Source organism: Myxine glutinosa, chromosome 3, assembly GCF_964187855.1.
Source record: "Myxine glutinosa chromosome 3, kmMyxGlut1.1, whole genome shotgun sequence".
NCBI classification, from domain to species: Eukaryota; Metazoa; Chordata; class Myxini; order Myxiniformes; family Myxinidae; genus Myxine; species Myxine glutinosa.
In genome coordinates this window covers 156345982-156418070 of record NC_136263.1, presented here as the reverse complement: position 1 = coordinate 156418070, position 72089 = coordinate 156345982, and the positions used below count along the sequence as shown (strand labels likewise).

General features: G+C 40.4%; 1 protein-coding gene across 1 annotated transcript; it reads right to left on the bottom strand.

Annotated features, from left to right (window-relative positions):
- Positions 1-32026: 32026 nt before the first annotated feature.
- On the bottom strand, positions 32027-55704 carry GUCA1A (guanylate cyclase activator 1A). The gene is made up of 4 exons (XM_068111606.2): positions 55507-55704; positions 51640-51789; positions 34348-34438; positions 32027-32181 (listed from the first exon to the last, which is right to left on the bottom strand). Exons 1-4 carry the CDS (start codon positions 55702-55704, stop codon positions 32027-32029), a joined length of 594 nt encoding a protein of 197 aa, XP_067967707.2.
- Positions 55705-72089: the final 16385 nt, after the last annotated feature.

Below are 72089 nucleotides of genomic sequence, written 5' to 3'. Positions count from 1 at the left end.
ATTTTTAATATCAAAAGTTAACTTTAAATAATCTCTAACTATCATAGAACGAAATGACATTTCACCAGAAATATTAACATCATTCATTTTACTAAGATCTACACCCTTTGGATTATTAAAGTAAATACAAATTTCTCCACGAGTATTGGTGATGGTCTTATCATTCTTTTTCAAAGGATCGCGATCGATCACTTTTTCAAGCTTTGAATAAATTGCCAGGAGTAGAGGAGAAACTTTTGTTAGATTTACTTTAATGGATGTCTTTCCAGGTATAGTTAGAGCTCTTCCTTTAAATGAAATAGAGGGGCTCATGTTATTTTCCATGACTGGTTTTACCCAAAAATTTCCATATTTATCTTTGTTCAATTTAACATCTTTGACATATTTTTCTATATCTTTCACCGAAGTAGAGATTGATTGAAATTTGTCTTTTGTGCTTTGAAACATTGTATTTATTAATGAATAAACTTGCGTTTAGTTTAAGTAAAAATTTACCATATAAATATGATAAGTTCTGAAGGATATTTAGAATTTCCAGACTCTCCATATGATAAATTAGAGAATTGTCCGGCTTGTGATAGAATAGGGCTTAATAATGAGGGTTCATATAAACAATGTATTTTCTGTGATTTAATTTTAATTAATGATAAAAAAAAAAATATATATATATATTACTCTTTTAAATTAGAACCAAAAATGAATTACTTTACAAGATTAATAAGAGAGATGAATGTTAAGTATTGTGATGATAATACACCATTTCTTTCAAGGGAAGAGACTATTTGTATTGAGGAAATGTATAAGGGTTTAATGATATTTATTATTCAAAAGAATTTTAATGGAAATGTTAATACAAGATACTATATAAATAAAATAATGAATTATTTTGAAATTAAACCCGAACTCAGGATAAAATATAGAGTTTCTAAAATAGCTCAAAAAAAGTTAGATGACTTGTTTTCCAAATATATAAATGAATGATTTTTTACCCGTTTTGGAAAATAAGATAAAATTTAATAACCATAAAAACATTCCAAATTCATTGAGATGTCTAATAGTTGGTTCAAGCGGATGTGGAAAAACCTGTTTACTTTTAAAGATGCTCCTTGGTCCTAATTTTTTAGATTATGATAATTTAGTAATTTTTACGAAGTCAAGTTTTCAACCCGAGTATCAACTACTATCACAAGGTTTTAATGCGGGTCTTAAAAAGGAAGACATTATTGGTTTATTTAAACTTCAAAACAAACTAAATGATTATAATATTGAAGATATAATACAATTATTTTGTAATACACAGAAATCAAAATCGAAACCAAAACCCATAACTTGTATTCTCAGTGATAATACGGATGATATACCTTCACCTCAAGATTTATATAAATCAAAAAAGAACCTCGTCATCTTTGATGATTATGTTAATGAGAGAAACCAAACAGTAATGGACAGCTACTATACAAGAGGGAGACATTCTTCTTGTAATTGTATTTATCTTAGTCCGTCATATTTTCAACTCCCTCGACGCTCAATAAGAAACAATGCCAATACTTTTATTTTATTTAAGTTAAATTCAATAGATGTAAATAATTTTTGGAGAGATAATTGCTCTACGTTATGTAGTAAAAAAGAATTTGAAAATTATATGAAACACACGATTGGAAAATATAAATATATTGTTGTGAAACAAGATGAGATATTAAAGGATGTATTTTTATTTTAAACATAATTACATATATAAATTATAACTATTATTATTAATCTTGTGGGTAAATCTGCTTCAGGAAAGAACTTTCATAAATCTAAACTCTTGAATAGTAAAAATGAATCTGTAAGTTTTTTTTTAAAACACCCTATGATTCGTTTTGTGAGTACTAAAACCAGAGCAAAGCGACCAGGAGAAGTAGAAGGGAAAGATTATTTCTACATTTCAATGGAGGAACATATGTGATTGAGGAACGAAGGTCAAATATTTGAGGAGGTCTCTTTTGGTTCTACAAAATATTCACATTGTAAGAGTGAGTTTAATAAAGTGAAATCTAATGGTCTTGGGATTTTAGAAACTAATCCTGAAGGAATGAGACAAATTATTAAACATTTGTGTGGTGATGGAGTTAAGATTTTATCATTCGGTTTTGATATCGATGAGGAGACTCAACGCAAACGTATGAAAAGCAGAGATACAAGTATTAGTGAAGAAGAAATAACAACTCGTATTAATACCAATAAAGAATTTGATGAAATATTTAAAGAAAAGGATTTATTTCAACACATTTACTATAATGATGAAGAAAAGGAAAATTTTCCCATTGACCTTTACAATTCATTAAATGATATTTTTCAATAAATAAATACAGAAAATGAATACCAAAGAAAGAGCAAGAAAGTTTAAAGAACATCAAGAGTTGGCTTCAAAAGTTGTAAAACAACAGGAAGAGATAAAGAAGAAACGGAGACAGAAACTAACTGGTGAAGAAGCCTTTGAAAGAAAACAAGAGAAATTTTTTAAACCGCTTTTAAAAACTCAACACCCTACAGTTCCCACGGTAGAATTTACTCCGAAAAAACTTCAAATGCTCAAAGATTTTAGTCAGATAACAAAACAAGAACTTGGAAAATTAGAATATAATGATGAAGAATTATTTCAGAAACTTGAGGAGGTAAATCAACCCCCTAATTATGTACTGGAAGCTCTTCAAAACAATGAATATTTGGCAGATTCAAAAACCAGAGCAGGTCTCATTCCAACAGAAGAACCAGCAGTGTTTCATCTTGTGAAAGAAAGGTATTGATATTTAATGATGAATTGATGTTCTTGAGTTCTACTCAACCAAATGTTAAATTAACTCCAAGATTAATGTTTCTTCTAACAAACCCCAGATTCAGCGGTTCAAAATATTTTGAGGAACCACTTGATATGGAAAGAGAGGAAGATAGGGTATATATTGGGTTGCTAAATGCACATGATTATGGAGTTTCTGTTGCTGGTAAAAGTAAGAAGAATTAGAAGGAGAAACATATTATTGATGCTTTAAGTAAGCTTGGTTCAGGTGTTAGTTTTCTTCCAAATGACCCATCACAATCAGTTAGTAGGCTATTATTGTTGTTAAGTAGTAAGAAGGCTGGAAACAACAATTGTTTTAATGAATCCTCAGCCATTTTAGATCAGTTGATGAATATGAAAATAATTAATAAATGTCAATACAAAGATATTTTATTAGATATTAAATAAGATGAGAAGCACAATTCTTAGTTTTAATTTCACAACGAGCGATTACACAGCTTCATTCCCTTACCCACTACAACTTGACCCCACAAAAGAATATGAGGCTTCTTTGTTGTCAATGGAAACTTACAATACCCTTTTTAATATCACAGAGAAAAACAACAAGTTTAGTTATAATCCAGGAAGTGGATATAAAACTATAACCGTTTCACCCGGAGCTTACGAGATTTCTCAAATATCTTCAGAAGTCTCTCGCCTTATGAAAGAAAAAGGTGATGAACCAAAAAATATGGTAATAGATATTCAAAAACACACTTCAAAATCAACGATTAAGCTTAAAAATAATTATAAAGTTGATTTCACGATTGAAAATTCGTTCAGAGAGCTATTGGGTTTCTCTTCAAAAAAGATTGAAACTAACGGGACGTTTTACAGTGATAATGTTATCCAAATATCCTCCGGTATAAATTCAGTAATAATTCATTGTGATTTGATTGATGGTGCTTATAACGATGGAATAAGAACAAATACAATATTTTCATTCAGTGCATACTCAACCCCGATTGGTTATAAATTTAATATGGAACCAAAAAATCTTGTCTATTTACCTGTGTCAGGAAAAACCATATACAGAGTAAATTTTAGGATAACCGACCAAGATAATCGTATGATATCCTTTAATGATGAAATTATATCCATCAGAATTCACCTACGTGAAGTTTTTCAATAAATAAATAATGGTTATTGTGAGAAAACACGAGTTGGGAAAATATAAAATAATTACAGGGGAGGGCATGTACCTTTCACCATACTATAAGGGTGAAGGTATGTTTCTTGGGAGAGGATACTATAAACCTAAGAGACAACGAGGTGTAGGTCATCAATTTCGAAATAAAGGAGATGGGATAATTGATACTCTAATGGGTATTGGTTCAACCATCCTTAAACATAAAGACCTAATTGGTTCAACTGCTTCTGCCGTGGGTTCAGTTGCGGGTGCTATAAAGAGTATAAAAGATGCTCAAAAGGAGTCTCATAAATTACAAGCAATCAAAGAAATAAAAAAAGGTAAAACTCAACTATCTTCACAAGAACGACAAAAAATCATTAAAATACTTGGGTCAGGGTTTCAACAATTTTAATGCTATATAAATACAAGTATGGAAGCGATTGATAGTATCTATGAATTGGATGATACGATTATCATTTCAAACTCCACTAAAAAGGAAGACTATTTTAAGGTAAATGCTATAACAGGAACAGACTGGAATTCAAACGGAACAAAAAGTTTTGAAATAAATAATCAACAAACTTACTTGAATATAGCTGATAGTTTCTTGCTGTGTAAATTAAAATTCACTAAGGCTGCGAATAATACTAATGCTACACTCGTAAATGATTTCTTCTGGAAAATGTTTGACAGTGTCCGCCTGTATATTGGAACACAAGAGGTTGAAGCAGTTGATTATGTCTCTGCTACATCTGAAATGATGAAATTTACACTATATTCGTTTAGTGATAGAATGGGTAAGGGAGCTGTTGAAGGTTTTATTCCTGATATGTCAACGGGAACAAATGCTGACCCCGGTTATAGTCAAAGGAAGTCAATGTATAATGATGAAACAAAAGCAGAGAATAGTTTTACCGTAGCAGTACCTCTTAAAGGTATATTTGGATTTTGTGATTATGATAAAGTTTTGTATGGGCTTAAAATTAGATTTCAACTACAAAGGAATGATAATGTAAATACATTGCTTTTTGGGGCTCAAAATGCTTTTGGTGATAATAATACATTTGTTATTAATGATTTGTGTTGGTATATTAGTGAATATACTCCTAATCTTAAAACGGAAGAGATGTTAAATAGAAGCCTTAACTCAAAGAAACCACTAAATGTATCATACCTTAAAAGAAGATGTCAACACGTTAAACTGGAACACACTACCTACACTTGGAATTTAGGTGTTCTTCAAGGAAAGCCACGATACCTATGGCTCATTTTTAAGAAACCAGATGGAGATGAAAGCACTGATAAGAATAATGCGCTGAGTGATAATGCTAAGGTGAAACAACTTCGGGTTTCTCTTGATGGCACATTTTATCCGCGAGATAGATTGGAAATTGATTGGGAAAAAAATGATTATGCGGAAGCCTACAAGTCCTACCAAAAGGTGTGTGAAAGTAATGGTAATAATGATCCTATTTTGGATATGGTTGCGTTTCAAAAACTTTATACAATCTACGCAATTGACCTGAGTTCTCAAAAGGAAACTATAAAGTCTAATCGAGTGGATACTTCTCTATACATTGAAAGAGGGGAGAGTGAAGAGGTTAATGCATATTGTTTGCTTTTGGAGGAAACAGAATTACAGATTAATACAGATAATGGTGTTATGATTAATATCACATAGGTTTTTTCTCATAAATAAATGGTTGGGGTATATGTTAATCAAATCAATCTTAATAAATTAACATCTTGTATTCAAAATCAAAAGCCTTGTATTATTAATGTTAATACAATTCAAAGAAAAGGAGCTGTAAGAATTGATGTTTTACTCACACACACACAAGTAAAAACACTAAATGATGTTGGATCACTTAAAATTTAAATTACGAAACCTTTGTTAAAGAAATATTCAATAGACGAGTCAAGAGGAGGATTTCTCCCGTTTCTAATTCCTTTATTTGCTGGTTTAAGTGCGGCGGGAGCATTGACTGGTGGTATTTCAGCAGCGGTAAAAACTGCTAACGAAAGGAAGGCACAACTAAAAGCTCAAAAAGAATTGGAAAGACATAACAAGGAGTTGGAGAAACAAATTAGTGGAAGTGGTGTAATTGTAGATTTTGCTCAAAAACTTGAAAGTCTACCTGATAAAGCTAGATTGTTGGTTGGAGATATGCTTTTCTCTATCGCTCAAGCGGGTGTTAAACTAACTAAACGGGGTAATGGATTGTATCTTTCTCATAAATAAATGGATAAATGGTTTAAACAATTTGGAAAGAATACAACGTCAAATATAGAACTAGCTAAGTATTGTAAAACACTAAAAATTGATAATGTGGTTATTTGTATGAGAGATGAATTAATACATATAAATAAGAATACAAAGAATATTATTATGAATTTAGACACAGAGAATGGTTCTCATTGGGTTTGTATTCATAATAGTCAGGATAAATATTATTTTGATAGTTATGGTATGCCACCACCTGTTGAAGTAATACAATTCTTACAGAATGGTGTTTATCAAACATTTCAAGTTCAAGAAATTAATTCTAAATGTTGTGGTCAATTATGTTTATATGTATTATTTCAACTCAACAATAATGAAAATTTTTATGACATCATTTTAAATCTAATATAAATGACTTATGTTGGAAAAGATGGTTCTATCTTTGGAAAATCCTCTCAGGATATTGATTTATCAAATTATTATACAAAGGCACAGGCTGAACGACAAAAATATAGTGTAAGTAAAAATATGAATATGAAGAATACTTATAAATTAATCAATTATCCAAACCCTACAGATGCGAATGACTTAATTAGATTAAGTGATTTATCACAATATATATTTTTAAAGAAAACAGCATGTTTTGTTAAACAAGTAAAATTTACAACCACAACACCTGGTTATACTGACCATACACCTTTCCTCATTGAATTGAACTACCTGCTTACAATTGAATTTTATAAAGAAGGACATATAGTTAATATGTGAATCAATAAATGGGGGTACGATATGCCTGATTTAGGGTATAATTGGTCTTTTTCAATAAACATAGAAGACCTACATGATTTTAATCAGTCTCGTAAAGAAGAATATTATCCACTTGGTGAGGATAAGGATTTATGTGGAAGTACAATTAATAAACAACAAATACATGGTTTTAAGAAAAGAAAAATATATGATAGTATAGCGATGGTTAGCATGACAAAGAAGGAAGGTCATGAGATAAGGATAGAAAGCCAAGGAATACAAACCAATTTGGTAGTGGGAAGATGGGGTGGTATTACCTGTCATAATATTAATCTCACATATATTTCTGATACATAAATGGCAGGAAGAAGACTACAAGAGAATTAGAATTTTTGTATTCAAGGATACCTACAAGAAAAGGGTGCTCGGTATTACATACCTTATGATTTGGAGCATATATGTACATGGGAATTTTGTCATTAAAAACTGGCCTTATACTGATATTGTTAAACCCACAAATAGAGACTTGTTTAAAATATTAAATAAAAATGAACTTCTCAAAGTTATGAAATATAAAACTCTTTTAGAAATCGTCAACAAATCTTATTGGTATCCTATTATGAGAAAAATAATTATAGATACAAGAATATCTCAAAATCCAGATGAGTATATGTATAATATTCTTTGGGGCTCAAGCTCAAGGGTAGCAAGGGATGAGGAAGGAGTTAAAGAAGAGAAGGAGGAAAGAGAGAAGGAGGAGAAGGAGGAAAGGGAGAAAAAGAAGAAGGAGGAAAGGGAGAAAAAGAAGAAGGAGGAAAGGGAGAAAAAGGAAAGGGAGAAAAAGGAGAGGGAGAAAAAGGAGAAGGAGGAGAGGGAGAAAAAGGAGAGGGAGGAAAGGGAGAAAAGAGAGAAGGAAGAGAGGGAGAAAAAGGAGAAGGAGGAAAGGGAAAAAAAGGAGGGGGAGGAAAGGGAGAAAAGAGAGAAGGAGGAGAGGGAGGAAAGGGAGAAAAGAGAGAAGGAGGAGAGGGAGCAAAGAGAGAGGGAGGAAAAATATAAAAAGATGGAAATCAGTGAGATTAATAAAAGATTGAAGGTATTACAGCAAATAAATCAAACTCAACGCACTGAGGAGGAAAATAAAGAAATGAAAAGTCTAATGGAAATATTATTTTCAAGAATAACGGCATCAATGTCTTCACTTTCAGGGAGGAGATTTAAACGAGAAAGTGGTGAAGAAGAAGAAGAAGGAAAAGATTATGTGGTTGATGATGTTGGTGTTATTGACTTTAGTTAGTTTTATTTGTAAATAAATGGAGGAGAGAGTGAAGGCATTCCTTAGGATTCTTTATGTTTTAAAAATTAAGATAGAAATGTATATGTTGAAAACCAAAAAGGTTTTGATCCTCTGTCGGAATTTTTCTGATAAATAAATATGAGTTATTGTCTCAAATGTAAAAAGAAAACTAAATCTAAAAATATCTCTTATGTTAAAGCTAAAAATAATAGAGTTTATCAAAAAGGTATATGTCAAGTGTGTGGCTCTAAAAAGTGCCAATTCATCTCTCCTAAAAGAGGAGGAGACATACAAAGGTTTCTCTCAGGAAGTAAATTTACAACAACTGGAATTCCAGGGGAACTACATCTACCTGGATATTCGTTCTGTGGTCCTGGAACAAACCTAGATAAAAGATTAGATGAGGCTGACAATCCTAAACCTTGGTCTAAACCTATAAATAGGGTTGATGAAGTGTGTATGAAGCATGATATTGCTTATGGGAAAACCGCTACATTGGATGAAAAACATGAAGCAGACAGAGAAATGTTATATAATTTGTCTTTGATACAAAATCCTACATTGAGAGAGAAAGTTGATAGGTTTATTGTTAAAAAAATGATAAGTGTCAAATTGAAACTTGGTCTTGGTTATTCACCCTCAAAAAACTATTAGACTCCAATGATGTTATCAAGACTGAGGAGCTTTTGGCTAATGAATTACATAAACCTATAATCACAAAGTTTAAAAGAAGGAAAGTTTATTCTAAATACACCGACCACATATGGTCCGCTGATTTAATTGAATTGAATAATGACAGGGGATACAGGTATGCTTTAACCGTTATTGATTTGAGGAGTAGATTTACCTGGGTTGTTCCGTTGAAAAACAAGAGAGGTAATACTTTAATGTTAGCCTTTAAGCTAATATTTGATAGGGATAAAAGGAAACCAAAGAAGTTATGGACTGATGAGGGAACAGAGTTCTATAACAAAATATTTATGAAATTTCTTAAGGGGGAGGATATTAAATTATACAGCACCTTTAATGAAGGAAAGGCAGTTGTTATTGAGCGTTTTAATCGTACTTTAAAAGAAAAATTATATAAAAATTTCACACAACTCGGTTCTCAACAATGGGTGTATTTAATCCAGAATATTGTTGATAAATACAATAATACAGTTCATTCATCAACAAAATCAAAACCATCAGAAACATTTACAAAATTAGAATATGAAAAGGAGATTAATTTGAGAAAGCCCAAGTTCAAAGTTGGTGATATGGTAAGAAAATACAAATGGAAAAGCCATTTTGAAAAAGGTTATACACAAAAATGGACTCGTGAATTATTTAAAATCATTGATGTAATGGATACAGTTCCTTGGACTTACAAATTAAATGATGTGAATGGGGAAGAAATATTAGGGGCATTTTATTCACAAGAATTACAAAAAACAAAGCTAATAATTCATTAAACAACATTTCTATTCACCCCACCCAGATTAGCTAATTTAATTAGTGGTAATAATAATAAAAAATTAAATAAATAAAAAATCATAAGCCATGCCCACACAGACCCCGCCCACACAGACCCCGCCCACACAGACCCCGCCCACACAGACCACACCCATCAGACCACACCCATCATCCCCCACCCTCTGTGCACCCACACCCCTGACCCTTCACCCCCCTCATCCCACCCCCACCTTCCCCACACACAAGGGGAGGGGAGGGGTGGGATGAGGGGGGTGAAGGGTCTTTGGCAGGGGTGCACCTCCACATTCCCTCCTCCCTTATTCTCTTTTTGTAATTAATAATTAAATAGTTGTATACAAAGCAATTATATATAAATAATATTGGAAGCATTAGATTCTTTATATTATTAAAACATTTTTCTTCTTCTTCCCAAAACAAATCATCAATATCTCCCTTGCTCAATTCAAAGGTAATTTCTCCAGATGTCTTCTTTAGGTCTTGTATTTCTTTCTGTTTGAGACAAGGGGGAGAGAAAAATATGAATGATATATTTATGGTGTACCCATTCTAAACGGTGTACCCCACACACATACACATACATACACATACACACACACACATACATACACACACACATACATACACACATACATACACACATACACACATACACACATACATACACACACATACATACATACACACATACACACACATACACACACATACATACATACACACATACACATACATACACATACACACACATACATACATACACATACACACACATACACACACATACACACATACACACATACACACACATACACATACACACACATACATACATACACACATACACATACATACACATACACACACATACATAGGCCTACATACACATACACACACATACATACACATACACACACATACACACACATACACACATACACACATACACACACATACATACATACACACACATACATACATACACACATACACACATACACACACATACACACATATACATACATACACACATACATACACACATACACACATACACACATACACATACATACACACACATACATACACACATACACACATACACACATACACATACCTCTAAAAAATCGAGCTTTGAGTTCAAGTGGTCGAGATAAAAATTTAGGGTATCACACTCATAGGTGTGGTCATCGATGTCAACAGGTGTTGTATTCTGTTAGAAAAGAAAGAAAGAAAAAACGTTAATAATTTCTCCTAAAAGATACATTGTATGTATACACAATGATACACAATACACAAAAGATACACAATGAATAAATAAATGTCAGCTCCCGTTTAATGGTGCCATCAGAGAAATGAATAATGAATTACCTGAGACAAACTCCGATGGTGGTTATCTTCTAAGAACGGTGAAACATTTAATTTGTTCCAACCCGTGTTCAATTCGTTGTAAACCTCTTGTGGAACAACTTGAAACTCTGCCAAGACCAGGTCATTTTGAAAACCTGAATTGCTGTAATAAAAAAATATATCATGAGTCATATAAATTTAAAATTAATCACATACAAAGCTCACATTAACAGTTTAATTCTGAATGAAACTTACCCTGGTGAGTATTCTTCATCACAGTAGAGAGTGAAATAAGACATGTTGATGCTCATGTTCTTCGGTTCGTAATGATAAAAACAGCACGGCAACACGACTTTTATAATGTCCAAAATGTATTTTCGGGAACAGAACTCAGCTTTAACATTTCGAGGAAACAGGAAATAAGACAATGAAAAATTCCCAACGCGTCATTTCTTGTAAAGTTAAGCAACATGTCATTTCTTTCATTAATTAAAAAAAGGTTCGAGGTTTAAGAATGACATCCTTAATGAATGTGAAATTTTTTTGAGTTGTTAGGATCATTGTTAGGATCATAAAGAAATATTTGTAGGATCGATGTTTGAGTGGGTCAAAGATGATTCACCAGATGATATTAAGAGTAAAAGGTTAAAAGGACCATAAGGTCAGAAGGATCACAGGTTCACACAGAAGGACCATTGTTTAAGTGGTCTAATGAATAAGGATAACATGTCAAAAGGTTAGAAGGTTCGTAAAGAACAGGGTGAGAGAAATAGAGGTGTTTAGGGGCAATGAGGGAATGGAAAAATTAACATGTAAGTGAATGGGGATTTGGGGTGTCCCAGAACCAACATTATTACACTACTGGGATGGCAGTGAAAACTAGACTAGGGTGGGCTAGGATATTGTTAGGGATTTAGAAATGACAGTAGATGGCAAGATTTTAGTAGAGACATTGATACAAGTAGAGGGGATGTAGAGAGATTAGATGGATGTTAATGATGAGGGAGTGCTTAGTGCAAGGGAAGACGGGGAAAGCACGAGTATTAGGGGAAATAGTTAGTTAGATGATGCTGTGTGTGTGGAGAAATTGTGTGTGAGGATGAGCTTTAGGCGCAAATGAGGAATTGAACGAAATTGTTTGTGGATGAACTTGCGCAAATGAGGCATTGGTCAGGGATGACCAGAGATAGTGTATGAGTGGTGTATTGAAGACAGGTGTAAGTGTATTGAGTGATTGACTTGCATGGGGTGCAAGTGGATAAATGGTGAGAATACTTGGTGTGTGGGAATAAATGGTGTGGAGTAAATGGTGTGGAATGAGTGGTGTGGAGTGCATGGTGCGAAGGAGTGGATGGGGGAAGATGGACCCCTTCACGAATACCCGGGGAGGGTATTTTAAAGTTAGGTAGAGGGTTTAGGTAAATTGTTTGGCTATTGACATCTGTGTTGCAGGTAGTAGTAAAGAAGTGCTTGGAGGGGTGCATGAGTCTGTGGAACTGGCTGGGCGTGTGGGCTTAATTGGTGAGTATAGTTATTGGGGCACTCCACCACTGGTAGTCTGTCGGCCAGGTGAGGCCACAGGTAGGCTCTGGGAGCAAGGTAGAGTCAGAGTAGTGTTCAGTGGGGCCCGAGGATCCTAGGAGAGGACCCGGGTAGCCCAATGCCAGAGAGGGCATCAGAGGGGTGAGAGAGCCAGGAGGGGCCTTCCCCGATTTAGGGTAGTTGTAGCAGCATGGTAAGCTCGGGTGGCGACTTCAGAGGCGGAGGTGTGCAGGTAGGTAGACCTGCTGGTAGAGCCACACGACCCAGCCCTGAAATTGTGCGAAGGCACAGTATAGAAAAATTGGGGAGTGAGACCCAAATTGGAAGAGCACCACAGGGTGGGTCAATGGGAATTGGTTTTTAGAACCACATAGTTTAAAGATGCCAATTGGCAGGGCATGACCCCAGGTAGTGTAACAGAGTTAATGTTATTAGAGGATAGTTAGGATGAGAAAGTCTCTTCGCACCATCCACATCCACTCACCAAGGTTGATGGAACTCAACACCAGGTTTCGCAAATGATTTGGATGGTAAAGACGCATCATGACGTGAAGTGAGACATTGTGTGTGATTCCATCCCTTCCTTCTTGGGAGGGATTGGATGACGAATTCAGCATAGAGGGTGGATAGGAAAGACAAAATGTAGCGACGAATTGTAAATTGTGTAAATACAGGGGAGGGGCAAGGGTAGTGTAGGCTGACATGGGGGGGTTACGAACGGCTAGGGACGAGCTTTCTCCGCTCGCTCTTCCGTGCTCCTCATGTTGCATTGCCTTGTTTGTTGTGTACTTTTGCGCCCTTTCCCCCGCTAAACTCTCTGCTTTGTCTTTCCTCCCCATCCATGGACCCATTTCTTTTGTTGAGGGGAGTGTGCAGGAACCCTGAGCTGTGCGGCTGCACTTTTGCACTGCACTCTGCTACCTCGTGGTGTACCAGTACACCTATGGACCACATGTTCTGTGGCCTGGCATCTTGGCCGAGCAAACATTTGCTGCAAGCCTTATCTTGCTCTGTGGACCACTGTTTCTTTTAAGTGGAGTCAAAGTCAGCAGGTGGACCATAAGATGGCCCTGCTCATAAATGAAAAGTGGACACGGTTTGTGCACTTTTTATTATTCCGGTGTGCCAGGGAAGAAGATCTCCAAGTTTTATTATGGCACACCGAAGACGAAGCAAGAAGACGCAGCCAGGATGCAGCAGCCCAACAGCCAAGCAGCAAACATTGATTTTTGAAATGTGATGGTGCATTTTTTGATGATTGTGCATGATTGTGCATTTTTGTGCATGATTGTGCATTTTTGTGCATATTGGTGTATGGTGTATTGGTGCAGTGCAGTGCAGTCTGTGTTTCTCTCCTCTCAAATTTCTTTCCCAACAAAAGAACAGGTCCTGGGTTGTAGTACTGTAAATAATTAGGTAGTCTTGTAAATAACATGCTTCCCACCGGCTTTATGTGTAGTTTGAGAATTATTTCCGTAATTCGGTTAGCCGTGGGTGTGAGTCTGCTAGTTAGTACACAACGCAGTAGGTGGGACATATCTAGTGTTGTAAAACTGTCACACACAGGGTGTTAGGTTAAATGTAGAGGGAAACCACACCTAAGTGTCACACGTAAGTTAAAAAGTAGTCCTGACCCTTGCATCAAAACCGGTCGTACTCACTTGTGTGGGTTCTGCTCGGGGACGAGTGTGGCGAAGGAGGGTTACAGTGTTGCGGTTTTGAGAGTGTACATATAACATCATTAAAGGTTAAAGGTTTGCCCCCATAGTTAGTCCACAAGAAACGCGTAGGCCCATTAGAATTAGTTATGTCATAGTATGTGTAAGAGTAAGCCATTTCCCTAGTGACATCTGCGTTGTGTAAAGAAATAATAAGCTTAGGTCCTTTCATTTTGCAGCCGCCCTTCAATTCCACCAATGCTATCTATGGGCAAACTCGATCCCGCGCCCCATTCGGCTAATCCACCTCGTTTGTTACGCTGTGGCCGCCAGCAGCGTTAGCTGCCTTTTGCTCGCTCAAACTAGTCGGGTGGCCACGAGGTAGGCCTGAAAAGGGGGAGGAGCGCAAGGTCGGGGTGTGGCCGCATCAAGCAGCACGTCAAAGGCGGTGATGGTAAGAGCAACAACCAACCAGAGCTCGGTGGGCATGGCTTGAGAGGGCGTGGCAAGAAACGTCTGGTGAGTTCCAGAGGGTTCCAAGGGGGTGGTAATAAAACCCTTGGCGCGAGGCCCCCCACCGCAGACTAGTTCAGATGAGAAAGGGATGTGCGGTGTTGAAGTTGGGTTGTGAGGACTTGCCAGCAGGACTCGTGCAACAGGAGTGGCTGCAGTGGAGTTAAGAAGGGCGAAGCGCATTGTTCGTGCTAATTGAACGATTGTGAGCTGTCCGTTTATTACGTACGCGGCTGAGCCCGAGTGTAACCGCAAAAGCCAGCCTGCCATTCACCCCGTGATAATCCCGTGCGCACCAAACGACACGAGGAGAGTTCCTGGCCGCTGCCGTCTGTTTCATCTGCTTCGCGGTGCGAGTTGGGGACCGGAGAACGAGCTGCCTGGATGCATCCCTGGACCATCGACCTGGTCAACTACAAACCCCGTGTGAGTGTGTCTGAGAGTGAACGGGCCCGTTTGTCCAGGGATAAGTTAAGATTGTATAAGGCTTTGTATTGTATAAGGATTGTATGTTCTTCTTCTTCTTCTTCTTTTTTTTTTTTTTTTTTTTTGTATACAAGATCGAGGCTCGTGAAAGAGCGAACATTAATCACACAGAAAGTCAAACAGACACATAAAACAAATAACATCGGGAGCGGTAGACAAGATGGGGAGAGAGGGGGAAGGACACAAACACAACTTTTGAGAGCAGGGACCGAGAGACCAAGTTCAACGGAAATGGGGCCGACTCAGAAGAAGACCTTTGTTGGTCGAAAGCTTGTCGACAATTAAAGATCGACGTCCTGAAGCTACGTCCGCGTCTTATTTAATCTAACGATTATATATTCAATGCAAATGAAACGCCCTGCTCGTACTGTGGAGTTTCTACTATTTCTTACAGTTATGTATATATATATTTTTTTTTTTTTTTTTTTTTTTTTGTATACAAGATCGAGGCTCGTGAAAGAGCGAACATTAATCACACAGAAAGTCAAACAGACACATAAAACAAATAACATCGGGAGCGGTAGACAAGATGGGGAGAGAGGTGGAAGGACACAAACACAACTTTTGAGAGCAGGGACCGAGAGACCAAGTTCAACGGAAATGGGGCCGACTCAGAAGAAGACCTTTGTTGGTCGAAAGCTTGTCGACAATTAAAGATCGACGTCCTGAAGCTACGTCCGCGTCTTATTTAATCTAACGATTATATATTCAATGCAAATGAAACGCCCTGCTCGTACTGTGGAGTTTCTACTATTTCTTACAGTTATGTATATATATATATATATATATATATATATATATATATATATATATATATATATATATGTATATATATATAAAAAAAAATATATATATAAATATATATATATATATATATATATATATATATATATATATTTACAATATATATATATATATATATATATATATATATATATATATATATAAATATTTACAATATATATATATATATATATATATATATATATATATTATAAACATCACTGCGGCTGATCATCTTGAAGATCTAAAAGAGTAGAGGAATATTTACCAAATTGAAAAACAAGGAATATCTACTAATCAGGTTACCTAGTACATTTGCATATTCTAGACTCGATGAATAGTAGTTGAAGGTGAGACATTATGAACGGGCACTATTCATAATGTATGGGCTAATACCTGATTACTCAATCGTACTTTAACTGGTTTTACGGGATTCTTTGACCCCTAAAACGGAGGTATCAACACCAAAATCATCACTCCAGGGTAAATAGTAAATGACTTATAACCATTTTAGAGGATTGCTGGCCATGTTGGACGTCATCTTGGAAATGACAATTTTCCGGGGGTCGGATTGCTCTGGATTTTTTTTTTTTTTTTTTTGTTCATCCATATGACCCAACAAACCAAAAACCATCAAAAAACCTTTTACTGCAATTTTTTTTACATCAGCCCATTTTTTTCATATATTGAGTTGGCTACTTGGACCTATGACCATTTAGTGCTTGACACCCCTTGGACCTTTTTTGATTACAAATAAATAATATCACCAATATTACAAATTAATTTGTACAAAAGAAATGTTTGTATTATGATTGGTGTAAACTGTAAATCATAACACAGAAACTCAAGTTCAGTGAGGTCATTATCCTCAGTTAAAACAAGCCCGTGCCTCTGCAGCGACATGTGGTGAGGAGAGCGCAGTCAGCCGATTAATGCTAGTTAACAATAAAAAGAAAAAACTAGTAATAGGCGTCCACAAACATCATCGGCCAAGGCCCTCACGTTTTTCTTCTCCCCTTTCTTTTTCACTTTTATTGGTTTTTTATTTAGTTTTCTCCAACAGTTTGAGCAATTGACACAAAATTTTCAACATAGGAGTGCCTACCCATGGATAAAAAAAAAAAAAATTACATGATGATTGGATGGAAAATGTGGCCGACACTCCAAAAGATGGTTTCTGCAGGCATAGTGTGCTGGGTGTTTCACGTAGCAGGAATAAACATTCTCAACCTCACGTAGCTTGGCTTTGGCCAAATTAAATCACATGCACAGAAGGTCCAAAAACCAACCAGAATCACTACACAGAACAAACATAAAAACATACATCTAATGACTGAACTTCCCATCCCATACATGCAGTCACAAATCCTGTAACAGAGAGGAAGGGCAGTGAAAGAAGGGCAGCAAAGAAAGAAGGAAAGTGGAGTTGTGGGGAGGGATAAAATAAACAAGTTAAAAAATACATGGTGGAAAGATGGCAACACCTTGGGCGCCTATGCTGGGAAGAACTCGCACATTGCTTAATTAAGCCAGAGAACTCTCAGATCTTCTATGTACAGGGCTTTGTCGGTCATGCAAAGATTCCAACTAGTCCCACTGGGTTGAGATGCAGCTCAGCTCTCTGCAATTCACACCACTCCCCGCAGACTCTCGTCTCGCCCAATTACCACTGGCCCACTGCTCCAACTGAAATCCTCCAGCAACTTCAACTCTCCTGGCAAACACACTCAGCGCCCGCACCTTTGGCAATTCAAAAGGTGGGTTAACGCAAGGCTTGCCCAGCTGAACATCCTTGCATGACTTTGTAAAGTCAGTGCAGTTTCCTTCTAAAACGCAACGCGCCTTTCATCTGTGCCCAAGTCCCCACCCCACCCTGCTCAAAAAACAGTTTTTTACACAACAAACTTACTCCACACTGTCTTAAAGTTAATACTCACTGCCTCCTCAATGCAAGGTTAACAAGATGACTTACTCTGACATTTTCTCTGTTACTCTAAGCTTCGCAGTCACACGGTCCATATTCTTCTTACCATAATCAAGCTATGGATCCCCCATCATCTGCCCTTCCATGTAACGCTGTGTTAAATATTATTTGTATGTTAACTTCCTTCTATGTGTAACATTGTCAAATATTCACAGTTCAGCTTCTGGCTGCAATGGGTCTTTCAATTAACCATTTCAATTCAGGGCAATATCCATCATACAGTCACGTGAAAAAGTAAGTACACCCCATGTAAAATTTTGACTTTTTCAACATATTTCAACATACAGATATTTGATCTTCATTTCAACAATATTGATAGATAAAGGTGATATAATATAACAAATAACATGAAACATTTAAATTTTGTAGTCCATTGTATAATTTAAATGAACATAAATGCAAATTTCGCATGTGGAAAAAGTAAGTACACCCCTATATTTATCACTACTTCAAATACCTAAAATTAGAATCTTGTGCACCAGCTCAGGTGCAAATGATTAGAACATCGTTAGAGGATCTTGGGGGAACCTGTCTTATTTAAACCTCAGACATTTAGTTTGGTTTGCTCTTTGTTGTTGAAGGGTGCAGCGTCACCATGCCCAGTTCAAAATAGTTCTCCGAGGCCTTCAGAAAGAAGGTTATAAATGCCTACGAGTCTGGGAAGGGATTTAAAAAGATATCCAAACAATTTGAAATCAATCATTCAACTGTCCAGAAGATCATCTACAAGTGGAGAAGATTCTTAACAACTGCCAACTTGTTCAGGCCAGGCCGCCCCAGCAAGTTCAGCCCGAGAGCAGACCGCAAGATGCTGAAAGAAGTCTCTAAGAACCCCAGAATGTCATCACGGGACCTACAGGTAGCTCTTGCCACTGCACAAATTGAGGCTGCACAAATTTGATCTACATGGGAGGTGTGCCAGGACGAAACATTTGCTGTCCAGAAAGAACATCAGGGCAAGACTAAAGTTTGCCAATGAATACCTAGCCAAAGACCAGCACTTCTGGAACAATGTGCTCTGGACAGATGAGTCAAAGGTGGAGCTATTTGGCCACAGTACAAGAAGACATGTTTGGCGAAAACAAAAGACAGTATTTGACCACAAGAACCTGATACCAACTGTAAAGCATGGTGGTGGAAATATTATGGTTTGGGGCAGCGTTTGCTGCATCAGGGCCTTGGCCGCTCACCATCATAGAATCCACTATGAATTCTTAATTGTACCAGAGGGTGCTTGAGGATAATGTGAGGCCATCTGTCGGAAAGTTGAAGCTCAACCGAAGGTGGACCTTGCAACATGACAATGACCCTAAACATACCAGTAAATCCACCAAGGAATGGCTGAAAAGAAAGAAATGGTGGGTTCTGGAATGGCCAAGTCAAAGCCCGGATCTAAATCCCATCGAGATGTTGTGGGGGGATTTGAAACGAGCTGTGCATGTAAGAAACCCCTCAAACATCACACAGCTGAAAGAATTCTGCATGGAGGAGTGGGCAAAAATTTCTCCCAGTCGATGTCAGAGACTGGTAGACAGTTATAAGAAACGCCTACTTGAGGTTGTTTCTGCCAAACGGGGCAATACCACCTATTAGAGCCAAGGGTGTACTTACTTTTTCCACATGCGAAATTTGCATTTATGTTTATTTAAATTATACAATGGACTCCAAAATGTAAATGTTTCATGATATTTGTTATATTATGTCACCTTTATCTATCAATATTGTTGAAATGAAGATCAAATAGCTGTATGTTGAAATATTTTGAAAAAGTCAAAACTTAAATGGGGTGTACTTACTTTTTCACGTGACTGTATTTTGCCCACACATGCTTTCACAAAGTATGTCTGTAGACATGATAGTATTTACATGAATTCAAATACACAATGGTGATTGTACTTCAATATACAGTGCCTATAGAAAGTCTACATCCCCTTTCAAATTTTTCACCTTTGTTGCTTTATACCCTGGAATTAAATTGCATAAAATCAGACTTTTCCACCTTTATTTACATATTGCAACTCACAACTTCCAAGTGAAAAACAAATTCTACTAATTTCAGAAAATTCTTCAAAAATACAAAACTAAAATATCTTGGTTGGATAAGTGTCCACCCCCCTTACAAGAACAGTTGTATCTTAGCTCAGGTGTAACCAATTACCGTCAAAATCACACACCAAGTTAATTGCCCTCCACCTGTGTTAAATTGTAGTGATTCTGATTATTTGAAAATTTGTATTCACCTGGCACTTAAAGAAAGGAAGAGTGTAAAATAAGTTTAACAAACTGCTTTATTCAAAAAATTCGAGTGGTTAATTTTAATACCATGAGTTATAGCCGGCGAAGCCGGTGTTGTGAATGAACACGTAGTATGTTGAAAAGCCAGATTTTGCTGGATCCCTTGAGAATTTCGAAGCTTTGACGCACCAAATCGCTCCATGGAGGCCGCCATCTTGCGGATATGGAAGTATGCATAAACAATTGCGAAAAAGTTCAATAGGAGTTTGTTTCACCCGTGTTTGCTTGATTCACAATCTAATGCACCTCTAATTTGTAGTTAAAATAAGCCAGATTTTGCTGGATCCTTTGAGAATTTCGAAGCTTTGACGCACCAAATCGCTCCATGGAGGCCGCCATCTTGCGGATGCGGAAGTATGCATAAAAAAATTGTGAAAACGTTCAATATAGGCTTTGGCTTCGCCGGCTCATTGCGGCTTTGCAGTAGGGTCATATTATGAAGATCATTTTGTGCAAAGGCTAGGCTGTCCACAAAGTCTTGTTCCGGTTTAAATTTTTTATAACAATCAAACCAAAAGAGATACAATGATGTGGTTTTGTGCATTTTGTCACATAATTCAAAACGTTTATTGTGTTTTTCAGTACACCTCAACATGTGCACCTTTAGTAGCACAAAGAACATCCAAGCTGGAATCCTCTTCAATCCACATGTTGGCAACATCAGCTGATGCAATGGATGAGTTTCCAATGACGTCACTTCCTTTGTGCCCACTATGCTGTGGGGAAAAACGAGGGGCACGCGTACGTCCGCACGCATACTAACAATAATTATCAGCTACTACTTCTGAGACTGTTTTGTTCCATTGTAACAACTTTAACCAGCAATTTTTACCCTGTGCTCACGAAGTGAAAAGCGAGGTTAAGATCCTGTGCGTACATACATACGTACGTACAGTATGTACACGTCTGCATTTATAAAATTCATTTTCTCAACAAGCGTTGGTCCGATTGACACAACATTTTGCACCATAGGAGCGTCTCCTGTAGAATGGTTCAGTGATAATTATGATGTCATAGGTGTGGTATAGAGGTCATCTGGGAAAAAAGTTGTACTTCTATATCTCCGAAACCGCTCAATGGAAAAAAAAATTGAAACGTGGTTCATTGTCAAGTCCCCATGAGAAATAAGATATGTTAATGATGATGTCATCAGTGCCTTCATGATGACGTCATAAATTGACAAGTACAATGCTTGATCCGATCAGTATGAAATTTATATTTTCTCTGCAACTGTTAGTCCGATGGACCCAAAATTTTCACCATAGGAGTGCCTCATCGTGTAGATTTTTCATGATAATAATGACGTCATAGGTCACGTGTTACAGGTGCTATCTTGGAAAAACATAAAACCGACGCACCTCTATATCTCTGAAACTGCTCCATGAAAATAATCGAAACGTGGCTCATTGTAAAGACCTCTGCTTGGGGAATAAGAATTGCTAATGATGGCGTCATTTGTGCATTAATTATTATGTCATAATTTGAAAAATACAATGATTAGACTGATAAGTCTGAAATGTATTGAGTGTAATCTATGCAACAATTATATTAGAGAATGTAAACTTATGAAGTCATCAGTCACGTGGTCTGGCAGCCATATTGGATCAAATAAAAAAACCCTAAAAAAGAGAAGAGTTGACCTGCACCAAGTTGACTGTGTGGGGTAAATATCTTACTATAATTCACCAAATGTCCATCCGTCTGTCTGTCTGTCTGACTGTCCATTAAAAGGTACCGTAAAAACTGCTGAACCGATCGCAACGATATTTTGGGTGGATAACCTGGGATCCCCAGAAGTAAAATAGGCTATTTAGTTTTCCCAATTTCAGCTTTGGTCTCCAGCATTCTCAGGTTTGGACTCCCACATAACATTCGCGTTCGCATAACGTTCATTGTGACGATGTTTTCATTGTGAAGATGTTGTTTTCCAAGGTGCCGCACAAACGGCTGCACCAATCGCTGCACAGCTGCACCGATCGAACTCCGTGACCTCGGACAAAGACCTTTTATAAGGACACGGGTTGATCCCTGTTTGAGAGAATTCCAACCCCCTCGCCGCCATTATGGCCGTCTCTCCAACTCACAATCCCACGAGATATGCGGAAAGGACGACCCAAAACCAATATAAACATCATTAAACATCATTCGTATATAAACATCATTAAAAGTAAATAATGCCTCGGCCAAAGTTCAAACGACAATTAATCTCTACATGAGAGAATTCGACATAGCTATTCGGGCGGTGAATACGCTAACAGATCGCTGTCTCCATCGATCTTGCCAAGTCCATAACAGCTATCGGCTCAAAATCCTTTTAACTGTTGATTTGGTAGTTTTTCCAATGAAGGAAACACGTATCGGGAGTATATACGACATCGGGAGGACTAACTGCACGCGTCTTCAGTATCAAGCTTAAATCTCTCATGGTGGATCTGAAGAGCGGAATGCTTGGAGAAGTGGTGGGCTACTTCGGCATGAAGGAGGATCAGAAACGTGGACTCCCACACTGCCACATCCTGCTGATACTTGCTCCCACATGACGTTATTTTCCCGGGTGCCGCACAAACGGCTGCACCGATCGAGATTTAACGGATGTTTATATAAATCGTTTAAAATATTTTTTTTAAGCCTTCAATTTCTGATATTTAGCCTTTTCATTTGGGCCACTCAATTGAAGCCCCGCACGTAGGGCAGGTACCGTTGCTAGTTCTATGAATACCATCTAGTTGGTTTCATTTTTTCATCATGGTTAAGATATATTTTTTCTCACAGGTGTTCCAGCACATGGGGTGTTCCTGTAATGGAATTGAAAGTAGGATTTTATCGATTTCCAAGCACAGGTAAATAGTAAAAAAAACGAGCAGCTTGGTTTTCGGCGATCAATACAGAAGCCTACGAACCCAAATCCAAACCCAGTGATTGCATTTGTGGTGTCCACTTTTTTCTGGTAATTATTACCATGTAAATTAAAACGTCTATAACTCTCGACTATAACAGCATGCATATTAATAATGTACCTGGATGTATTCACGTTTTGTTTTTTGACCTCTGATTCATAAAAGCCGATGTTACAGTTCAAAGGTTAAATGTATCAAGTTCATACCCTGCCAGACAGTCACAGTGGCTTGCGATCACATCCCTGTTCTTTTTTCACAGCTTCCCACACTTTGCCGGGTGGTTCAGTGGTTCTCTGACTGTGGCTCACTGAAGTCTTGAATGTTGCTTCACTAACAGAGTTTGTACATATGCACTGATGAAATAATTGTGGTTGGCTAGGTTATTGTAGGCTTTCGACACTTCATTGGTGTGGATACCGACACGATCAAGAAAGTAAAAATGCCCACATATGTGACATCAGGCCACAATTTCATGTTGCCCACGTGCTGATGAGGACACGTGTCCAGGTCGAGAAGTTGTAACTTTGCTTCATTTCTTTGGCGATTTGTATGATTTAATCTATCAATGTACGGCAGGTTCTGCGAATTATTCGGCTTATCCATCATCGATGCACACATTTCCGAGGCCTTAATTCGAAAAATAATGACAAAGCTGTCTAGTGCCAATGCACTGTGGGAACAGATGAGTCTTCTAAGTGATACACACGACGTTAATTGAACACTAAACACAAATAACAGCGAGTGGGACCAAACAAACACAATCCATGTGCCCGGAACGCATCGGTTCGTATATTACGTTGGCCCCGCAGCTTCTTGCCTCATCACAGGATGTGACATCATAGAAATTCATTCATTGGTTATCCATGCATGAAGAGTTTTAATGTCAAGAATTGAGGTTTGGAAAACAACCTTTGATATACCCTGACAAGAAGAAGTCTAAGAGTGTCATGCCCAGAGACTGTGGAGGCAAAGTGACTATCGCACCATGCTCAATCAGTGGTGTAGTCTACGTGATACGCAGGTATACGCCGTATACCCACTAGGAAAGGTCCAGGATTTCCGTATACCCACTTAAAAATGCGCGAGGATACGTAACAACATAGTTTCGTGACAGAACTTTCACACTTTCATTCATAAAATGCGCTATATAAATAACTTTCATTCATAAAATGCACTATATGAATAAAATTTGATTTGATTTGATAAAATTCACCCCGTCTGTGTTAAAAAATTGAAAATAAATTGATGTTGATAACACATAACCAGTCTTTCAGAATGCTCTCAATTACGTGTAGATGCATACTGTATGCATTAGTGAGTGTGGTGGTGCTTATGGGGTGTCGCTTCAGGACGGGTGTCGCTCCGGGGCGCGTCGCTCTGGGACGGGTGACTGTGAGGCTGGAAGGGAAAAATCACAGTATACCCACTACAAAAAACTAGACTACACCACTGTGCCCAATCTATCCACGGGGGAAGGTTCTCGCTTCTAAAGATTGCACTATCTGCACATTACATGCGTGAAGATGCATTCTCTTGCGTACAACTTTCGTTGTTATATCACAATTACCAGGGGAACATCCGTGCAATATTAAATGTGACTTCAAGCCCTCAACCTCCGCCTCCCAACACCATGACTTCATTCCTCTCCCCAATCCATATGGGTCAATAGTCAATTCCATTTGTTTGATACTCTGGGTGCATATCTTTGTGGATAAACTGTAAATAAATGCTTCCGTGGCATTTTTCTCTCCCTCCCAGTTTACTTATTAGGTACGCACTTGAAGTAACTTGGTCTCTGAGTGATTTGAGTTGACCTGATTGCAAACGGCTTGAGTTATTAACCATCTGTTAAAGGACAGATTGTGATCAGGACAATTATCGTGCACACGGAAAGCACCCCGTATCTGGAATGGTGATCGCTGGGACTCGAAGCACCATTTTGGGTATCCGTGTGAGGGAGTACCAGCACGTCGCTTAGCTGGCCCAGACGTTCCACCGAAGCACAAATGCGCCTGCCTCGGCGACTTTCTTTCTGCACATCATTGAAAGTAAATAATGATGGATGTTTCTTTCACAATGTCATGAGATTCCTGGAATTCCTCAGACAAAGACCTTTATAATGACAGTGGTTTTCTGTTCCTGGTCGATTCAGTTTAAAGAAAATAGTCGGAAATAGACAGCTGCCTCGATCGCTCTCAAATAAATAAAAAAACCTGGGTTTGAAGAAAAAGACCTACCCATTGCCTCTGTGCATACAGTATTACATCATGGTTATATAGCTCAGATAGATTGCAATTGCACTCAACCAGAGGACTGAAGTCGAAAGAATGAAGCATGAGGCCTTAATATGGCCTTCACAAGGCCCGTGATGCCAATCTGCTCCAATCTTGCAATATTTGATGATCTTTTTAACAGTTGATTTGGTTGTTTTACCCAGAAAGGAAAACTTATCAGGAGGGCATGGCGATGGTGAATATGAGAGCTCTGAAGATGTATTTGGCTTTGCATTGCATCAACATTGTGGCCGTATGATTTTTCAGGTTGAAATTGTGAGTGGAGTCAGGTCAGCTGTCCAACCCATGGGTGGAACAGAATGTTACACACAACATACTGACAAACATATTATTATATTGACAGACATATGGAGTAGTGTTTAATATGGAGTAGAGGATTGGAAGGAGAGGGGAGGGGAAGGGGAGAGCCGAGGGGAGAAGGGGAGGGGAGTGGGGGGAAGGGGAGGGGGAGGGGGAGAAAGAGGGGGGAAAGAGGGGAAGGGGAGGGGGGAATGGTGGAGGGGGGAAATGGGTGGAGGAGGGGAAAGGGGTGGAGGGAGGAGGGGGAGGAGGCAGGAGAGGAAGGGGAGTGGCTCACGTTTCTGAGTGAATGTGGCTCACGTTTCTGAGTGAATGTGGCTCACGTTTCTGAGTGAATGTGGCTCACGTTTCTGAGTGAATGTGGCTCACGTTTCTGAGTGAATGTGGCTCACGTTTCTGAGTGAATGTGGCTCACGTTTCTGAGTCAATGTGGCTCACGTTTCTGAGTCAATGTGGCTCACGTTTCTGAGTGAATGTGGCTCACGTTTCTGAGTGAATGTGGCTCACGTTTCTGAGTGAATGTGGCTCACGTTTCTGAGTGAATGTGGCTCACGTTTCTGAGTGAATGTGGCTCACGTTTCTGAGTTAAGTGTGATGCCGATCAGGAAGAAGAATCCGTACTACCAAATTCGTACACTTCCGGAATAGTTTGATTTATTTGTATTCAGATGTCTGGTAATTGTTTTCTATTTATTTATGTGAATGTGTACTTGTGTATAACTGTCATTCATTTAAAAAGGCTTCGGCACGATCGAGCGTTTTTTTTTTGTTTTTTTTTATAACTCCAAAAAAAAACGAAAAAATAAAAACTCAACTCCATGTCGCTGTTATTTCGCTGTTATTTGGTGGAGCAAAAAGTCAACTGAGCTTTATAGATATTTAGCTATATTATATGGAAAGTAAATGCACACTGAGACGTAAAGATAAAATTCTTTGTTTAAAAAGCCGACACGGTTGACGCAGCACCAGCAAGAGGTATCACGCAGAGACAAGCTTTCACTGATAGAGCAAAATTGTCACAAACAACGTCACAATTTCGCCTGGGAAAACAGTCATTAAAGCCTCAGCACCTGGCTGTGCAAGTTGGGAAATCCTCAAAGCATGACTGTCGGTCACATGGTCGATTAACCGTCAAGTTGATCTTCATTGATTCTTATCGAGGATAGTGTATTCACCCACAATCCCATCTACGGGTGTGGGGGTCGGGCCTGATGCTAGGAACCGGGGCAGGCACGAGGTACAGGAAAATAATAAATAGCTCAGTCTCCCGAAGCGGAAGCAGACCTGCCCACCAATCACACTCTCTTTATTACTCGTAGATCCATCCCAAACCTCATCCTGCTTGGTCCCATCTCCCCACCACCACATCTCAATCAGAACGTGTAGCCGTTCACATTACACATAAGGTACAGCTGATTCAAATACAGCTGCACATTCCATGGTGCCGTTACCTCTGAAGATGGAATTCTTCTGAAATGTCAGGATTTCTATACAATTTTTTATTATTATTTACGGCTGAGTGTGCGTTTACTTTTCACATAAAATGTCTCCTGGACAGCATATATATATATATATATATATATATATATATATATATATATATATATATATATATTGCTAGATATTGATAATATTGATTTTTTAATATTAGATATTGATTGTTTTTTTGTTTTTTTTTAACATAAATTTTATTTATAGACGCTTTCCGAAAGTTCTGGGATTTTCCCGGTTTACCGGCTTTGATGTCCATTGGCACGCCAAATTTCAGCTTTCAACCACACCCGGAAGGTACCAAACCTAAAATCAGTCAGTGGTTAAAAAAAACAATATATATATACACTTACAGTCACGTGAAAAAGTAAGTACACCCCATGTAAAGTTTTGACTTTTTCAACATATTTCAACATACAGCTATTTGATCTTCATTTCAACAAAATTGATAGATAAAGGTGATATAATATATCAAATATCATGAAACATTTACATTTTGTGGTCCATTGTACAGTAATACCCCGGCCTACGTCATTAATTGGTTCCATAAGCCGTGACGTAACTCGGCTTTTGACGTAAACCGGGTGTAATGTCTTTAAAATGCCTTAAAATGAAGACAAACACCATAAAACTAGAGTAAATAACTGGAGGAGGCTGCGGCTTCGCAGAAAATTGCAAATTCCAAATTTGCAAATCCATGCACATGTGCACATACACACGTCGATCGGTTCGTCGACGCCGGATGCCGGCGAGGTGCCCGACGAGGCACCCCAGCTCGAGGCATGACACGGTCGTTCGTTTCACATGGGCCATGGGCCATGGGGCCTGACCTCGTCGCGGACATTGCACACTCTGCACGGTGACGTGATGTGACGTCTGCCACGGACGGTGGTCCGAGCCGGCATTGTCATGTTTCGCCGTTGCCACATTACGTTGGTTGTTTTACACAGTAAAGGAAACTTTACACAGCAAAGGAATAATCACAAAAATACCAGCGAAAGGCAAAGCAAGCACGCAACCGCAGCACAGGACAAAATGCATATGGCATCGCCTTTGTTTTGAATGAGAACCAGCAGCTACGCGTACGTACAGTACAGTATACTGTACGTACATTTTTTTACATTTTTAATGTGCTTTTTATTGTATTTTAAATTGTTTTTTTAGCTTCTTTTATTGTTAATTTATGTACTATTTTATTTATTTTAAATATATTTTAAAGGAAAAATTGAATTTTTTTCACGTCCGTAGGAGTGACGTAAAGTCGCACATAATGACGTTCGCTGAACTGAAATTTATTTTAGAAGAGTGGCGTAAAGTCGGATTTGACGTAGGTCGAAATGGCGTAAAACGGGGTATGACTGTATAATTTAAATAAACACAAATGCAAATTTCGCATGTGGAAAAAGTAAGTACACCGCTACATTTATCACTTCTTCAAATACCTAAAATTAGAATCAGGTGCACCAGCTCAGGTGCAAATGATTAGAACAAGAGAGGATCTTGGAGGAACCTGTCTTATTTAAACCTCAGACATTTCGTTTGGTTTGCTCTTTGTTGTTGAAGTGTGGGGTGTCACCATGCCTAGATCAAAAGAGCTCTCTGAGGCCTTCAGAAAGAAGGTTATAGATGCCTACGAGTCTGGGAAGGGATTTAAAAAGATCTCCAAACAATTTGAAATCAATCATTCGACTGTCCGGAAGATCATCTACAAGTGGAGAAGATTCCAAACAACTGCCAACTTGTTCAGACCAGGCTGCCCCAGCAAGTTCAGCCCGAGAGCAGACCACAAGATGCTGAAAGAAGTCTCAAAGAACCCCAGAATGTCATCACGGGACCTACAGGTAGCTCTTGCCACTGTTGATGTCAAAGTGCACGAGTCTACCATTAGAAAGAGGCTGCACAAATTTGATCTACATGGGAAGTGTGCCAGGAGGAAACCTTTGCTGTCCAGAAAGAACATCAGGGCAAGACTAAAGTTTGCCAATGAACACCTAGGCAAACACCAGCACTTCTGGAACAATGTGCTCTGGACAGTTGAGTCAAAGGTAGAGCTATTCGGCCACAGTACCAGAAGACATGTTTGGCGAAAACCAAAGACAGCATTTGACCACAAGAACCTGATACCAACTGTAAAGTTATCTCTGAGGCTCAGCTACCTCAGTAGTTACCTCAGCTATCCTCAGTTACCTCAGTAGTTACCTCAGATGATAGTTACCTCAGCTATCTCTGAGGGCCTTTCACTCACTCACCGCAGGCAGGTAGGTGGTCTTTCTGTCTTCTACCGACCCCTCTCTGGCCTTGCACCCCCAGCTCTCTCTGTGCTCTGTCCCCCAAATATTCCTACAGGTCGCACAAGATCTGCCAGCAACCCTCTGATGGTTAAACTGCCGAAATCTCGGCTCTCTGCTCACCTTCACTCTTTCATTCCTCTTTTCTCCCGCCTCTGGAACAAACTCCCTCACTCCCTTCAATCCCACTCCTCCCTCCAGGTCTTTAAAACAGCTGTTCACCACCATCTCTTATCTTCCCCCATCCAAAACCTTGATCTTTTCTACCCCCGCTAATTCACCCCAGATCCACCTTGTTTGAAATTCCAACTTCTTTCCTGGAAGTCCTGGCAGTGTCCATATGTTTTATACCTCTCCCACCGCCCCCTTCCCATGCCCCCCCCCAAAGCCCTCGCCCTCTCTCAGATCTCTCGATGTCTCCATGTCTCTCGGTCCCTGCTCTCAAATGTTGTGTTTGTGTCCTTCCCCCTCTCTCCCCATCTTGTCTACTGCTCCCGATGTTATATGTTTTATGTGTCGGTTTGTCTTTTTGTGTGATTAATGTTCGCTCTTTCACGAGCCTCGATCTTGTATACAAAAAAAAAAGAAGAAAAAAAAAGCATGGTGGTGGAAATATTATGGTTTGGGGCAGCTTTGCTGCATCAGGGCCTGGGCCGCTCACCATCATAGAATCCACTATGAATTCTTCATTGTACCAGAGGGTGCTTGAGGATAATGTGAGGCCATCTGTCGGAAAGTTGAAGCTCAACTGAAGGTGGACCTTGCAACATGACAATGACCCTAAACATACCAGTAAATCCACCAAGGAATGGCTGAAAAGAAAGAAATGGAGGGTTCTGGAATGGCCAAGTCAAAGCCCAGATCTAAATCCCATCGAGATGTTGTGGGGGGATTTGAAACGAGCTGTGCATGCAAGAAACCCCTCAAACATCGCACAGCTGAAAGAATTCTGCATGGAGGAGTGGGCAAAAATTTCTCCCAGTCGATGTCAGAGACAGGTAGACAGTTATAAAAAACGCCTACTTGAGGTTGTTTCTGCCAAAGGGTGCAATACCACCTATTAGAGCCAAGGGTGTACTTACTTTTTCCACATGCGAAATTTGCATTTATGTTTATTTAAATTATACAATGGACTACAAAATGTAAATGTTTCATGATATTTGTTGTATTATATCACCTTTATCTATCAATATTGTTGAAATAAAGATCAAATAGCTGTATGTTGAAATATGTTGAAAAAGTCAAAACTTTACATGGGGTGTACTTACTTTTTCACGTGACTGTATATATATATATATATATATATATATATATATATATATATATGTATGTATATGTATATGTATGCACTACATGACCAAAAGTATGCGGACACCACTTCTAATGAGTGGATTTGGCTGTTCAGCCACACCCATTGCCACACACATCTCCATAGACAAACATTGGCAGTAAAATAGGCCGTACTGAAGAAATGAGTGACTGTCAACATAGCACCGTCATAGGATGCCATCTTTCCAACAAGTCAGTTCGTCAAATTTCTGCATTGCGAGAGCTGCTCCGGTCAACTGTAAGTGCTGATATTGTGAAGTGGAAACTTCTGGGAGCAACAACAGCTCAGATGTAAAGTAGTAGGCCACACATGGTCACAGAACGGGACAGCCGAGTGCTGAAGAACATAGCACATAAAAATCGGCTGTCATCGGTTGCAATAATCACTATGGAGTTCAAAACTGCCTCTGGAAGCAACGTCAGCACACAACTGTTCATCGGGAGCTTCATGAAATGGGTTTCCATGGCCGAGCAGCCGCACACAAGTCTAAGACCACCATGAGCAATGCCAAGCATCGGCTGGAGTTGTGTAAAGCTTGCCACCATTGGACTCTGGAGCAGTGGAAATGAGTTCTCTGGAGTGATGAATCACGGTTCACCCTCTGGCAGTCTAACGGACGAATCTGGGTTTGGCAGATGCCAGGAGAAGGCTACCTGCCTCAATGCATAGTGTCAATTGTAACGTTTGATGGAGGAGGAATAATGGTCTGGGGCTGTTTTTCATGGTTTGGGCTAGGCCCCTTAGTTCCAGTGAATGGAAATCTTAACGCTACAGCATACAATGACATTCTAGACGATTGTGTGCTTCCAACTTTGTGGTAACAGTTTGGGGAAGGCCCTTTCCTGTTTCAGCATGACAATGGCCCCGTGCACAAAGCGAGGTCCATACAGAAATGGTTTGTCGAGATCGGTGTGGAATAACTTTACTGGCCTCCATAGAAGCCTGACCTTAACCCCATCCAACACCTTTGGGATGAAATGGAACACCGACTGCAGATCCGTGCATTAAATTTATCATGATAATTCTCCATTTGCTATCCTAATACAATATATGTTTCAACACCTTTTTCTGACAAATCTCACCTCCTGTTTTACATTATACCAAGGAATCGACAGATGAAATACTCAAACACTTATGTCATCTTGGAGACCAGAGCAGGACAGTTGCCCATTCTGGATTATCAATGTAATGTGTGAAAGGTCAAGGTTGGTGGTAAGCATCTCCATCAAAGCCTTATCCTGCTTTGTACCTTCCACAAACTCTTCGAGGGAGAGTTCACCTAGATGAAAGAAAAACAGATTTTTTTAAATTATGGAATAATACAGACAATTGTGTGCTAGTACACTGGCCAAAACTAATATCCCTACCTCCTCATTCTCTGGTTATGTCTTATGTAACTGACCTTAATATTGCAAGGAAACAGATCTGACTAAGAAAGGTAACACATGTTGCAAGTGGCCCAATCGCAACATAAATGCCATAAATTCAAATGTGGACACAATCCCATGCAATGATTAATGTCTAAGGAGCATTCAAAAATGTTCGAAGAACGAACTACTCGTACCGGGCTGAGAAATAATAACCATTTTTTGTTATTTTCAAAATACAGTGTGTATGTGTATATATATATACAATGCATTCAGAAAGTATTCAGACCCCTTCACTTTTTTCACATTTTGTTATGTTGCAGCCTTATGCTGAAATGGTTTAAATTCTTTTTTTCCCTCATCAATCTGCATTCAATACCCCATAATGACAAAGAGAAAACATAATTTTAGAAAGTTTTGCAAATTTAATAAAAAGATAAAACTGAAATATCACATTTACGTAACTATTCAGACCCTTTGCGATGACACTTGAAATTTAGCTCAGGTGCCTCCCATTTCTCTTGATCGTCTTTGAGATGTTTCTTCACCTTGATTGGAGTCTACCTGTGGTAAATTCAATTGATTGGACATGATTTGGAAAGGCACACACCTGTCTATATAAGGTCTCACAGCTGACAATGCATATCAGAGCAAAAACCAAGCCATGAGGTCGAAGGAACTGCCTGCAGAGCTCAGAGACAGGATTGTGTCGAGGCACAGATCTGGGAAAGCCGACAAAAAAAATTCTGCTACATTGAAGGTTCCCAAGAGCACAGTGGCCTCCATAATTCTTAATTGGAAGAAGTTTGGAACAACCAAGACTCTTCCTAGAGCTGGCCGCCCGGCCAAACTGAGCAATCGGAGGAGAAGGGCCTTGGTAAGAGAGGTGACCAAGAACCTGATGGTCACTCTGGCTGAGCTCCAGAGATCCTGTGTTGAGATGGGAGAAACTTCCAGAAGGACAACCATCACTGCAACACTCCACCGATCTGGGCTTTATGGCAGAGTGGCCAGACGGAAGCCTCTCCTCAGTGAAAGACACATGAAAGCCCGTTTGGAGTTTGCAAAAAAGCACCTAAAGGACTCTCAGACTGTGAGAAACAAGATAATTTGGCAAAAACCAAGCCATGAGGTCACAACATCCTCTAACATACTCAGCCTCTCATTTAAGGCCTCCCTCACTGTCACCTCTTTCAACCTCCACGCCTTCAATATGACGACTTACGACGTCATAATTAGACAAGCAGAATGCTCGATCCAATCAGTTTGACATTTTTGGAGCATGATCTCCACAAAAATTGTATGGGAGAATTAAATTGATTACATCATTGGTCACATGGTTTGGCAGCCATATTGGATTTAACATAAATTTACGTTGTCAATAAACCACACAAATACAGCAGCTATTACACACCACACAAAATACAAATACACCACACAAATATGTCCTGGTGAGGGTCTGCAATCTCCAATTGCTTTTTCTTGTTGTCATTGAAAAATATATATAAATGCCGTACACATGTATACACACACACACACACACACACACACACACACACACACACACACACACACACACACACACATACGTGTACACACTCACATATACACACATATAGGTGCACATATTCATATATGCACTCATATAAACGCACAAAGGTGGATACTTCAAAACCTGGGAAGGCTCCATTCCACCTTCTGAAACCCGCATATAGAGATAGCAACCAAAGACACACACACACACACACACACACACACACACACACACACACACACACACACACACACACACACACACACACACACACAAACACACACACACACACACACACACACACACACACACACAAATGTATACAGAATAACTAACATGAGTGTGTCATTTTAACTCAAACTTTCATTATCTAACGTTATCCATAACAGAAGAATGAATAATGAGAATTATCATACAATATCAAATTTCCTTTTCCAAGGAAGCCGAAGACACACCGAAAACACCACTATCATTACTGTTCAGGGTGAAATACGAGTATACATGGCATTATATGAAATGAAATACATTATAATGAAATACAAACCATCTCCATTTATGTCAATGTTGTCAAAAACTTTGTTTGTATACTCCTCTGCAGACACATTGGATGTACTTCCATTGATTGCACGAATAGCCTGCAGAAAAAAAAGAATTAAACTCGAGACAATCTTATTATTCGGCTGGACTCTAAAGGGATCTACAGATCTAAAGGGTATCTCCAATAGCCGCTATAAGGTCTAAAGTGGTCTAATGTGTCTAAAGGTCTTAACTCTAAAAGGTTTCAGAGTCAATGAGTCTAAGTAGTCTAAACTTTAAGCGGTGTAAATGTCTTCAGGAGACTAAAGGACTTGAAGGTCTTAAGGTGTCTAAAAAGGTCTTAAGGGGTCTAAAAGGCTTTAAGACCTTTTAAATGTCAGAAGGATCAAGGCATCTAAGCAGTCAAAAGGGTCAAGGGTTATAAGTGGTATAAGAGGGTCTAAAGGCTCTTAAAAGTTCCAAACTAACTCAAAGGTCTAAAATTGTCTAAAGGGGTCTTAAAGGACTAAGAGTTCTAAAGGTCAAAAGGGTATTTTCCAACATTTGTTGCAGGTCTCAGATATATATATATATATATATATATATATATATATATATATATATATATATATATATATATATATATATATATATATATATATATATATTGTTACAGACGCGGTTTTAGATGTTAGTTTACCGAGCGGTTTGGTATTACCGCGTCCGCACAGTTACTCCCCGATTAGAACCCTATCCCACCCGATTCCACTCGACGTTGACCAAGTCGCGCTAGGTGGCTAAATTGACCAAATTGACCAAACCTACGTTGACCAAATAGGTGGCTAAATCAATGAAGGAAAGGACACAACGGCTGGGATAAATGCAACGACACAAGGGGTACAGTTCTCAAGACCTCCGGAGGAGGATATAATATTGGTGATGCAGAAACGGGTAGATTACACGGTAAGAGGTAAAGCACAGAAAAGATGGGCACTTAGACACAGTCTTATCTTATCCCCGACAGACCACAGACAAACGGGACAAGACTGACTTACACGGGGATTGATGGCAGGGAAGGACAGGCAGTCGATAGCTCAAGGTGCACCTTGGCTCAGGGGCAGAATCGACCCGGTCCGGTCCAGAGATGCGGGGAGGTATTGTCGCGCTCGGAGGTGGCGTCCTTTTCTCTCCAAGCTGAGGCGCATCTGACGTCACCTCCCTCTTCCTGCGCATGCCCAGCGGGGAGTGACACGCCCTCGGCTCGTTAGCTCCGCCCCAGATGGAATCGGTCCGCCGCTTCTATTGGGTGCGGGGGGTTACCGGGCTCTGCCCTTGACGAGGAGCTGACAGCGAGCCCCTGCATGGTAACCCCGTCGGAGCACATGTTCAATGGCGGCTAACCAAGCCGGAGTGAGGACGCACACTCCCCGCGCCGCCGCCGCTGTTGTTGTTGTTGTTGTTGTTGTACCATGAGGAAGAGCTGCGGGGAGGTATTGGGAGGTCCTAAACTTTCTAACGGTGCCATACAATCACATTCTGGTGCAACGAAGAGTCAGAATTAATGGAAACGAGTCCTTAACTGACATAGACTAAGAATAACTAGCAAGATGTCCTATAGTTGTCTTACGTGAGTTGCGGTGAACCTGGGCACGACATTTAAGGGGGGGAAATAGGGGAAGGTCGGGGCTACAGAGTGTTGTTTACAGAAAATGGGACTAGGGAATGGGGGATTGGGGATAGTTGGGAAGTATTGGGGAAATAGGGGAATATTTACAAGCGGATATGGATGGATCCAAATCCCATATCCGCAACATTGCATCCTTCTCTACCTCGGGGCGTCCCGACCCGATAAATTTTTACCTATGTTAGTGTGGCACTCAGATGTAGTTCCCTCTACTATTAACTCAACCCTGAGTGCGACAGTTTTACAGATGTTCACAAATGAGTAAATATGTCCCCCTGCGACGTTGCACCCTTCTCCTCACAGAAACACACCCACAGGATAACCGAATCGCGGAAAGAATCCTCAAACTAAACATACAGCCGGTAGGGAGCATCATTTATACAAGACTACACTGATATTTACACTACGATCCAGGACCTGTTTTTGGAGGAACACATGCAGATGTTATGCATAGAGAGAGCATGCATGCCAGCATCGATACACCAACCCACGAGTGCCCTGTGGCCTTACGGCCTTTAATAATGTGCAGAGCACCCCATCCAAGCACCAAAAGCACCACCCCATCATGTACAGTCAGCACCATCCGGTGCACCAATAAAGTGTTCAATAATCACCGGTGGTGTCGCAGCCGGCCAATGTTCTGCCGCTGGTCTTGCCTTGGAGCCCACTTGGTGTTCTGGCTTCCTTCAAAAATAAAGAAAGGCGCCAACCGCGTCCATTTCTAAATTGTGGCCATCAGGGGGGCCAACTATAGTGGTTCACCTCTATGGCATAGGTGCCACGTTGACCCAGAGGTCCATCCACGGGTGGTGCTTGCCCGCAAAAGAACTGCGGTCCATGGTGGGCGGCCACAAAAATTGCAGTCCATATGGTGTATCGATCCAGGCAGCAAGCAGCGAAAGTACAGGCCCACAACTGCAGAGCCAGCACCTCTCTCTCCTCTCTCTCTGCCCCAAAGCCAGATCCTCGGAGGTGGGAGACAAAAGAAGAGGACAAGTGAGTAAGGTGGTAAGGGCGCAAAAGTGCACGCAATACAAGGTGATGCACACTGGGGGCACATGGGAACCAGGTGAGACAGGTACGTTCCTACCCTACGCCCCCCCCCCACCAGGTAACCTACATTGCCCCTCCCTTACCCCTTACTGCATCCACAAAACACAACACTACCCATAAACATCTACTTTACACATCAACAAACGTCCCTACTGTCTTCCCCGTTCCTCCCATAAACCAAATTCGTCTTCTCTCCCTCCTAACCAATCAAATTTGCCATTTCCAACTCAACATCAAAATTTGCCATCTCCAACTCAACATCAAAATTTGCCATCACCAATTCATCAGTGCCTCCTAAGGAGGGAGAGATGGAATCACCCCAATGTCTCATCCACGTCGTGATGCGTCTCACAAATCCAAACAGCAATTCTCATTTCCTGCAACACAGAACAAAAGAAACACAGGTGTGGAGTCATCATCATCACCTCAGGTAAGTGGCTGCGTATGGTGCGACAGGTTCATCAATCCTAACTATTTCCTAAATGACTTTAACAACTTTACATTACCCGGGGTCTTTCCCTGCCAATCCATTGGCCAACTTACACTATGGGTTCTAAAAACCAATTCCCATTGACCAAACTGTGGTGCTTCTCAATTTGGGGTCTCACTCCCCCGATTCAACACTCGGTGCTCTCGCACAATTTCTGGGCTGTGACGTGTAGCTCTCCCAGCAGGTCTACCCACCTGCACACCTCCACCACTGTAGTTGCCACCCGAGCTTACCTGCTCCTCACCCTAACCTAACTAACTGGGGAAGGCCCTCTCGCACTCTCACCCCCTCAGTGCCCTCTCTGGCACGGGCTGCCCGATCCACACCCGGGATCCTAAGGCACCCACTGACACGAACGGCTCCCAGAGCCCACCTGCGGCCTCACCTGGCCGACATCCTCACAGTGGTGGAGTGCCCAAACCAACTACACACACTAACAGGCTACACGCCCAGCCATTTCCACAACACTAATGCACCCATCCACAATACCATTCTGCAACCGCACCACAAATGCCAATATCCAACCACAATTTACCTATACCCTCTACCTAACACTTACACTACCCGCCCCGGGTACTCGTGAAAGGGTTCCACTCTTCCCCCATCCACACCTTTGCACCATGCACACCACTCCGTACCACTTACTCCAACTCTCTCCACACCACTCATTCCTATACTCCATGTATTCCACACACCTGTACTTGCACACCTGTGCTCTCACAACTGGTGCCACCTGCACCCTTCTCTCCCCAAGCGCATTCGCGCTGATCCACAACACTCACTACTCATACACTGCTCCACACACCTGTTCAGTTGCACACCTGTGCAATCACACCTGTTCCATCCTCACACAGCATCATCTCATCTAACTACTCCCCTCTGAAACTTGCGCTTCCCAGTCGTCCCTTTAAACTATTGCGCTCCCACGTCATTATCATCCACACTAATCTACCTGCGTCCCCACTACAGGTATCAGTCACTAACTAAACTTAACGTTACCTAATGTCATCTTCGCTAGATCCCTACACACAATATAACCTAACCCACCCGGGCTAGTTTTCACTGCCATACACCCCATAATCTATAGCGCATTTGCCCCACTGTTTGTGAGGGATGACAGAGTTGCCATCCCACCACATCGGGCATCTCCCACTACCAATTTTGCACATCAAATTTCAACAAATCAAAAATTTGCCACTCACTACCCATCATCTGCCAATCATTACTGCCAATCCTTTGCCAATCATCAAATTTTGTTTTTCTAATTTCGGGGCCAAAACACTATCCTCGTCATTACAGTCTACTTACTAATGCCTCTCGGTGCGCCAATTCACTTCCAAAGCTCGGCTTCGTACAGCCAAGCCATGAATGCGGGTTGTTTGGTGCCAGCGGCTGGATACGTCCCGCATTCGGTGCAGGGAAGGAGGTTTACCCAGGCCGAGATCCCACGCACCACCTTGGCGTGGAGCCATCCAATGTCCCGATCTCGACCTGCCGGCACGTCTCAACAAAAAGTGGTCGCCATGACGACCCTTCCTATCGGGCTGCCAGCTCCACCTAGTGGAGCACAGACGCGGCCGTTCAAAGCGAGGCCCAGCGTGGATCGCGCACGGCGGTCCTTTCGAACCCGCCGTGGCTCGGATCCCCGCTGGTTCTCGCGGCACGCGAAGCCCGGCACGCACCGAGGGCCCGATTCGGCTAAAAGTCGCTCTAACCGCTAACCCGGTTACCGTCGATGCTTCACCTGCATGCTCACAAGCATACGCTACCCCTTTCTTGCTCCCATCTCCAACTGTTTCCATGCTCCTCGTCGTACCTTCTCTTACACACCCAGGTACACTCATTCCACTCCCAGCCTTGGTCACACACCTGACCACCGAACACTTTGGCACACATTCGTTGGTCGCACACCTCACCAACACACCTCTTCGCACCCCCTCCTCGGTCACCTCCTCTGTGACAATCACAGGTGTGCTCTCTCCCGCACACCCAACCACGTGCCTCACGACCAACTCAAGTGTGCATTCCCACACACGCTCTACCATTCCAGGTGTGCATCCTCGCTCACCTGTCACAACCAACTCACGCTCCGTGCCACTCTCACTACTCTCACCTCCACTCTTGACAACGCACTCACCCTTACTCCCGACAGCGCACTCTTTCCTCATGCACCTGTCCGTTACACACCTTTCTCGCGCACACTCTTGCGCACACTCTCCCGTCACACCCTCTGTAACACTCACCACAGGCGTGCATTCTTCCTTGCCTTTGACAGCGCACTCTTTCCCCATGCACCTGTCCGTCACACACCTTTCTCGCGCACACTCTTGCGCACACTCTCCCGTCACACCCTCTGTAACACTTACCACACCGCGCTTCCATGTGCTCCCTCGCACACGCGCTACGACCGACTCACTCTCGACAGCACCCTCACTCCTTGGCACGCACTTTTTCCTCACACACCCCATAGTCGGACTTTCTCGCACACCTCCTTTTTCGCACACCAGACCTGTCGCACACTTCACCAACGGCCTCTCACGAACACCCGGGTCCATCTCGACCCCCAAGCTTATTAAATCCCCTGGCGCATCATACGCACGACCATATTGGTCACCACTTACACCGGGTCCTCTTCCTCTTCGCTTCTCCTCCATCACCTGCGAATCCCTCATCCGGTTAATGAGCACATCATCACGATCCGAACACAGACTTTGGACCAATTATTTTACTTCCTCCTTTATCTCTTTCTTATCCTCTCTCCGTCGCTTCTTAATTTCGCTCACCCCTCTTCCACTTCTTCTAATTTCTGCTTCACCTCTTTTATTTCCCGGTGCGTCTCCTCAAGCTCGTCCTCTAAGGCCACCTTGACCGTTTCTATGTGCGTCCTCACCTGCCGGTCCTTCGTCTCCATTACCTCTATCACCTCGTCCAACCTCGTTGTCAGTCCCTCACGTACCATCTGACATTCCCTCTTCGTCGCTATCAAGTCGTCTTTTAGTTCTTTCTGTGTCGCTTTTAACCCTCCTAGTACCGCAGTGTTCCTTTGTACCTGCTCCACTAACTCAGTCTGTCCCACCGTCAGCTGTTCCACCTCCTGCGTCAGGTCCTCTATGCCCCCTTGCAATTTTACAGTCCCCTTTCTCACCTCCTTCTCCATGTGCTCCTTACAGTGCCTCAACTCCTCGCGCACTCCTCCGACCTCCTCACTCACACCTCTTCTGATCTCCTCTCCCATCACTTGCATCTCCTGCCCAGATGCCACCCTCATCTGCTCCATTTCCTCCCTGTGAGCATCTAATTTAGTTTCTACCCCCATTCTGACCCCCTCTATCTGCTGCCCCATTTGTTTAACTTCCCTTTCTGCTTGGTCCCTCATGTCCCTCAATTTGCCTTCCATACTGTTTTCTAACCCCTCTAACCCCTTTTGCATCCCTTCCATTTGATTCTCTTGAGCGGCCATTCTGTTTTCTACCCCCATTAACCCATTCTTTACCTCTTTTATCCCATTGTCTAATGCCTCACCGGTACCCCTCGCTTCGTCCCTCATTACCCCCAATTGCTCACGCTGAGCCCTCGCTTCGTCCCTCATTACCCCCATTTGGCCCTCCAATCGCTCACCCAATCGCTCCCTATCAGCCCTCATTTGCTCACTATTCTGGGCCATAAGGGCCTTCATTTGTATTAAAAAAAGGTCCAAATCTACCAGCGGCGCTACTACGGTCGCGGGCGCGGTCGCCGTGGCCATGTGCGAGGCGCCATTTTGCGCGCCCATAACCTCGTGCGCGAGGACGCGATTTTGCGACCCTGTCACCCTCACTGCTTCGCTCTCCTCATGTCCCTCAATTTGGTCCTGGATCGACCCTGCCTCACTCTCCTCTACCGGAACCCAGCCGTCTTGATCCGCCATAGCGCGACTTTCAAAATTCGGGTTTTTATTTTTTTGTAAAACAAAATCAAATTTCGCCGTTAATAATTTCGAGCGCGTGAAGCGCGCTTCGGGTCCGATCTCACTCCTCGACACCATTTGTTACAGACGCGGTTTTAGATGTTTGTTTACCGAGCGGTTTGGTATTACCGCGTCCGCACAGTTACTCCCCGATTAGAACCCTATCCCGCCCGATTCCACTCGACGTTGACCAAGTCGCGCTATGCTAAATCAATGAAGGAAAGGACACAACGGCTGGGATAAATGCAACGACACAAGGGGTACAGTTCTCAAGACCTCCGGAGGAGGATATAATATTGGTGATGCAGAAACGGGTAGATTACACGGTAAGAGGTAAAGCACAGAAAAGATGGGCACTTAGACACAGTCTTATCTTATCCCCGACAGACCACAGACAAACGGGACAAGACTGACTTACACGGGGATTGATGGCAGGGAAGGACAGGCAGTCGATAGCTCAAGGTGCACCTTGGCTCAGGGGCAGAATCGACCCGGTCCGGTCCAGAGATGCGGGGAGGTATTGTCACGCTCGGAGGTGGCGTCCTTTTCTCTCCAAGCTGAGGTGCATCTGACGTCACCTCCCTCTTCCTGCGCATGCCCAGCGGGGAGTGACACGCCCTCGGCTCGTTAGCTCCGCCCCAGATGGAATCGGTCCGCCGCTTCTATTGGGTGCGGGGGGTTACCGGGCTCCGCCCTTGACGAGGAGCTGACAGCGAGCCCCTGCGTGGTAACCCCGTCGGAGCACATGTTCAATGGCGGCTAACCAAGCCGGAGTGAGGACGCACACTCCCCGCGCCGCCGCCGCTGTTGTTGTTGTTGTTGTTGTTGTACCATGAGGAAGAGCTGCGGGGAGGTATTGGGAGGTCCTAAACTTTCTAACGGTGCCATACAATCACATTCTGGTGCAACGAAGAGTCAGAATTAATGGAAACGAGTCCTTAACTGACATAGACTAAGATTAACTAGCAAGATGTCCTATAGTTGTCTTACGTGAGATGCGGCGAACCTGGGCACGACATTTAAGGGGGGAAATAGGGGAAGGTCGGGGCTACAGAGTGTTGTTTACAGAAAATGGGACTAGGGAATGGGGGATTGGGGATAGTTGGGAAGTATTGGGGAAATAGGGGAATATTTACAAGCGGATATGGATGGATCCAAATCCCATATCCGCAACAATATATATATATATATATATATATATATATATATATATATATATATATATATATATATATATATATATATATATATATATATAATTGTTGCAGATTCGGGGGTCGGCTCTCCCCTTACCAAGGGAGGGTTAATCCCCTTGTATTTTAAGCTGGCCGTCCCCCAATCCTGGAAGCTATAACATCACTTCCGGTCGGTATTAGCCAGGGTGATTGGTCAATGGAGTCCCAAATACCTGCTTACTAACCCGACCGTAAAGTGAGGAGACAACTCCCACCTGAGCCGCAGCAGTAATGGATACGCCGAGCGAAGCGAGCCGTGACTCGTGCCGTTAACAAACACTAAACTCGATCCTGAGCGGTTCCTATCGTGCCACAGGTATTCAATTGAGAAAAGACGCAGACGATCGAATGAGAGGAAACCCAGAAAATAAGAAGAACAAAGAGTGGGTTTATTAATTATATACAAGAACCCAAAAGAAGAGGAAATGAAGCAATATACAGAGCAAAAGGACACAGGGCAAGCTTATACAGTCTTAATTATCATGCCCAGCTCAACACAAACAGACTTACACGAAAGGGGAATAGCAGGAAGGAAGGTCCAAGCAGATGGGCCAGCGTTGGCTCTGGCCCCGGTCCACGCTCCACTCCGGTCCACGCTCCACCTCGGTTCAGGCTCCGGTTCCGTGGTGAAACCTGGCAGGCAGCGCGGTTGGTATTGTCGGCGCGAGCGGACCTTACATGCGGGGGGTGCATATATCGGGGAGGAATTGCGTCCGTGAATCGGAGGAATCGTGACGCATGCCTCGTGACTCTCCACCCGCATCTCTCGTCGTGTATCTCATTCTCTCCAATGGTGCCACTCTCCCGGGCAGACCCTCAGACTCTCCGACTCCAACTCCAACAGACTCTCTCCGGCCGACCAAATCTCTAAGTAGTCCCACGCGAGCGCTTATGTTACGCGCTCGCGTATCAAGCCGCGTGCTTTTAGGACACACCTGCTTACTGGTTGGTCGCGAGGCGGTGAGCTGGCGGTGAGCTCGCCTTGGCCCTGGTTGGTCGCGAGGGCTCACCGACTCCGCCCTTAACAGGGCTACGCCTCGCTCCGATAACTCCTCCCCCTTCTTCTCCGCTCTTATCGCATGGTTAATGGCGTTTGAGCCAGGCAGCGGGGCGAGCAGTGGTGCGTAACCCAATTTGGAGAGGGCTAAGCCGCAAAATGAACGGGATTGAAAAAGGGGCCTATGTTATTTGATTAATGCAACGCAGATTCAACTATTGGGAACACAGCCTTGACTAAAACACATACTAATGAAATAACTAGAGAAGTGCCTATGGTGTCCTCCGTGTTGCAATATGGACTAACTAGGGTGCGACCTTTAACCTTTGGAAAATGGGAATATTTACAGGGAATTATTTACAAGGGATTATTATTTACAAGTGACGGTTCTGAAAACCGTAACACAGCACACTCCCTTTCTCCATTCCCGTCCCGGGCCGTTCCACAAGGGATATATTTTACCATTATGTGTGACACGTAGGTGTAGTTACCCTCTCGTATTAACCTCACCCTGAATGTGACATTTTAAAAACTAGATATGTCCCGCCTGCTGCGGTGCATTCTACCTAGCAGCTTCACGCCCACAGACTAACCGAATTGCGGAATTAATTTTCAAACGACACATAAAGCCGGTGGGGAGCATTATTTACAAGACTACTATTTTGATTATTTACAAACTACACCCAGGACCTGTCTTTTGGGAAACAAAAGCAGAACTTTTGAAAAGAGGAAAGGTCAAGCACTGCACTGTACCAATACACCATACCCACATGCACAGAAATGCACAATCAAATAATAAAGTGCACTAAAAAGCACAACAGCACCACCATGCGCGAAAAGCACCATCAAATGCACAGTCATACATTTTAAATAAATGAACTGGCATCTGCTCTGCTGGGCCGATGGCTGCTGGGCCGATGTTTCTTGGCATCTTGCTGTTCTTTCTTGCGGCCTATTTAATCAATAAAAAGGGCACAACCCGCGTCCATTTTTTTTAAATTATGGCCAGCAGGGGCCAACTAAGGTGGTCCACTTGCTTGGCATAGGTGCCACCTTGACCGTGGTCCGCAAGCAAGTCGCTGGCAGCAAAGGTCGATTTCCAGCAGAGATGCCAGGCCACAGAATGTGTGGTCCATAAAGTGGTGCTCGGCCACAAAACGTGTGGTCCATACGTGGGCTAGGCCACAGAACGTGTGGTCCATAGGTGGTGTACCGGTCCAGGAAGGCAAGCAGCGAGGGTGCGGGCGCACGACAGCGACACCTGCACACTTTCCCCTCGGCACACAAAGACCACGGTCCATGAGTGGGGAAGGAAGACAAAGCAGGGTTAGCGGGGTGCAAGGGTACACATCAACACAAGGCAATGCGACATGAAGGGCGTGGGAGAGCGAGCTGAGAAAGCCTGTCCCTACCGTTCGTCACCCCCCCCCCCCCCCATGTCACCTACACTACCCCCTTGCCCCTCCCGGTATCTACACAATTTACAAATTACAAATCTGTCACTATCGTCTTGTCTCCCATATCTTCCCTAATCCAAATTCGTCATCAATCCCAATTCCTCATCAATCCCTCCTAAACCAAATTCATCATCAATCCCTCCGAAGGAGGAAGAGGTGGAATATAAACAATGTCTTCCCCATGTCAAGATGCGTCTTTCAACCAACCAAACGTTTGCAAAATCATGGTGTGGAGTCTTATCACCTCGGTGAGTGGATCGTATGGTGCGAAGAGACTTTCTCCTATCTATACTCTAAATGACATTAACACTTTTACTCTACCCGGGGTCTTTCCCTGCAAAACCATTGGCCATCTTTACTCTATGCGGTTCTAAAAACCAATTCCCATTGAACATACTGTGGCGCTCACCAATTTGGGGTCTCACTCCCCCGATTCTTCACCCTGTGCCCTTGCACAGTTTCGGGGCTGGGTCGTGTGGCTCTCCCAGCAGGTCCGCTCACCTGCACACCTCAGCCACTGCAGTTGCCTCCCGAGCTTACCTGCTCCTCACCCTAACCTACCTGGGGAAGGCCCTCTGGCTCTCTCACCCCCTACCGCCTTCTCTGGTGTCAGGCTACCCGGGTCCTCTCCATAGGATCCCGGGCCCCATTGGACTCTAACTGGCTCCCAGAGCCTACCTGCGGCCTCACCTGGCCGACAGACTAACAGTGGTGGAGTGCCCATTTAATCTTTCTTACTAACAGGCCACACGCCCAGCCATTCCATTTCACTTACGCACCAATCCAAGCAGTACTCTGCTACTCTCGCACCACAGATGTCAATATCCACCAAATTTACCTACTCCCTCTACCTAACTTTAAACTACCATACCCGGGTACTCGTGAAGGGGGTCCATCCTTACCCCATTCACTCTTTCGCACCATACATTCAACTCAACGTATTCCACACTCCCACTCCACACCATCCATTCCAGACCATTTATTCCATGCAACCATTCTCCATACACCTATATTCCACTTGCACACCTTGCAAGCCAATCACTCAATGCACAATCACACCTTTCACAATACTGTGCTCATGCACTTTCTACACACACACACAGCATTCACGAGCAATGCCTCATTTCAACACCCTCAGTCCCTCACTACAAACACACTGCATCAGCTAATCTACCTGGTTTTCCCTCTAACTTAGTGCTTCCCTGTCGTCCCTTATACTATTGCACATCCCTCGTCGTTATCAACCATCGAACCTATTCTACGTCCCCACTACAGGTATAATGTCGCTACTTAACTCTCATGTCTCCTAAAGTAATTTCTAAATCCCTATACATTAACCAAGCCCTCCCTGGCTAGGTTTTCACCGCCATACCCCACAAAGCTACTGCTCCTTTTCCCCCTAAAATACGATGGGAGGGATGGCAGATCTACCATCCCTCTACACCATATACCATTTGCCATCAATTTCACTATGCAGTCCACTGTACTATGAGCCTCGGTGCGTCAATGCATTTTCACAGCTCGGCTTCGATAAGCCGGCTATGTGTGCGGATGGTCAGTCTCCTGTGGTTGGGTCCGTCCGGCATCAATTCTGGGGAGGAGGCATACTTGGTCCGAGATTAAAAGGTCCATCTCGGTGCGGAGCCTTGCGGTCTCCGGCCCGATGACCCAACCTCACCTGGTCGGAACACTGCCCCTGCCAGGGGGCGCAGGTCCGACCTGGCCTTTCTCCCATGGAATCGCGCTGATCGCCTGAACGACGCGGCCCCAACCATACAGGGCGGGCCCCGGCCCGAATCGCGCACGGCGCCCCATGCAGGAGTGACGCGGCCACGATCCCGGCCGGCTCCCGCAGCACACAAAGAACACCGCGCACCGAGAGCTCGCGTCGGCTAAACGTCGGCCTAACCGCTGCCCCGGTCAACGTCGATGTTCGATTCTCACACCACGCGTTCCTTTTCCTACTCGCAAAACCTGGTGCTCCAACGCCTCTAATACACTCCATACATTCCCTGCACTCTATCACTGCACTCTCTGTTACACACCACTCCTCGGTTGCACACCTCTCCCCCGTTACGTACTCCATAACACTCAGAGGTGTGCACTCTCTTGCACACCTGCTCAGCGCACACCTACCCACGGGTGTGAAATCCCCCGTCGCACACCCAATCATGCGCTCCACCACCAACTCCGGTGTGCACCCTCGCACACGCTCCTCATCCATTCCAGGTGTGCATTCTTTCTCACTTGCCACAACCGACTCACACTCCGTGTCACTCTCACCCTCACACCCATACACTGTTACACACTCACTCTTCGACGCACACTTTTTTCTTACACGCGCGCCATTTCCTTTCATAACACGCACCACGGACCTTTTACGAGCGCCCGGGTGCCGTCTCGATCCCAACCGCGTGAAAAATCCTCTCACGCCAAACACTTTTCCGAAAAATCTTTTCGTCCCATATACTACCCGGCTCACCTTCGGGATTCTTCTTCTTCGCTACACCACCTACAAACTTTCCATTTGGTTAATAAGTACAGCATCACGATGTGAGCACAGACTTTGTATATTTTCCCTCTCTTTCTTCTGCGAGTGCTTTTCTACGTCTGCGGTCTCTCCAATTTCCACTATTTGTTCGGTTTTAATTTATTTTTCCTTTCCCTCGACGACCGCTGGCTCTAATAAAATTTTCTTTTCTACTTCGGCGGTCGCCGGCTTCCCCATACCCCGGGTCGCGATTTCTATCCCCGTCCACATGTCTGCGCTTTGCTCCACTTCGCTTTTCCCGCGCTCCTCAAGCCGCGCTACCTCGTCGCATGCCTGTGTGCCTCTCTTGCGCAACTCGCGGTCTCTGTCCCTCCCCATCTGCTTTACCTCGTACGTGGCCTTGTCCCTCGCCAGCCCCTCATTTACTTCCCGGGCTTGGCCATTTATGTCTTCCAATTGGTCCCCTAATTTTCCCTCTAATCCTACCAATTTGACTTATAGGCCCCCAATTTGGCTTCCCAATTGCTCCCCCATTCTATTTTCCATTCCCTCACTATTGGTCCTCATTTCTCCCATCTCCTTACTCAATCCCCCCATTTTCCTATCTAATCCCTCAATATGGTTTCCCATATTACTTAACCCGTCTTTCAATCCCATTTGTATGGTTGCCTGCAACTGCGCAATGAGGGCCTGCTGTCCATCCCTCCCACTTGCGCCACGGGCGCGACCCTCGTCGCCATGTGCTAGGTGCCGCCATTTTGTGCACCTGCAACCCCCTCTACCACACCTTCTTTAACGACCTCCTCCTCCATTACTCCCACATCTTCCCTGGGGTCCTGGGTTGACGCTAACTCCTCTTCTATCTCCCCCACAGGCATCCGATCACCTTGACTATCCATGGCATGAATATAATTTGGATGTTAATAAAAATTTTGGCCGCTCGAAATTTTGACCAAATTTTTTTCAGATGATATATAAAATTTGGTTCGGGTCCAATCCCACTCCTCGACACCAATTGTTGCGGCCAATATGCACAATTGGTGTCCAAAACTTTGTCTAACGAATTTAGTCCCAGGTTCCAAATCCCAACTCCTGACTACCAATTGTTGCAGATTCGGGGTTCAGCACTCCTGTTACCTAGGGGGGGATAATCCCCTTGTCTTTTAAGCTGGCCGTCCCCCGATCGTGGAAATTATAACGCTCATTTGCGGTCGAGATTGGCCAGGGTGATTGGTCAAAATGGAGTCCCAAATACCTGCTTACTAACCCGACCGTAAAGCGAGGATATAACTCCCACCCGAGCCGCAGCATTAATGGATACGCAGAGTGAAGCGAGCCGTGACTCGGGCCGTTAACAAACACTAAACCCGATCCTGAGCGCTTCCTATCATGCCGCAGCTATTCAATTGAGAAAAGACTCAGACGATCGAATGAGAGGAAACCCAGAAAATAAGAAGAACAAAGAGTGGGTTTATTAATTATATACAAGAACCCAAAAGAAGAGGAAATGAAGCAATATACAGAGCAAAAGGACACAGGGCAAGCTTATACAGTCTTAATTATCACGCCCAGGACAACACAAACAGACTTACATGAAAGGGGAATAGCAGGAAGGAAGGTCCAAGCAGATGGGCCAGCATTGGCTCCGGCCCCGGTCCATGCTCCACTCTGGTCCATGCTCCACCTAGGTTCAGGCTCCGGTTCCGTGGCGAAACCTGGCAGGCAGCGCGGTTGGTATTGTCGGCGCGAGTGGACCTTACATGCGGGGGGTTCATATATCAGGGAGGAATTGCATCCGTGAATCGGAGGAATCGTGACGCGTGCCTCGTGACTCTCCACCCGCGTCTCTCATCGTGGATGTCGTTCTCTCCAATAGTGCCACTCTCCCCGGCAGACCCTCAGACTTTCCGACTCCGACTCCAACAGACTCTCTCCGGCAGACCGACTCTCAAAGTAGTCCCACGCGAGCGCTTAGCTTACGCGCTCGCGTATCAAGCCGCGTGCTTTTAGGAGACACCCACTGGTGAGCTCGCCTCGGCCCTGGTTGGTCGCGAGGGCTCACCGACTCCGCCCTTAACAGGGCTACGCCTCGCTCCGATAACTCCTCCCCCTTCTTCTCCAATCTGACCGCATGGTTAATGGCATTTGAGCCAGGCAGCGAACGCTGCTGGGCGAGCAGAGGCGCGTAACCCAATTTGGAGAGGGCTAAGCCGCAAAATGAACGGGATTGAAAAAGGGGCCTATGTTATTTGATTAATGCAACGCAGATTCAACTATTGGGAACACAGCCTTGACTAAAACACATACTAATGAAATAACTAGAGAAGTTCCTATGGTGTCCGACGTGTTGCCATATGGACTAACTAGGGTGCGACCTTTAACCTTTGGAAAATGGGAATATTTACAGGGAATTATTTACAAGGGATTATTATGTACAAGTGACGGTTCTGAAAACCGTAACAATATATATATATATATATATATATATATATATATATATATATATATATATATATATATATACACATGGGCGTCGATGGGGGTGGGGACATATCCTTTCCCATTTTTTGGGAGATTATTACACACACACAGACACACACACACACACACACACACACACACACACACACACACAGACACACACACACACACACACATTCTACTCGAATATAACATAAAATAATTTGCTCTATAGTCTATACAATCCACACAGGCACGAATGTGGGATGTTCCCCAAATGTATCATCTAATTATGTATAAATCCATACCGTATTAACTTTCACCAAATATGTTATCTCTTAAATCATTACTGCATTGGTGGGCATTATTTAATAACAGAGACGGTATCGCTCGTGCACGTCGTGCTGGAATTTATTAGTCAGAGTAAGCACTTACTGCACAGTGAGCATGCGCTGAAAATATATCACTTGATTAGTGATGAGTGAAGGCATGATACAGGTAACATTCCCGCTGTAATACTGTGTTCCTTCAAGTTTTCTTCCGAAGGAGCCACTTTGCTTGCCCATGATGGAATTTAATATTGTCGAGCTGCGTGCTCCCAAAACATGTTGCTTGATTAAATATTCACCTCCCAGGCCCATCTCAAGTGCACACCTCAACCCATTCACCGCTCACCCCCCCCCCCCCCCGAAGCGTCAACCACCCTCTCCAAACTCTCTGCCCCCCCCCCCCCCCCCACCCGAGTACCTGTATACAACGGCAAAATAAAATAACGACAAAAATTTGTTCGTAATATATCACAATACTTGGTAATAAACCTAACAATACAAGTAATAAAAACTTCTTTTTTTTTTTAATGCAAAAGAATGTCGGGATGCTTCTTCAAAAAGTATGGAAACAAGGTCAGGATGATCACAAGAAATGATCATGTGAAACCATCCCTACATCGTCTTTGAATAATGGTTGTCCCCAGAAAAGACACTGTGTGTGTGTGTGTGTGTGTGTGTGTGTGTGTGTGTGTGTGTGTGTGTGTGTGTGTGTGTGTGTGTGTGTGTGTGTGTGTGTGTGCTTATTCGATGGATATACCTCTGTGTTTTGTATCGATATAACGATATAACTTAAAAGATGTGGCCGTGCATAGAACACATACAAACAAAGAAAGAGAGAGAGGAAAAGAGAAAGAGGGAAATAATCTTACCTTTTATAGGTATAGATTCATTTTTATGAGTTTATTTAAAAATAACCTTCTGAATTCAGATAAAAAATTTATGGAATTGATCAATTCATTAATTTCTCTGAGGGGCACTGCAAACATAAATGGGAAGTGATGAAGAAAACTGAACCTTGAAACCCACTGTATGTTTATTATTTTATTGCGAAAGGCAAATTTATTTTATTGCGCAAACAGCATTTAAAATGCATATTCAATTTTTGGGGAATTTATATTAATCACTCAACTTGACTACTGAACAGTTAATTCCAGTGAAATTAACCACGTGGATAGTACCATAATAATCTGGAGGAGCTCTTGTCGATCGATGCAGCCATTTCCGTTCACATCATAAAGCTTGAAGTACCAGCGAAGTTTTTGTTCGACTGTTCCCTTTAACACAAGACTCAGCGCCGCCACATACTCCATGAAGTCGATTGAACCATCCTGCCACATAGGGTGTGATCACCATCACCATCATAATAATAATAATAATAATAATAATAATAATAATAATCATCATCATCATCGTCATCATCATCATCAATTTATATTCCTGTGGTTAATTTTTTTCGAGATTGTAGTTGCAATGTCATTAGGTATTTCCATCTACAGTAGGTTCCTTATGCTGCCACCATTTTACTTGTGATTGTGATGTTACCTTACGGAAAACATGCATTTAATGCAAATATGTTATGAGTAGGGTAGGGGAGATCTTGCATTGTAGAATGATCGACATTTTTATTGTGCATATAAATTTGTGCAGTTTGTAAATAATATTATATACAAGTAATATACCCGCTCCGTAGAAATATACTGATTATACTGATTATAAATATACTTATTTTTTATACAGTACATTATACATTGCTTATGAGACCTTTGTAGAGTTTGAAACTGAAACTCTGTGGGGGAATTAAAGTTGTAATTGTTGCTATGGTTTTGCACTAATTATTTAGACTCGTTTCTGTATTTATTAATAAATTATTTGTCCATTTTATCTTCCATATGCATTGCTGCTCCCAGTATGAAGGAAGGAAATCGGTGATCGTGCTGCGGATGCTGGGGTTCATTGGTAGATACAACTGTGGGCCATCACCATCATATGCCATAACTTCCCCTTACTATCTCAGTGTGGACCATCATCCGTCTTCTACCGACTCCTCTCCGGCCTTGCTCCCCCAGCTCTATCTGTGCTCTGTCCCCCAAACATTCCTGCAGGTCGCACAAGATCTGCCAGCAACCCCATGGTTAGGCTGCCAAAATCAAGACTCTCTGCTCACCTTCACTCCTTCATTCCTCTTTTCTCCCGCCTCTGAAAACAAACTCCCTCACTCCCTTCAATCCCACTCCTCCCTCCAGGTCTTTAAAACAGCTGTTCACCACCATCTCTTATCTTCCCCCATCCAAAACCTTGATCTTTTCTACCCCTGTAAATTGACCCCAGATCCACTTTTTTGAAATACCAACTTCTTTCCTGAAAATTCCTCGGCATCCATGTGTTTTATTCTTCTACCACCCCTCCCACCCCCTTCCCATGCCTGAACCCCCCAAGCCCTCTTCCTCCCACAGATCTCCCGATGTCCCTACTCTCAAATGTTGTGTTTTTGTGCTTCCCCCTCTCTCCCCATCTTGTCTACCACTCCCCTTATTATACATTCACGTGAAAAAGTAAGTACACCCCATGTAAAGTTTTGACTTTTTCAACATATTTCAACATACAGCTATTTGATCTTCATTTCAACAATATTGATAGATAAAGGTGATATAATATAACAAATATCATGAAACATTTACATTTTGAAGTCCATTGTATAATTTAAATAAACATAAATGCAAATTTCGCATGTGTAAAAAGTAAGTACACCCTTGGCTCTAAGAGGTGGTATTGCCCCCTTTGGCAGAAACAACCTCAAGTAGGCATTTCTTATAACTGTCTACCAGTCTCTGACATCGACTGGGAGAAATTTTTGCCCTCTCCTCCATGCAGAATTCTTTCAGCTGTGCGATGTTTGAGGGGTTTCTTGCATGCACAGCTCGTTTCAAATCCCTCCACAACATCTCGATGGGATTTAGATCCGGGCTTTGACTTGGCCATTCAAGACCACTCCATTTCTTTCTTTTCAGCCATTCCTTGGTGGATTTACTGGTATGTTTAGGGTCATTGTCATGTTACAAGGTCCACCTTCGGTTGAGCTTCAACTTTCCGACAGATGGCCTCACATTATCCTCAAGCACCCTCTGGTACAATTAAGAATTCATAGTGGATCCTATCCACTAGGCTAGGGTGCCGGCTTAGGATCCTAGGATCCTGGGTTCGAATCTCGGTCGATCGCCGAATTAATGCCAGGGGGGTTGACTCAGCCTGTCATTCCTTCCGAGGTCGGCTAATTGAGTACCAGTTCACTGGTAATTCCCTGTTTGTCGTTGAAGGCGGCAAAAAGGGTTGGCGTCAGGAAGGGCATCCGGCCGTAAAACATTGCTTCAAAAAAGGGGACCAAAAAAACAACAACTACCACGGTCCCCGAAAAGGCCAACCCCCGCTTTGCGGGGAAAAATGGCCTCTAAACGGTGGTTTAGTGGATCCTATGATGGTGAACTGCCCAGGCCCTGGTGCAGCAAAGCTGCCCCAAACCATAATATTTCCACCACCATGCTTTACAGTTGGTATCAGGTTCTTGTGGTCAAATGCTGTCTTTGGTTTTCGCCGAACATGTCTTCTGGTACTGTGGCCAAGTAGTGTACTTTCTTTTTCACGTGACTGTATGTTGTATGTGTCCGTTTGATTTTTTTGTGTGATTAATGTTCGCTCTTTCACGAGCCTCGATCTTGTTTACAAAAAAAAAAAAAAAAAAAAATGCCCTACAATAATAATTGTTTGTGTTTGCCTACTTCAGCATTGAAATCATCCAATAGTAGAAGTAGATCATGCCATGTCATGCTAGTTATTAAAGTGTTTAATTATTGGTAAAGCTCCTCTTTTATTCGACTATCTCAGTGGGAGATTAGTTTGTTTTGTGTGATATAAATCTTTACTAAACTCGTCTTCAATCGGCACCACAGACATCGAGAACTTATGCATTCTGAACTTTCGAAGCAACTTAGCACATTATTACTTAAAGCTATATGGCTACACCTTTTCATGACTATCTTCTGGTTTCCCTTATAAGTGTATAAATAGTACTCTATTAATTAAAGTTTTAACTTTTCGCACCCACCTCAGTTCACTCGTATCAGTCATATCCAATTTATATTTGTTAACTTCTCCTGATACAAAACTGGCTTGACCTGTTTGTAACATTGTTTGCATATTAATGCATCCTTTTGTTGTTTATTTACCATTGGAGGATGGGCAACTTCATTAAAGTGATATTTTAGATGTTAATTTAGTTAAAACGTATTAACTAGGACATTATATTGGTCTCTGAAAAGCTGTATGTAACTGACCTCTTGGCACAAGATTTGTGTAGTGGTGAATTGTGAGAGCAAAAAACATGGATTGGCATATTGAACAGATGGAGCAGAAGGAAGCAGAGGGTGACAGATCCACATGAAGAACATGGACAGAAGCCAAGACTAGCACCACTCTTTGTTTGTTCGGCATTCCTCGGCATCCGGCTTTTCAATACATCATGCTGATGACTCTGAGCTAAACTTTACTCGTTCCTCCTTTCCACTCCTCAACCTCCTTGTCATACAACATTCAGCCCTCATCCAGAACTTGGGTGTTACCATCTTGAGCAAGAACGGAACTCCTAAAATCCATCTCCATTTTATATGTCCGCACATCTCTTGAGTTGTCTGTTTGGAATCCTCTTCCCAGAGTTATTTTCCTGGATTTATGATTGTACACATTGGAAAGATTATTTAATTCACAGTGCTTGGCATCAAAATAATCTCCGATTTGAAGTAATTGAAACGCAAGTGCGGGTATCACTCTATTGTAAGTACCAGTATCAGACGTTGCAATTTGTAATGCAACAAGTGTCACATTTGGGAATATTAGAAGTTTTGCACAACATTTCTCTGAAACCACTGATCACAGTCATAAAGTACATTTTACCAGCCCAAAATCAGTAGCTAATGAACAAAACTTTATCAATCTGAAATATCTTACTGATCAAAAGCAATGTAATGTTTGAAGCGTGATGATATTTCAAATACCTTGTTCATATCGAAGGTGTTAAACATCTGCTCAATGTACATGTTCGCATCGACACTCAGGTCTCGCAATCCGAAGAACTGTTTGAATTCGTGCATCGTCAGCTGGCCGGACGGACACTCGATCATGAATTTCTTGTACCACTTGTGGATATGCAGAGCATTAAGATCATCGAATGGTGCTCCGTTTGTATTTCCCATCCTCGTCTTCAAACTTCACCTTCCCTGTCCACCTGTACTAATATTTACCTTTCTGCTGTTGTTTTAACCTTTATGTTACAGAGGGATAATCACCGCCTGCTTTTGTAGCTCTATTACTGTTTGCCAGAAACAATTTGGTGATAGCTATCCTTATTCGCTCTAGGCCGAGCACCATGGAGCTCCTTTGTGTTTGTGGGCATTGGTAGCTTCCAGAACAAGATTAGCTCTGGTGTTAAGTAGCATGCTAGTCTGCGGGTAAGCGCATAAAAATGACATAAGTAGATGGATTAAGCTCGCTACAGGTTTTAAAAGCTTGTGCACTTTAATGTATTTTTGGAAACGGGAACAGAGGACAACAGCTTATGAAAACTACTTTCTCAATGATTTTCCCCAAAGGTCTTTATACCTAAAAATATATATCAGGATATACAAAGAATTTGGTTACAGCTGGAGGTAACTTAGCCCACCATGCCTGTGCTTTTTGAATACCAAAATCAAACTATCAGTTTATTGACTTAATTGCACTCGGTGGGGTGGAGAAAGATGGGGCAGGCAAAAGGTGTTATTCATATCTCAGTTACTTACTTACCAGTCCCACAAATATCCAGGTACCTCTGTAAGCCCAAATTTTCTAGTTACCTAGCTCACTCGATTTTAAACCTATATATTGTTTCTACTGCTGCGACATTCCAAGAAGATAATTCCATCCACTAAGTACGTGCTGAGTGAAGACCCTTGCCTCACCACCTTCCTAACTCTCCTCTTCTTTACTCTAAAGATGTGGACCCTGGTTCTATAATTATCAATTCTCCTGAAAAGCCTTTCCACATTTATTTTGTCTGTACCCTTCATTATGAAACATCTCTATGAGGTCCACTTGTAATGACTATCAGTGCATTAAGTCCTGTCTCCTTCAGCCTCTCCTCATACTTAATCTCGCTAGCCCTGCGATCAATGTAGTTACGCTATGGTGAGTACTCTATAACAACTACAATATATCCTTAAAATAATAATAACTACAAATCGTATCAAAATGCAAAGCCCATCTGCATCTGCTTTGTACTCGAACTAAACTTGCTGAAAACTACAGTAAAAAAAATTGTGCATTTTATTAATTTGCGTTCTCCATATTTTCATAATAAAGGACGGAGGTTACGTTTTCATCACTGTCTGTTTGTTTGTTTGTGTGCAGGATATCTCAAAAGGCTGTGGACTGATTCGGATGAAATTTGGGGAACACGTTGGGTGTGTAACAAGGATGAATTGATTTGATTTCAGTGAGGATCCGGATACTAAACTTTTTAAAATGATTCTTCACCATTGAATGGTAGGGGCAAAAAGGATATATAGCACAACATGACAAAGAGTTGAGGATGGAATCAGACAAAACTTGGTGGACACGTTGGATATGTCACAAGGACGAATTGATTTGATTTTGGTGAAGATCCGAATCCGGATCCGGATATGAGAATTTTTTAAATATTTGAACTGATTCTTCACCATCAATTGAAAAATGTGGGAGAAAACGATATGTTCGAGTAGTATAAAAACAAGATATCTCAAAAAGTTGTAGATGACTTGTGACATTGATTGTAATGAATGGAGGGAAAAATAAAAAACAGGTACACTTCCCTGTTTTACACCCCTTTTCAAAATGTTCACCTTTTGTTGCCTTATAGCCTGGAATGAAATTGCATTAAATCAGACTTTCCCCACCTGTATTTACACATTGTAACCCCAACTTCCAAGTGAAAAATAAATTCCACAAATTTCAGAAAATTAATCTAAAAACAAAATTAGAATATCTTGGTTGGAGAAGGGTCCAGCCCCATTAGTGTATACTTGGTAGAAGCACCTTTGACAGCAATAAGCTGTGAATGTTGGGATTGGTCTCTACCAACATTGCACACCTTGATTGGGAAATATTTGCCCATTATTCTGTACAAAACTGTTCAAGCTCAGTCAAGTTACATGTGGAGCGTTGATGGACAGCAATCTTCAAGTCATGCCACAGATTTTCGATTGGATTTAGGTCGGGGCTCTGACTTGGGCACTTAAGGACATTTCTCTTTTTTTGTTCCTTAGCCAATCCAGTGTAGCTTCGGCTGTGCTTCGGGTCGTTGTCATGCTGAAAGGTGAACTTCTATCCCAATTTCAGTTTTCTTGCAGAGGGCAGCAGATTTCCCTCTAGGATTTTTCTGTATTTTGCTCCATTCATTTTCCCTTCTATCCTGACAAGTGTCCCAGTCCCTGCTGATGAGAAACATCCCCATAACATGATGCTGCCACCACAATGCTTCACAGTGGAGATGGTGTTCTTTGGGTGATGTGCTGTGTTGAGTTTGCACCAAACGTAATATTTTGCATTTAGGCCAAAAAGTTCCGTCTTGGTTTCATCAAACCATAAAACATCTTGCCACATGGCTTCAAAATCTCCGGAGTGGTTGTTTGCATACCTCAAACAGGACTCAAGGTGGGCTTTTTTGCGTAATGGCTTCCTTCTTGCCACCCTACCAGACAGGCCAAACTTGTGTAGTGCTTGGAAATTGTTGTCACATTCACACAGTGTCTTTGCCATAAAGGTCTGTAGCTCTTTCAAACTTGCCATTAGCCTCTTGGTGGCCTGATCAGTCTCCTCCTTGCTTGGTCATGGAGGGAGGGACGGCTTGATCTAGGCAGGATCTTGGTGGTACCATACACCTTCCACTTCTTAATGATTATCTTGACTGTGCTCCAAGGGATATTAAAGGCCTTTGAAATATTTTTATACCCATCTGTGCCTTACCACAACTTAATCCCAGGGGTCTTTGTAAAGCTCCTTGGTGCTCATGGTTGAGTCTTTGGTGTGAAATGCACTAACCAGCAGAGGAATCCTACAGGAACAGCTGATTTTATTCTGAAATAATCACATTCACTACAATTTAACACAGGTGGAGGCCAATGAACTTGATGTGTGATTTTGAAGGTGATTGGTTACACCTGAGCTAATTTACAATTGCTATTATATGGGGGGTGGACACTTATATAACCAAGATATTCTAGTTGTGTATGTTTAATTTCCCGAAATTTGTAGAATTTGTTTTTCACTTGTAAGTTCTGGGTTACGATGTGTAAATAAAGGTGGGGAAAGTCTGATTTAATGCATTTTAATCCCATGATATAAGACAACAAAAGGTGACAATTTTGAAAGGGGGTGTAGATTTTCTATAGGCACTGTAGGTATTAGTTTCACAGCTTCATAACATTGTCCTTGGAAATTTACCAGGTATGGGATTTGGTATACTTTTAGACATCTATAGCAACTCTCCCTTCAGAAAATTTAGCTAGTCCAGAGTTGCCACATGATGTGCGAGTGGAACGTGAATTTCACGAAATGCAACTTTTTATCGGCATCCGGGACCAACTTCATGGGTCCATAACATCACGTTGGAATCACTGCAGGAATTTTGAGTTTCTCTCCCAGATATATATGATGACTCTAAGGAGAAGTTCATGATGCTATAACTTATATGCGCTGCGTGAGTGCCTTGTCGATTCCGCTAGATGCTCCCAACTCATGGTTCCAGTGCTGACTTAACACCTTTCTAAAATTGTCCTGGGTGAACTGCCAGCTGTGAAACTTTGTTGGTTTGGAGACATCTAAAGAATCTACTACATTCACCCCAGCGCCATATTCTTCCAGGCCATTACCCAACAAACATGTCCTCGTTGAATTATCATTCCCCCCACCCCTCCCCCAAACTAAACTGCCATTCCACATTTAATCTGTGCCTCCTCACCCCCCCCCCCCCCCCCCAAGGTTGTGTTTACTTCCCTGGCAATGATTGCATCAGTAGCCCTACAATCTAGCACGTTTATCTCAGTACTCTGACACTGTAATGGAAGGTTATGCTAATTTTTAGGTCTTGTTCGGTCTTATTTACTAGTCATCGCTTTTTTTTTGGCTTGCCAACCAATATGGTGCCCACACACTGCATCCGTGGTACTGAAACCTCTCCATTCATTTCCTCCCGCATTTGTGTTCCCTGTTGTCTCATTTTATTCATGCATCCCCTCCATTTTGTCAACCCCACCTGGCGTATATTCAACCGGATTCGAACTCAATACGTTAGGATCCCAGGCCCGCCGCCCGAACCACCAGGTATAATTATGAAGTTAAAATACATCATTAAATTTGAAAGTGTGTTTAGTCAGGTTCACTATGTCAATAAATTATATTTCGTTCAAAATCATGGTAGATTAGCAAACCTATACATTTTTGGAAAGGTTATAGCATAAGGAAACTAAAAATCAATGTTTACATTTGGAGAGATACCTGTATGGCGGCCATTTTGGATTTTCAAAATGGCCACTGTAAAATACATATTTTGTTCTATTTCTGCCTCTAATTACCCTAAAAACTTTTTAAAATATACTAAACCTATATTTTCAGGGACAAGGAATCCAATGAAAGTATCAAATTAGTGCTATGGGGAATGGTAAGACACGAATCAAAGGTTTTGAATTGCAAAATACTGTCTTTATATTCGCGATAAGTTGCATAATAAAATACATGTTATCATTTTGTACAGGCAGTTAATAACATCAAAATGTGTCACAATATTTCATATCACCAAACATACACAGGCAGTCAGCAAAATCATATATACACATGCAGTCAGTATAACTTCACATCTACACAGGCAGTCAATGACAAAATATACACAGGTAGTCAATGGCATCAAACATACACGATTACAGAATATGCCATTTAGAGTTCGTCATCACTGTCCTGTGTGTCGTATCCGACAATATAGTCCGCATCGTTTTCACAGTCCGTTCCACACAAGCAAAGGTCGGTCAAATTGATTGGCAAATCGAATTAGTCGAATGATCGATCGAAGAGAATTCGATGAATCGAATCGAATCGAATCGATCGAATTGGTCGAATGGTCGAATGGTCGATCGAAGCGATTGGTCGAATGGTCGAATTGGTCGATTGGTCGAATTGGTCGAATTGGTCGAATTGAATTGGTCGGAATTGGCAAATGTAAACATTGATTTTCAGATTTTCCATGTAATAACGTTTCCAAAAATGTATAGGTTTGCTAATCTACCATGATTTTGAACGAAAAAACATAGTGAACCTGACTAGTTGTGCATTGTATTAAAGTAGAGATACTCGATTATGTTGGGCTCTCCATCATCTTCTTCTCTTCCATGAGCGTCGTCTTCTGCATACGAAAACGAATAACAAGAACAAAGAAAAGATGTTTACACAATGTAAAATCCTATTATCTGGATTCCCTAACACCAGCGAGCATGTAGCTGGACGACAGATGCAATGGAGAATCCCTTGTATTCCCACTGTGATAATCTAATCCCTAAAGCACGACAGATCCACTTAGGTGCCGATGTATCACGTTGCTGTCACCCTCTGCCTAATTCAGTTGAGGACACGTCAAGGTCCCTCGTTCAAAAATGCATATTTATTTTGATTATAATACTATGCACAACACAACGAGTCCCTCCTTCAAAAATGCATATTTATTTTGATTACAATACGATGCACAACACAACGAGTCCCTCCTTCAAAAATGCATATTCATTTTGATTACAATACGATGCACAACACAACGAGTCCCTCCTTCAAAAATGCATATTTATATTGATTATAATACTATGCACAACACAACGAGTCCCTCCTTCAAAAATGCATATTTATTTTGATTATAATACTATGCACAACACAACGAGTCCCTCCTTCAAAAATGCATATTTATTTTGATTATAATACTATGCACAACACAACGAGTCCCTCATTCAAAAATGCATATTTATTTTGATTATAATACTATGCACAACACAACCAGTCCCTCATTCAAAAATGCATATTTATTTTGATTATAATACTATGCACAACACAACGAGTCCCTCCTTCAAAAATGCATATTTATTTTGATTATAAAACTATGCACAACACAACGAGTCCCTCATTCAAAAATGCATATTTATTTTGATTATAATACTATGCACAACACAACGAGTCCCTCCTTCAAAAATGCATATTTATTTTGATTATAATAATATGCACAACACAACGAGTCCCTCCTTCAAAAATGCATATTTATTTTGATTATAATACTATGCACAACACAATGAGTCCCTCATTCAAAAATGCATATTTATTTTGATTATAATACTATGCACAACACAACGAGTCCCTCCTTCAAAAATGCATATTTATTTTGATTATAATACTATGCACAACACAACGAGTCCCTCATTCAAAAATGCATATTTATTTTGATTATAATACTATGCACAACACAACGAGTCCCTCCTTCAAAAATGCATATTTATTTTGATTATAATACGATGCACAACACAACGAATCCCTCATTCAAAAATGCATATTTATTTTGATTATAATACTATGCACAACACAACGAGTCCCTCATTCAAAAATGCATATTTATTTTGATTATAATACTATGCACAACACAACGAGTCCCTCATTCAAAAATTAATATTTATTTTGATTATAATACGATGCACAACACAACGAATCCCTCATTCAAAAATGCATATTTATTTTGATTATAATACTATGCACAACACAACGAGTCCCTCCTTCAAAAATGCATATTTATTTTGATTATAATACGATGCACAACACAACGAATCCCTCATTCAAAAATGCATATTTATTTTGATTATAATACTATGCACAACACAACGAGTCCCTCATTCAAAAATGCATATTTATTTTGATTATAATACTATGCACAACACAACGAGTCCCTCCTTCAAAAATGCATATTTATTTTGATTATAATACGATGCACAACACAACGAATCCCTCATTCAAAAATGCATATTTATTTTGATTATAATACTATGCACAACACAACGAGTCCCTCATTCAAAAATGCATATTTATTTTGATTATAATACTATGCACAACACAACGAGTCCCTCATTCAAAAATTCATATTTATTTTGATTATAATACGATGCACAACACAACGAATCCCTCATTCAAAAATGCATATTTATTTTGATTATAATACTATGCACAACACAACGAGTCCCTCCTTCAAAAATGCATATTTATTTTGATTATAATACGATGCACAACACAACGAATCCCTCATTCAAAAATGCATATTTATTTTGATTATAATACTATGCACAACACAACGAGTCCCTCATTCAAAAATGCATATTTATTTTGATTATAATACTATGCACAACACAACGAGTCCCTCATTCAAAAATGCATATTTATTTGGATTTTTCAAAAATAAAATTACCTCTGCCTCCGAAGGTGGATGGACGTTATGTTTTCACCCCCAGTCTGTCTGTTTGTTTGTTTGTTTGTGATCAAGATATCTCAAAAGGTTCTGTTTGTTTATTTGTGATCAGGATATCTCAACAGGTTCTGTTTGTTTGTTTGTGATCAGGATATCTCAAAAGGTTCTGTTTGTTTGTTTGTGATCAGGATATCTCAAAAGGTTCTGTTTGTTTGTTTGTGATCAGGATATCTCAAAAGGTTCTGTTTGTTTGTTTGTGATCAGGATATCTCAAAAGGTTCTGTTTGTTTGTTTGTGATCAGGATATCTCAAAAGGTTCTGTTTGTTTGTTTGTGATCATGATATCTCAAAAGGTTCTGTTTGTTTGTTTGTGATCAGGATATCTCAAAAGGTTCTGTTTGTTTGTTTGTGATCAGGATATCTCAAAAGGTTCTGTTTTTTGGTTTGTTTGTGATCAGGATATCTCAAAAGGTTCTCTTTGTTTGTTTGTGGTCAGGATATCTCAAAAGGTTCTGTTTGTTTGTTTGTTTGTGATTAGGATATCTCAAAAGGTTCTGTTTGTTTGTTTGTTTGTTTGTGATTAGGATATCTCAAAAGGTTCTGTTTTTTTGTTTGTTTGTGATCAGGATGTCTCAAAAGGTTCGGTTTTTTTGTTTGTTTGTGATCAGGATGTCTCAAAAAGTTCGGTTTGTTTGTTTGTTTGTGATCAGGATGTCTCAAAAGGTTCTGTTTTTTGTTTGTTTGTTTGTGATCAGAATATCTCAAAAGGTTCTGGTTTGTTTGTTTGTTTGTGATCAGGATATGTCAAAAGGTTCTGTTTTTTTGTTTGTTTGTGATCAGGATGTCTCAAAAGGTTCTGTTTGTTTGTGATCAGGATATCTCAAAAGGTTCTGTTTTTTTGTTTGTTTGTGATCAGAATATCTCAAAAGGTTCTGTTTGTTTGTGATCAGGATATCTCAAAAGGTTCTGTTTTTTTGTTTGTTTGTGATCAGAATCTCTCAAAAGGTTCTGGTTTGTTTGTGATCAGGATGTCTCAAAAGGTTCTGTTTGTTTGTTTGTTTGTTTGTGATCAGAATATCTCAAAAGGTTCTGGTTTGTTTGTGATCAGGATGTCTCAAAAGGTTCTGGTTTGTTTGTTTGTTTGTGATCAGGATGTCTCAAAAGGTTCTGGTTTGTTTGTTTGTTTGTGATCAGAATGTCTCAAAAGGTTCTGGTTTGTTTGTTTGTTTGTGATCAGGATGTCTCAAAAGGTTCTGTTTGTTTGTTTGTTTGTGATCAGGATGTCTCAAAAGGTTCTGGTTTGTTTGTTTGTTTGTGATCAGGATGTCTCAAAAGGTTCTGTTTGTTTGTTTGTTTGTGATCAGGATGTCTCAAAAGGTTCTGGTTTGTTTGTTTGTTTGTTTGTGATTAGGATATCTCAAAAGGTTCTGTTTGTTTGTTTGTTTGTGATCAGGATAAAAAAGGCGGTGGTAGCCCCTTAAAATCCCTAACCCCATTATCTTATCACTTATATATCTTATCACTTATATATCTCATCACTTATATATCTTATCACTGATATACTTATATAACCATAAGGGAGACTATCAATTCCATTTTTTAAAATAAACCTCTTATCATCAAAAGCCCCCAATGCTTTCTTATTCACCTCTTCTGAATATAATTGATGTTTATAACTTCTTATTCCATTAATCTTTATAAACTCTTCTTTATTTGTTGTTAAACAGTTATAATAATCCTTAAAGTTTATTGTTTCTTTAATAACATTTTTCTTTACACCTTTTAACTTCTTATCAGTCTTTTCAACGTTATTCACAATGTATTTATAAGCATCTATGCCTATAGGCCTTTGACCTATAGGCCTATAGGCCTTTGACCTCAATCCCACAAATTCACTCATAACATATCCTCCTAATTCATCCTTGAACTTTCCAATAACCTTATCATTCTTTGATGAAAACAATTCACTTCCCTTCTCATAATTACTAGTGTCATAGATATTAATGTCCTTTTTCATGTCTGAATAAAAATCATCAGTATTAATTTTCAAAATAAAACTATCTGTGTCCATGTACAAAAGCTTTACATCATCATCATACTTCTTTTTGAGATTTAAATAGAAATAATCATACATGAACAATTTTGACAAGTCAAGTATTGATGTTCCAATGTAGATTGTTTTATCCATTACAACACTCTCTTTCATCAAATGTATAGCACAAAAGTTTTCTGTAAAAATCTCAGCCTTTGTGAAGCTAGGACGGTTAATCAGTTTTGATGCTTGTTTCGAACTTGTGGTCAAACGAATGTTTTGACGTTTTCTCACATTCTCCATCGTTTTACCAAAGACGGAATTATTCATAAGCTTGTAAAAATCATTCTTTGTTTCTGTCCTCCTTTGTGTGTTAAAATCAATGTACTTTTTTAGCCAATGGCTCTGATTGAACTTTATAATTTTATGTATCTTCTCAACACGAAGACCAACGGAAAGATACTGTCTCAAGTTCCTCTGGTGAAGAACATGATTTTTCTTATCATAAAGTGTAGTAAGAAGTTTCTCTGTTGATTTAGAGTTAAATGACTTTTGATAATCACTCAGCCACTCTTGCTCAGGTGTTCTCTTCTCACATGCGTATGGAAAGTCTTTATGTAATTTATGAACTTCCTCTGGATATTTCAAATCAACTTCAAAATAATAACCAACTTTTTCTTCATCTAATTCAGCTTGTGTAGATATACATAGATTCTCAAAGACTTTGTTGAAATTCTTTTCTTTACCCATTTTAATCCACCATATGGAAGAGCCTGAGACATTGCCCAACCATACAAGTTATTCGCATCATAATACATCAATTAGGAGCTCTCTACAGATGAATCATAATTTGGAGTGTACTTGTTATTAGCTTTACCATATCGGCTAGAACATACTTGTGATATTCCTCCTCTCTTTGCCTTTTCAATCATCAACAACATGTCAACGTCAGTTATCAAATCCAACCCTTGTTTTGTCATCTTTAGCATGGCACTCCAAGCTAGTCCTGGAGTGGTGTAGTAGTGTGCTGGGTCAAGTCCATATTCAGCATGATAAATTTTTCTAAATGCTTCAAATACATCAGCAAGAAGAAGAACATCAGTCATTAGGTAAAAATCGTGATATTCACCCATGTTCTTTATGTTGTGTTGTTTCCATACATTTTTAGCATGTTTGTAGTCATCATCTGATATGTGTTTGTTATTCAGTTTGTTAAAGAAAGACTTTTTAGTTGGAAGTTTTGTTTCATCAAATCTAGCAAATGAATCCATATAATCATACGGATAAATTCCTTTTTGTGTAAGTAGACTTACATCTTCAAAATAATCAGAAAGACATGGAAAATTAGCCATTTATTTAACCAGTTTAGCAAGAGGAGAATTCATGAATTTGTAAGTGTCTAGAAATCTAATCTGTATAAATGGATTTGTGAAAATTGTTTTTGTGAATGAAATGTATTTCTGATCTGTGTTTGGAATTGCTGAGATACTTCCAGAAGTCTTTGAGAGTTCCTTGATAAATAGATGAGTGTCATAATTAGCATTGTTATGAAGAAAGACAGGAATGAAAGAGGGGAGTTTATAATTAATATTACAACTTTGATGAGCCGGACCTCTATATTTACCAGTGAGATGACAATGATCTCTAACCTTTAGACCTTCACCAATTTTCTCCTCACAAATATGACAGGCATTGTTTTTTCTAAATTATCTTTTCTCTTAACTCGTCAAGGACATTGGTTTATTGGTTTCTCTCATTATCTTGGTTAATCGAAAACAGTCTTTTTCTAGTCGTTTCACAAACTCCTCTGGGGTATTTGAGCCTCTATACACCTCTACCTTGTTATATTCATCACCAACGGATGATTTGATATAATAACAAAAACCACAAGGAGTATGTTTTTGATATTTATTTGTGTATGATTCTTTTGGATCTGGAGAAGCAGTATCAATTTTTTCTAGAATACTTTCAAAATCAGCATATACTGTATAACAAATGGATGTTTTATTGTTTTCTTTTCATCTTTGAATGAGGTCTTTGAGCCTTTTTTAGGCATATTGATTACCGTTGATTTATGTTCACCACAATAATTTGAATGTTTATCTAATCTTTCTTGTGTATGGAAGAAGTTAAGACAATGCATACATATATATATATTTTATTTGTTCTTTTACATACTTGTGGTTTTATTAATTTTGTAATATCTTTGATGTATGTATAATGTGAATTTTCCTCTGAATTAAAATATAGAAGATTAATATGAGTTTGATTATAATTTTCAGAAAGCTTTAAAATCTGAATGTTGTTTGTTTCCATCAGGCCATAAACATTAACTGATAAATTATTCATCTTTTCAAATTTAGGAATATCATTTAAAGTCATTGGAAAATTTAGATCTTTTGTATTCAACGTATTCTCATATTTTGTATAATGAGATACTCTTTCAACATGACTATCTTGTGGATGTAGATGTGCTAGAATAGACCAGAGAAAACATTTATTGTCTTTATTTTTGATATTGATAACTGCTTTTCTATTTTTGATAACACTAGGTAAATCAATGTAAGAAGAAGCGTTTAGACTTAGAGGCTCTGATTTAAGAATATGAATGTCAATAAATAGTATCCCATCTATATTGAAACCACTTCCAGTAATAGTATGCTCAAATTCTTGTTCTTGCTGGATAAGTTCATCATAGACTCCTGATGTTTTAAAATGTTGGTATGAAGATATAAAGTGTGTGCCTGTTCTCATGTAAGCTGTATCAGTGAAAACATCACCAGTGAATGGATCTTCTTTTGAGATTTTCATTTTAATACCCATATAGAACTTGATTGATTTCAACTCAATAAGAGTCTTTTCAATAAAATCTTTCACAGAGGGTTTGATGATATCCACAGCCTCAACAATTGAGTTGGGGTCAGGAGGATGAAAGTCAAATGCATGTATTCCGAAATGATTTTTGAAAGCACCATCAGTATTCTTAATAGTAAACAATTTTGACAAGTGTTTGTTTGTTTTAAGATGGGCTTTAAACCCCTTCTTGAGGATGGTTGTTTTACAGACCTTACAATATTTTGTTTTAGGTGGAAGAGGGGAAAGTTTGTTAAGAATGTTGTATGTATGTTTTGCGGTGAGAATATTTTGTTTATAATATTTTACTTCCTTCTCGCAAGTATCACAATAAACCATATTTATAGCGTGAGAAAACGTGGTGTTTTATATATATATCACTGTGCTTTAAATAAAACACTTTTGAGCTTTACAGCTCCATTTTATATATATCGCTGTGCTTAAAATAAAACACTTTTGAGCTTTACAGCTCTGTTTTATATATGTCGCCGTGCTTAAACTAAAACACTTTTTCACTCAGAATCATCTGAGTCATAACTACCACATGAATACTCAGAATCATACTCAGAGTCATCAATAAAGCTACTCTCATAACTATCATTTGAGCACAAACTATTAGTATCATAACTATCATCTGAGTTCAATGAAATACTATCATCACCATCGTCCGAGTTCAATGAAATACTATCATCACTATCGTCCGAGTTCAATGAAATAGTAAAATCTTCACTGCTGTAATGACTCATATTTAATTAGCAGAAAAAACCTTTCCATCTATACCAATATACTTTCTTTCATTAACGGATTCAATCTCTACATTTTTTATATCAAAAGTTATCTTTAAATAATCTCTAATTATCATAGAATGAAATGACATTTCACCAGAAATATTAACATCATTCATTTTACTTAGATCTACACCCTTTGGATTATTAAAGAAAATACAAATTTCTCCACGTGTATTGTTGATGGTCTTGTCATTCTTTTTCAAAGTATCACGGTCAATCACTTTTTCAAGCTTTGAATAAATTGCCAGGAGTAGAGGAGAAACTTTTGTTAGATTTACTTTAATGGATGTCTTTCCAGGTATAGTTAGAGCTCTTCCTTTAAATGAAACAGAGGGGCTCATGTTATTTTCCATAACTAGTTTTACCCAAAAATTTCCATATTTATCTTTGTTCAATTTAACATCTTTGACATATTTTTCTATATCTTCCACAGAAGTAGAAATTGATTGAAATTTGTCTTTTGTGCTTTGAAACATTGTATTTATTAACTAATAAACTTGCGTTACCCTTCAGAATCACCCTTGAGAATCACCCTTTAGAAATACCCTTCAGAATCAACCGTTTAGAATCACCATTGAGAATCACCCTTTAGAATCACCCTTTAGAATCACTCTTTAGAAACACCACATAGAATCACCCTTTAGAATCAACCGTTTAGAATCACCATTTAGAATCACCCTTTCGAATTACCCTTCAGAATTACCCTTTAGAAATACCCATATATTCCTTTAGAAATACCCCTTTAGAATCATCCTCTCAAATGTTGTGTTGTGTGCTTCCCCTTCTCTCCCCATCTTGTCTTCCACTCCCTCTTTTTATATATTTTGTTTGTCTGGTTGATTTGTTTGTGAAATAAATGTTAGCTCTTTCACGAGCCTCGATTCAGTATATAAAAAAAAAAAAAAAAAAAAAAAGTAAAAATTTACTGTTTAAATATGAAAGGAGATTTAGAATTTCCAGACGCTTCATATGATAATTTAGAAATCTGCCGCCGTTGTGATAGAATAGGGCTTAATAATGAGGGTTCATATAAACAATGTATTTTCTGTGATTTAATTTTAATTAATGATAATAAACAAGTACAAAATGTTTTAATTAAAACAAAAGCCGCGTCGATGTTACACAATGCCTAGATGCAGCTGTGCCTATAACGTCGATGTTATAGGCACAGGACATTCCTATTGATTCGATTACTTGATGTTATTTTTGTGCAAAGTGAAAATATATCTCGGCAATTTCCCGTGTGTGGCAACGAATTTTTAATATAGCTCGGCATTTTCCCGTCTGTTATTTCAGGCGGTGTATGACTGACCATGCCGCGATTTAAAAAATAATATATCTCGGCAATATCCCGTGTGTGGCGACACGTGAACGAAGCTATGCTCCTCTCTCCACATTATTGTGACGACGTATAAATTAAATATTTCATCGTGACGATTGTCATCAAATGGACGAATTTTTAATATATCTCGGCATTTTCCCGTCTGTTATTTCGGGCGGTGTATGACTGACCATGCCGCGATTTAAACAAAATATATATATCTCGGCATTTTCCCGTCTCTTATTTCGGGCGGTGTATGACTGACCATGCCGCGATTAAAAAAAAAAAATCTCAATGGACGTGAAGTTACAGGCCTTTGAGAATTCATTTCGTTCTCTAAAGGGCAAGTTCTGAGTTTGACAAGTTTGAGTTCTATACTTTCATCGGATTTTCTTCCCGTTTTTTTTCAACCGAGTCTAAAACTATGTTAGCGACTGTGAAAAATGAAATGATATATCGAATTTGATTTGAAATAAAACTGTGTGAGAGAGGAAGACACCACGGGCCTACAAAACAGGCCTCAAAGCTATGCGAGTGAATAAAATGGTGGATATTTGTTTATATGAAGCCTCTCCCAAAATGGGTGGAGCTATGGTTCCCAGAATGGGTGGAGCTTTGAGGTTTTGTCTTCTCTGCAAGAACAAGAAGAACAAGAAGAAGAAGAACAAGAAGAACAACAACAACAGCAGAGGGCACTCTATTAGCAGCGTCTGCGACGCGGCTAAAAATATATAAAAATATATAACTCTTTTAAATTAGAACCAAAAATAAATTACTTTACAAGATTAATAAGAGAGATGAATGTAAAGTATTGTGATGATAATACACCATTTCTTTCAAGGGAAGAGACTATTTGTATTGAGGAAATGTATAAGGGTTTAATGATATTTATTATTCAAAATAATTTTAATGGAAATGTTAATACAAGATACTATATAAATAAAATAATGAATTATTTTGAAATTAAACCTGAACTCAGGATAAAATATAGAGTTTCTAAAATAGCTCAAAAAAAGTTAGATGACTTGTTTTCCAAATATATAAATGAATGATTTTTTACCCGTTTGGGAAAATAAGATAAAATTTAATAACCATAAAAATATTCCAAATTCATTGAGATGTCTAATAGTTGGTTCAAGCGGATGTGGAAAAACCTGTTTGCTTTTAAAGATGCTCCTTAGTCCTAATTTTTTAGATTATGATAATTTAATAATTTTTACGAAGTCAAGTTTTCCACCCGAGTATCAACTACTCTCACAGGGTTTTAATGTGGGTCTTAAAAAGGAAGACATTATAGGTTTATTTAAACTTCAAAACAAACTAAATGATTATAATATTGAAGATTTAATACAATTATTTTGTGATACACAGAAATCAAAACCAAAACCAAAAGCCATAACTTGTATTCTCAGTGATAATACGGATGATATACCTTCACCTCAAGATTTAGATAAATCAAAAAAGAACCTCGTTATCTTTGATGATTGTGTTAATGAAAGAAAGCAAACAGTAATGGATAGCTACTATACAAGAGGGAGACATTCTTCTTGTAATTGTATTTATCTTAGTCAGTCATATTTTCAAATCCCTCGACGCTCAATAAGAAACAATGCCAATACTTTTATTTTATTCAAGTTAAATTCAATAGATGTAAATAATTTTTGGAGAGATAATTGCTCTACGTTATGTAGTAAAAAAGAATTTGAAAATTATATGAAACACACGATTGTAAAATATAAATATATTGTTGTGAAACAAGATGAGATACTAACTGATATTTTACACACATAAATGACAACTATTATTAATCTTGTGGGTAAAGCTGCATCAGGAAAGAACTTTCATAAATCTAAACTCTTGAATAGTAAAAATGAAAAGATTGTAAGTTTTTTTTAAAACACCCTATGATTCGTTTTGTAGGTACTACAACCAGAGCAATGCAACCAGGAGAAGTAGAAGGGAAAGATTATTACTACATTTCAATGGAGGAACATATGCGATTGAGGAACGAAGGTCAAATATGTGAGGATGTCTCTCTTGGTTCTACAAAATATTCACATTGTAAGAGTGAGTTAAATAAAGTAAAATCTAACGGT

Coding starts and splice junctions, on each gene's coding strand:
- GUCA1A (XM_068111606.2), bottom strand. CDS start 55,704: ATGGGAAATACAAACGGAGCACCATTCGATGATCTTAATGCTCTGCAT. Junction 51,790..55,506: donor ACACCTTCGATATGAACAAG/GTATTTGAAATA, acceptor CCTATGTGGCAG/GATGGTTCAATCGACTTCAT. Junction 34,439..51,639: donor AGCTCCTCCAGATTATTATG/GTACTATCCACG, acceptor TTTTTTCTGCAG/GCTATTCGTGCAATCAATGG.